At 37.7% G+C, this 70,415-nt stretch overlaps 1 protein-coding gene across 4 annotated transcripts; it reads right to left on the bottom strand.

Annotated features, from left to right (window-relative positions):
- Positions 1 to 20,667: 20,667 nt before the first annotated feature.
- On the bottom strand, positions 20,668 to 69,744 carry LOC149085739 (uncharacterized). Of its 4 annotated transcripts, none has more exons than XM_089232134.1 (13): positions 69,470 to 69,744; positions 62,402 to 62,742; positions 59,103 to 59,315; positions 58,731 to 58,994; positions 52,607 to 52,811; positions 47,636 to 48,264; positions 46,469 to 46,549; positions 44,584 to 45,255; positions 42,641 to 42,737; positions 36,677 to 36,886; positions 32,993 to 33,087; positions 27,815 to 28,054; positions 20,668 to 23,746 (listed from the first exon to the last, which is right to left on the bottom strand). In XM_089232134.1, exons 2-13 carry the CDS (start codon positions 62,669 to 62,671, stop codon positions 23,546 to 23,548), a joined length of 3,177 nt encoding a protein of 1,058 aa, XP_089088260.1. In that variant the 5' UTR covers positions 62,672 to 62,742; positions 69,470 to 69,744; the 3' UTR covers positions 20,668 to 23,545. The 4 variants fall into 4 exon arrangements, with proteins under 4 accessions (XP_089088260.1, XP_089088261.1, XP_089088258.1 ...); XM_089232135.1 differs by having other exon boundaries at positions 62,402 to 62,705; XM_089232132.1 differs by having other exon boundaries at positions 62,402 to 62,677.
- Positions 69,745 to 70,415: the final 671 nt, after the last annotated feature.

Here is a 70,415-nt window from a genome sequence, read left to right as displayed (position 1 = left end):
GCTCCCAACTTCGAGGCGCAAATACGAGCCAATCTCTCTGTTAAAAGGTTTCGCCACAGAGAGCAACAGGCTTACAACCGTACAATTATTCAATCATTACACTTCGCTCATGGTTTAAAAAACTAATGGCAGCGCTATACATGCCAAGCATTAATTACACAGAAAAAACTTCACGTTAGATTCACAGCCCTTGTACGCGCATTCCGGAATGCATCAATTCGTTAGAAATTCCGTAGAGGAATGGGTACGAGATGCATGTGCGGTTAAAAGTAGTTGTATTGCTTCCCAAAGTGCATGTTACAGCTCTTAGGGGGCGTCGCAACCTTTGCGGTGAGCTCGAGATATTGATTTGTGAGCCTATTTATGCGTTAAGGGGTTCTTTTATAAGGGGAAAATAACCCAAACCATTCTTGAACCACTAAACTATTCTGGTAAACCGCAGATGAAAGATGAGTAATAACGCAAGGGAGCCGCGAGTGACAAAAGATTGAAAGAACCACTGTCCCTCCATGCTATATTTACAATGCAATTACAATTTACAATGTATTACAATGCTCAACAAAGTGATAGAAATGAAAGTGCTTCATTTGTCAAAAACGATTACACTGGCATTGAACAGTAAAATGTAAATTCCTTGAAAAAAAAAAAGGGATGGACAACGTAGTAAAACCATCCAGTTCACCTTGACTTATTTACATTGGACTTTGTAATTTACGCATTTTGCTTCTGAAAGTGGTCTCGAGAGAGCGTCATTCTCAAAAAATTCACGTGTCTTCATAATTTGCTGCGCGTTGTCGAACAGAGTTGACAGACTATAGTCCGTTTCAGGTTAACTTTGCAGTGAAGGGGAAACTACGAGGGAACCGCATCACTCGTTGCTATGGAAACGAAAGCCTCTTAACCAATGTATCGATGCGCAGCCTCGGTAAGGTATGGCCGATTCTCGCCAATCTCACTGAGAAAAATATTTTTTACGTGTAACGTAATTGCACAGTTAAATTAGTAATAATTATAGAATTAAAAGCAAACCACTGCCGATACTTTCAGAAATTAAAGTGAGGTTTTTGAAATCATTTGTTTTGTTTTTTGATTAGAAAATGTTTTAAAATTTAGAAAAAATAATTATCTTCTATCAGCGTGTCTCTTCATTGATGTGCCGTAAGTAACACTAAAAATTTCAAAAAACATAGTAATATTTTTCTGCAATACTTCCCTTAGCTGAAATTTATTTACAAAAAAAAAAATCCAAACAATATTATGAAAGCAACGACTGTAGTTAAAATACTGTATATTAACCATGGCTCTCAAAAACTTGGGGATTTTTAATTTTTCTTCAATTTATATGGAAAAAATTAATGTTAAATAAATTAAGAAGAAGCAGGTTAACTCTGTTTTCACGTGTAAATGAAGGAACAGCACCAAATAATAATAATGATACGGAAAAGTTTAGAATTTTTTTACTCACTTTTCTTGCCGAAATTTCCGTCACTCGACCTCCCCTCTTCCCCGAACGGTATACGTCGATGCCACTTGTTTTCCGAACAGCTTTAGTCTTTTGTTACGGCTGATGTGCTGCTCATGGTTATTACGGATTATTCTTATGGAGTTTTGTTTACAACGAATATTCAAAAACCAAAAATATAGTATTCAGGAATGGAAGAGCAGAGAACTTTAGCGTGGCTATCTCTGGTGAAAATTAAGACACAACTGTCACATAACAGATGAAAGCCCAAAACACTGTGGACCCCCCCCCCCCTCATTTATTGTATCTGAAGAGACGCTATAGGCAAGGGGCATGAGGAGAAACAGGTGGGTGGAAGATGGCGTCCGTTCGTGTGAGTGGAAGTCGCGACTCTGTCAACACTCTCCGTGATCGGAAACTAAAACTATCCCATAAACATGGCAAAAAAAAAATAATTAAAAAAAGGAGGATCTATAACCAAAACTTCTGCACCCATAGAGGGCCTCTCACAAGTCACAATAGTATCGGCACTCTCCTGGAAGAGAAACACTTCTTGTAATCTGAGTGAATATCTGAACTCACTGAAGCCTATTTTTAGTAGAAAATAAAACTGATTGAATATTCGTTTTTATGTAAGCCTACAACTGCATGTAAAACTGAATGAAAAATTGTATCGTTATGGAAAATTCAACCAAATAACGAAAAAAAAGTGTATATATACAGTATATAATTGTGTAACGAAAAAAAACACGACAGTGATTTTGGCGGGGAAAATTTCTAGGATATCGCGCCAGAGTGTCGTTGCCGTTGCTATGGATTTTTAATAATGGTAACCAATGTTTTTTATAATTTAAAAATTTTAAACAAGTAAACATCGGTTCAAAACGACTTTTTTTCAGTAGTTTTTTCAAAATCATAGAAAAAATTGAAATATTATGTATAAAGGTTCATCTTAAACCTCCGATATATGAGAACTATATTTTGCGGCGAAGGAATACACTCTCTACCTTTCTCTTCACTGCAAAGTTAACCTGAAACAGACTATAGACTGTGTTATCTGTGGTTGCTAGTACACACTGTTTTGGCCAAAATCAGTTTCTGTTACCATTTCTGTATTTTCAGTCATTTCTGTCATTTTGTTTTGGGATTTTCTTTCTTTTTATGCTATGATTATGTTGAGCCTACTTTTTTAGCCCTACTTTTTCTAATTTTTTGAGTGGGAGCCCTGAAATATGTTTCTGTCAATTATTATATATTAACTGATGGGAATTTTTTTTAAATAGGTACTAGAGCTGATACCCGGCGACGTTGCCCGCCCCGTAAAAAATTAATATATGTATAGCTTATTAATTATTTCTTAATCAAAAAAATTTCTGATCAAGAAAAAATTACTTTTATTTTTAAATATTTTAATTAAAAACTTGAGGCAATCGCTTGTGGATACACAATATTTTTGTTTTTTCATCTGGTGTGTGTAGATGTAAACATTTTTGGGATTACCAACACGCGAACAGGACGAAAAGCTGTCCGTGTAAAAAACAGGGCTCGAGTAGATTGAGGGCGCTTTGTTGATTGTCATGGCAAAAGTTAAACGAATCGGGAACTATGATCGCTTTAAAGTGAATGCCATTTCTTCAGTGATAATTGGGATATCGAGAATGTAAAGACGTCTTTGGCACATCCAGTTAGAATCGTTGCTTCCTTGATGTAATTGTGCAATTTCTTCACGCAGTCTGGTGCCATTGCAGTGTCTCCAAATTTCTTAAAAGTATTATAGGTGCTCCGACTTTGAGGGTCAAATTGTGTGGTGGCACACCCGGAATATCCAGAGTTCAGAAATTCTGCAGAATACAGAACTGTCTGCTCTGTGTCAACCGATTTGTAAGACGTGGAGTCTTCTGGAATAACTTTTAGGATCTCTTCGTTGATCTTGTTCACACTGTGATTTTTCCATGCCAGAATCGCTCTCTCTCAAAGCCACTCATGGTTTCGGTGATTTCGTTGAATGTTCGGGAAGACTGTCTGCAAGTTCTTGAATTTGAGTTTAACTGGCAAAATCCATTTGGGAACGTAATCAGTCCAGTGCTTGGGTCTACGGGAATTCTGTGACGGTGGTGGTTTTTATTCACAAAATTAAAGAAATTACTTTTGGCCTGGTGATCATATTAGTTGGGAGTACAATTTTGCGTTGTTACCGCGCCCGCAATAACCCTTTGTGTGTCGGTGAGTAATTCTCCTGAATAATTATGAAATGGAGCACTACAACCCTAACAATTAAGTCACAAAGAACAAAAAGAATATGTCAACACACAGAGGTCTAATTTACTTTAAGTTATTTAATTCTTAATTCATATAACCAAAAACAAAATACCAAAACAAAACAATGATGCTGAAATACTTCCTTTACTTATTGAAAATTAAAAATTATTTGGTTGCAAAAACAAAAAAAAAACTAAATATCGCTGCAATTTGGTTTTGCCCAACCACTCAACAAAATTTTAAAGAGAAAATTTACTCACTATCTCCCATATTAAGGTCACTTCATTCTTGACAACCGGATTTTGATGAACAGTTCCCTTTAACTTGAACACTCAGTACGGACAGTTCATTTTCTCATAAGTCATCCTTTGACGGGCGAATCTGCTTGGCCACTTGAACGATTAATGTCCTCTGTATCTGCTGAAGCGACGGTCCGTGCACATGCTTAATGATGTCGGAGCATCAAAGTTCTCCATCTTTACTACCACTCGGGGTAGTGTGGACATGGACGAAGTACCATCCTTGGACTGAACTGCAAGAGACTGCTGCTCGGCTTCATCTTTTCTGACTGCTAGTTGCTCCTGGGTTCCTTGCATTTAGTATGTGGTGAGATTCGATTTGTATTTTATCTCACAGATGGCGGCACTTGTAAAGCCGACGCCATTGGATTGTCGCGGGGGAAATCGCAGGAAAAGCGACCGAACCATCAAGAGCTTAACATGTCGCTCCGTAGATTTTTTATTTCGTCTTATGTTTCGTGTTGTAAATAAATAATTATTTTAAGAAATTAATCAATTATCCTGATCCATCATTTTATCCAAATCACGCAACCTCATAACCCAAAGTATGGTGACCGCGGACTTCAAACAAGTTCCAGTTTCTTCACTGCAGCACGAGGCAATCTACTGGCGTTTCCCGTGAGTGAACTTTCGCTTTCCGGAACTTGACATCACTTTCCCTGGATTTTCATCATGGAAGTAAGTGCCGTTCAGGTACCACTTTTTAACCACCATGATCCAGCGCTGTGGTTTATCATGTGTGAAAGCACTTTCGCTCTCGCTGTTCCGAAACCGATAACCGAATCTGTCACAAAGTACAACTATGTTGTCGCGAATCTGCCTCCGGAAAGTGCGGCTCTTGTCCGGGACATTCTCGTTAATCCGCCGGCCACGGATCCGTATGAAAGGCTGAAATCGGAACTTATTAAACGGTCGAGCGAGTCGTCGTCCACTCAACTTCGAAAGCTCTTAACATACGGGTCATTGGGAGATCGGAAACCATCCGACATTCTCCGCGAATTGCGACGACGAGCGGAATCGCATTCTGTCTCCGAAGAATTGCTGATGGAGCTTTTTCTCCAACACTTACCGGCATCAACTCAGTCCATTCTCGCTGCTGTCACTCCACTCGTTCTCGAGAAAGCTGCTCAACTCGCCGACAAAATTCATGAAGTGAACCCTCATCATGTTGACGCAGTTGAGAAACCGCAACAGCCGGATTCCGTCGCGCAACTTCGGGACGAAGTGGCTCAGTTACGCCGCGAGTTGAAAAACGTCCTGCGTTCGCGTAGCAACTCTCGCCAACGTACCTCACGTGCGCGCAGTCCGCATCCACGATCGGAAAACTGCTGGTATCACAACAAATTCGGCAACAACGCCAAAAAGTGCGTGTCGCCGTGCAAGTTTCAAAAAAACGGGGCGGGCGAGGAGTAATCGCGACATGCTCCTTGCCACAGGCATCTCGTCGCCTTTTTACCATGGACAGAAATTCCAAAATTCGATTCCTGATTGACACTGGATCCGATGTTTCTATCCTTCCAGCATCACCATCACAACGACGCTGCGACGCCACTATGAAGCTCTCTGCTGCTAATGCTTCATCCATTAGTGTTTATGGTCAAAAGAGGGTGACATTAGATTTCAATCTCCGTCGTAATTTCACTTGGACTTTCCTACTGGCTAATGTTTCCACACCCATCATTGGGGCAGACTTTCTGTTCAACTTTGATCTTGTTCCGGATCTCCGACGACGATGTTTGCTGGATAGGACAACAAAACTCAATACTGACTGTGATCTTCACATTGCAGAAGTTCACTCAATCAAACTCATCGAAGGTGACACCATCTACCACAGCCTTCTCAGCAAGTTTCCCGGCATCATCAAACCACCACAACCAGGACAACCTGTGAAACACTCTGTCGTGCATCATATCGAGACTGTTGGTCCACCTGTGCATGCCAAACCAAGACGTCTAGCTCCTGATCGATTGAAAATCGTGAAGCAAGAATTTCAGCAGATGCTTGACCTTGGCCATTTACGACCATCGAACAGCTGCTACGCATCACCTCTGCACTTGGTCCCAAAAAAGGACAGTGATGAATGGCGTCCAGTTGGTGATTACCGAGCTTTAAATGCACAGACTGTGAAAGATCGGTACAGTGTTCCAAATGTTCTGGACTTTACATCTGAATTGCATGGTAGTAAAATCTTTTCCCACATAGATCTCATCAGGGCCTATCATCAGATTCCTATACTTCCTGAAGATGTCCATAAAAGTGCTATTATCACACCATTTGGGTTGTTCGAGAGCACTCGAATGCAATTTGGCCTTTGCAACGCTGCAGCCACATTCCAAAGGTTTATTGACGAGGTCACTCGTGGACTTCCATTTGTATATGCCTTTGTTGATGACATACTGGTAGCCTCGAAATCACCAAAAGAGCACATCGAACATCTAAGGTTGTTATTCGAACGTCTGCAAATATATGGCCTCAGCATCAAGCCCTCTAAATGTGTATTTGGTGTTTCATCAATTGAATTTTTGGGTTACCAAGTTTCTGGATCTGGCATCGAGCCTTTAACAGATCGTGTTGATTGCATCCTGAACTTTCCTAAGCCAAACACCATCACTCAATTACGACGTTTTCTTGGTCTCTTCAACTTTTATCGTCGTTTTGTGCCCAGAGCTGCACACATCTTAACACCTCTACACAAGTTTTTGGAGGGAATAAAAAACAAAAAGAAATCCAAAAGAGCCACTCAAACCAAGCCAGCTGATATCCTTCAGTGGACTGATCCAGCCGAGCAAGCATTCATCGATGCGAAGCAAGCTTTAGCGGGTGCAACATTACTTCACCATCCAATTCCTGGTGCCAAGCTAAGTCTATGGGTTGACGCCAGTGATTTAGCAGTCGGTGGTTCGCTAATGCAATCAAATGGAAAAGGATGGGAACCCATTGCATTCCTGTCCATGAAACTGACAAAGAGTCAACAGAAGTTCTCCACTTACGACCGAGAACTGTTAGCAATGTACACTGCTGTCAAAAGATTCCGGCACATGCTAGACGGCCGTGAGTTCATAATTTTCACCGATCAGAAACCTCTCGTCTTCGCCTTCAAGCAAAATCCTGATAAATGCAGCCCACGTCAATGGCGACACCTCGACTTCATCTCGCAATTCAGCACTGATGTTCGTCATACTAAAGGTGCAGATAATGTGGTAGCTGACGCTCTTTCAAGAATAGAAATCAACTCGATTTCCAAATCACCATTCCTGGATTTTGACCTTTTTGCAACTGCTCAACGAGAGGATCCTGAATTAAAACAGTTACAGCAAGACAACTCTAATTCACTGACTTTCAAATCAATGCCAAGTCCATTTACCGCAACAGAACTCGTGTGTGATGTGTCTACAGGCTCACCAAGACCATTTGTTCCAGCAAGCTTCCGCAAGACTATTTTTCATCATTTCCACAATCTTGCTCATGCAGGTGTAACATCATCTACTCAGCTAATATCTGCAAGATACGTTTGGCCTAACATGAGAAAGAACATCAAAGATTGGGTAAAGTGTTGCAATGAGTGCCAACGCTCAAAGGTTCATAAGCATACCAAAACACCTTTAGGCACCTTTGCAACACCCGATGCAAGATTTTCTCATATTCATATCGATCTGGTTGGACCTCTGCCTCCTTCAGAAGGAAAGACATACTGCTTAACAGTAATTGATCGCTACACCAGATGGCCGGAAGTCATACCTGTAGCAGACATCACAGCAGACACAGTTTGTCGTGCCTTGTTCGATGGTTGGATTTGCCGTTATGGATGTCCATCAACCATAACAACCGATCAAGGACGGCAGTTCGAATCATCGCTCTTCAGAGAACTGATCAACCTGCTTGGCACTAGCAGGATTCGTACCACTGCTTACCATCCACAGGCCAATGGCATGGTCGAACGGTTCCACCGTGTCTTAAAAAGCTCATTGAAGGCACATGAGAATCCAAAGTGGACCGTCACATTGCCAGCCATCTTACTTGGTCTCAGGGCAGCCGTCAAGCCGGATATCAAAGCCTCTAGTGCAGAGTTAGTTTTTGGTACATCTTTGAGATTACCTGCAGATCTCTGCATGGATACACCCGGTCAGCTCTCATCAACATACACATATGTACAACAGCTCAGAGAGCGTATGAATAGCATCAAACCATGCAAAACATCAGCTCATGGTCAATCCAAAATTTATGTGCATCCTCAACTGCAAACTTGCTCACATGTGTTTCTTCGAATTGACAAGATCACACCACCTTTGACACAACCATATACTGGACCCCATGAAGTGATTTCTCGTAATGAAAAAAATATCACTTTAAATGTAAATGGGAGAAAGACCTGTGTTTCACTTGACAGAGTGAAACCCGCATTTATCTTTAACGATGTCTGTGTGGAACTTGACAAAAACAAGCTCGAAGAAAAGAAAAATGACACTGTGCCAGTACAACCATATGTCACTAGGTCTGGCAGAAAAGTCAAATTCAGTCCTAGGCTGATAACCGAAATTAATTTTGTTTCGAATTGTGCATCATAATATTTTTTTGCATCTTGTATTTCATGCATCTCATTTATATTATGCATCCGATATATATTTTGTACAGCTTATTGAATTTTCTGCATTTAATTGTACATTTTGCATCATATTTTTTTTAAGTGTATACTTATTGCACATGATTTCCTGCATCATTGTATTATGTCTTGCACATCTATTATTCTGCATCTTATGAATAATTTTTTGTATCACATTTTCATTTTGTATCTCATTTATCGTTCTCTCACCATGTTCCTTCACTGGGGGGAAACTCATGTGGTGAGATTCGATTTGTATTTTATCTCACAGATGGCGGCACTTGTAAAGCCGACGCCATTGGATTGTCGCGGGGGAAATCGCAGGAAAAGCGACCGAACCATCAAGAGCTTAACATGTCGCTCCGTAGATTTTTTATTTCGTCTTATGTTTCGTGTTGTAAATAAATAATTATTTTAAGAAATTAATCAATTATCCTGATCCATCATTTTATCCAAATCACGCAACCTCATAACCCAAAAGTACGAAGGTGTAACAAGTTAACCTTCTTCCTAGTTCACTACTGCTCGGGGTAGCATGGACATCACTGACGACTTAATAGGCCTCAACCATAGCCCACTAAACAATTAGTCTAGTCGGCCGTGCCTCAACCAATTCATGGTTCTTCTGCGGCTCCAAAGAACAGTTTAGTACAGGGTTCTTCAACCTTTTAGACATAGCGGGCTATATTGAAACTTCCCGCGATGCCTGCGGGCCCCCAACTCACGTAATTTAATGACATCTTAAATAGAAGGGGCCGATGGGACAAAAATAATTGAAATTAACTTTTATTTATTCTGAAATTAATTTTTTTTTATTAATTATCAGTTTTGATTTTTGTGAAATAATTTTTTTTCACTGATTCTGGAAAGGTCTTTGATTAATTAATTCTTCGATTAGCTTTAATCTGAAATCACTTTAAATGATTCTTTCATTATTCATTGCTGAAATTATTTTCCATCATATCTTGAAATAATTTCTTTCAATAATTATGCTTCTTTCATTTATGCTTCATTCTTTTATTGATTATGAAATAATTTTTGTCAAGAAATAAGAAATTATTTCTGTCATTGATTTTTATTAGTTATTTTTTCTCTTTAATACTCTGAAATTATAGGTTTCAAAAATTCTAAAATAATTTATTTCATTAATTATGAGTTTCATCAATTTGTTTGGAATTATTTCTTTCATTTATTCTATAATTGTTTCTTTCATTTGTTTTATATAAAAAATTATTTCTCTCATTTATTCTATAATTGTTTCTTTCATCGATTCCGAAATTATTTCTTTCATTTATTTCAGAATTGTTTCTTTCATCGATTCCGAAATTATTTCTTTCATTCGAAATTTTCATTCATTTTCGAATTTTCATTCGAAATTATTTCTTTCATCGATTCCGAAATTATTTCTTTCATTCGAAATTTTCATTCATTTTCGAATTTTCATTCGAAATTATTTCTTTCATCGATTCCGAAATTATTTCTTTCATCGATTCCGAAATTATTTCTATCATTCGAAATTTTTTTGTTTCATCGATTCCGAAATTATTTCTTTCATTCGAAATTTTCATTCATTTTCGAATTTTCATTCGAAATTATTTCTTTCATCGATTCCGAAATTATTTCTATCATTCGAAATTTTTTTGTTTCATCGATTCCGAAATTATTTCTTTCATTCGAAATTTTCATTCATTCGAAATTTTCATTCATTTTCGAATTTTCATTCATTTTCGAATTTTCATTCGAAATTATTTCTCTCATCGATTCCGAAATTATTTCTTTCATCAATTCTAGAATTAATAGTTTTTCAATGTTTTCAACTATTTCCTGAAAGTGATCGGCGTTCCACAACAAAAAGCTTCGAAGGCCAGGCCTTGAAGACCCCCTGAAATGGAGCATTTTTTTAAAATAAAAACAGGCAAATCGATAACTTGCAATATCAGCACCCAACACCGAAGAAAAAAAAAATCGATTTAATTTCTACATTTCTTTAATGCAGATTTTTTTCATTCGTGGCCCCGACATCCTGGAGCAGGGCTCTTAGGAGGGTGCGGTGGTACCGGGCCCCGCACTTATAGGTAATAAGTAAAAAAATATATACATACACTTATGTCGCAAACAAATTTTTGATCCATTTTAGGATTTTTTTCTCATTACTTCTGAATTTTGGTCATTTTTGGGATTTTTCCTCATTAATTCTGAATTTTCGTCCATACTAGGACTTTATCTCATTAGTTCTGAAATTTCATCCATTCTAGGATTTTTTCTCTCTTTAATTCTGAATTTCAGTGCCGGCTTAACGCATGGGCCCACCCGGGCACGGAAAGAGAGCCTCATGAGAAGAGGGGCCTCACAAAAGTGAGAACTGGTTGAAATTTTCGAGAGTTTTGCAGGTAGGGCCTCAGAAAAATCACTTAGCCCTGGGGGCCATGATGGTCTTAAGACGGCCCTGTTGAATTTTCATCCATTATAAGATAATGGTTGCGGATGACAGGGCTGGAACCCTGTCAACCGCACTCTTGTGGGGGGTTGCCATGATTAGCATATCAAAAATTCAAAATTTTATAGATAATCTGAGCATCAAAAACGCTTTTAAAATCTATTAAATCTACAAATACCGTTTTAAACGAATGGCCATTTAATGTAAGGATTTGATTGGCTGAGTCCTGAGTTACGTCACGTGAAAGATTTCCATATTTGGTAGTAAGAGTTTATGAATGAGCTGGCGGCACAAGTTACGTAACCAATAGCAACTCTTTATGAATGAACTACCTTTGTTTGACATTTTTTGTTTACATTCGTATAGTACTACGTTTACTATTAGCATATTACTACAAGAGAGGCCATTGAACATTCATTTATGGTGTTCGTCTTTCATTAAAATCATAATGAGTTCATTCATGAATGTACTAATGGATGAGTTTTCCCCACGCTTTTTGTTGCCTAGGCGACGGCATAGGAAATTGATCAAAACACTACACAATTCGGAAATACATTACAATGGGTTTATCAGGTTTCCTGACATTAGTTTATTTAATTAACTATTGAATATTGTCTTTGGCACTTTTTATTCTAACAATGGCATCGCAACAATGGTTTATTTTAACAATATTGGAGTTGCCTCAGAATCTGAAAATATTCAAAAAAAATCGTGTAAATTCACCAAATTGGAATTTTGAAGCGCGGTTTTCACCAAAAAGACTGTCAAAAAGAGAAGATTCAAAATTATTCGGGGGGGGGGGGGGAAATATGTTGGACTCTAATTTTTTGAAATTATTTTTTGTCTTTTATTGTTGGGTATTAGGAAAAGCTGAATTAAGAAGAGAAGCTGAATATTGTTAGAGTTTGTCCAGTCACATCAGTGTCTCTCTCTCGGGATCCCGCACCCAAACTGTGACTGAGATTTTCCCGGAAATCTTAACTCATTTCCCTGGACTTCCTGAAGAATGTTGAACCAGATCACATTTCTGTACTGAATAAGATATATGTCTAAGAAATTTTTATCACTAGAAGCATTGCATTTTAGAAACTACTAAACCACACATGCACCTTGTCCATATTCCTCTGCGGAACTTCTAACGAATTGGTACATGTTGGAATGTGTGGGGGTTGTGAACCTGACGAAGTTTGTTTCTATGTAACGCTTGTTATGTATAGTGCTGCCATCTGCCACCAATGTTTCTCACTATGACTGAATAATTTATCGTTGTAGGCCTGTTGCTCTGTGGTGACACTTTTAAACGGGGAGATAGGCTCGCATTCGCGCCCTGAAGTTGGAACGCATTTTAGAAGCTACAATCAATAAGTTTTTGATAAAATTAATCTATTAATAGATCCATTCTGGAATAAATTAATGAATTACCCAAGGTATATTTAACTGACATTGATGAGATATCTCGTCACTACTCTGTCATACTGCGAAAAGCCAAAATTTCAGCTACTGCCACCGGATCGGCATAAAGGCAATGAAGGGGGCATTTTAAGTGAGCACGCAAAAAGCAGACTTACCCCTGGTGAGCTAAATCTCTGGTCTGGACTGGGTTTTGCCCCACAGCACAGACCTTCGCCCAGAAGAAATTCGCCACTATAGCCGGAGACAGCAGGAAAACACTATTCGATCCGCGTCACGGGTTCGCTGTCCTTTTGTTTACTGAATACCGAAATTCGAACAAAGCCTGTGATTGAAATCCATGCAAATTGACTTACTTTCTTTCAAACCGAGCACAACTTAGGTCTATCACTATCTATGGGCGATTTACTACCTAGTGAGTTGTGTCGGAAGTGTAACTGTTTGTACCCAACAATCTGAGCGCGTATGTAGTGCTGCCATCTTTATTTCAGAAGTGATGTGTCACGATTTTTTTACATTTTAAAAACAAATATATATATACACACACAGAGCTCATTTTAATTAACAATTTTATCAAGTACAAAAAACATTTCTCTTGCTTATTTTTTTTGTCACCATGGGCGGAGATACGGGGAGGGGGGGGGGCATGCCCCCCCAGCATCAAAGGTGGAGTCGACTGATCTAATGTATATGTGAATTGATATCATCATCGTGCCCCCCTCAGAAATAATGACCTTGCCCCCCCCCCGACTTCCAAGTCTGTCTCCGCCTATGTTTGTCACCTCAAAATATTTCTCGTATTTATTTTCTGCGGGTCCTCAAAATATTTCTCTTTTCTTGTGCTTCAAATTATTTCTCCCATTCATTCTTTGCGGGTCGGCGAATTATTTCTCTAATTTCTGCTGGTCGGCAGTTATGAAAGGGTTGAACACTAAGCTATCCCATATAAAATAAAAGAAAAAAAAAACCTTGGACAAAAACATTGAATGACAGAAAGTTTCTGAAACACATCGAATATGAAATTTATTCTTTCCTCACCAACATACATTACAAGAATCGTTTTTTTTCCTGCATTTACCATCTCCAAACACACCCTTGGAATATTGTGTTATTATGTGTGAATTAGAGAGAGAGAGAGAATACTGTTTATTACATTGAAGTTTTTTTTTCGAATCTTTGTTACAGCGATTCACTGTCGCAGATTCGCAAATACTGTTGCAGTCACGTGACGATCAAAAAACAAACTTCTTTCACGGATACATTATACACAAACAAACAATATATTCATATCTTTATTTGGCCTTCCACCTCAACACAGTGTTAGATCCATTTTTCAAGTGAATGACGAGTGGATAATGCAGTATTATGATAACTCCCGTTTTGACCATTCGTGTATTGGGTGTCTGAGATTCAACAGAAAACAGTGATCAATGAAATATACGTAAGAAATGTTTATCCAACAAAAACAGTTATCTAATCTCACTGAATCTGCTCAGAGTAGCGAAGGAACACATTAAACTGAAGAAATTTGTATATAACTGAATTCTGGAAAGCCACTTTTCAATTAACAGCTATTTTCATTTCGTGTTAACAAGCTGACTAAACATCACCTCACAAATGTGCTGAATAAATTAATGTGCTATAAATTATGGAAAGAATGAGTGTACAAATAACATAAGATGCTAGAAAAATTTTACGACTCAAAATAACAGTGAAACCAAGCTGAATAGTTTCCCTTGTATTGGATGATCATCATGCCCTCCTTCTCCCCCAGACCTTCATGTCTATCTCCATCTACATAGGTCAGTAGCAATCTTCAGAGTTCAACTGTCAAAGAAACGGCTTCTCACAGCTATTACTGGTATATCGCACATGCACCTTGTAAACATTTCTCTGAGGAATTTCTAATTAATCAGTGCCTGCAGGAATGTGTTGTGTGAGTGTATGTATATGCATGGCCCTACAGTATTAACAACGTCAGAGTTATGCATGTCTCATGTTTCAGAAGTGACTGCCACCTGTCTTTTATATTGGAAGTGAAAGTGCCGATTCCTGAATTATCATGTTGAAGATCTGTCTGTTCTCTGTAGAGAAACTTTAGCAAATGGGAGATAGGCTCAACTTTTAAAAGACGCTCACGGGTACAAACACCTGATATTCATTACAAAAAGTCAAAATAGAAACTATCATACTCGATTCAGCTATTTTCTTGAATCACAAAATTTTACCTAGTGCTCTGTGCATAAATACATATTGAAATTAAATATGAAGAGGAAGAAGCCGATTTTATACTTTATGGTATCAATAATATCTATCGATTAAACATCTTCTCTTTGAAAAATACCAGCATACGCGCACGTACGTACCGTAGCCACAATCAAAAGACCAATCACATTCGCCACACATACACATACAAATGCTTAACGTTTCATAATACTTTTCCAAAGCCAATCCTACAGATTAGTTACATCACACCACAGGTACATATACAACGTTCAATTCATGTCAAAGTGCACGTTCAATGGATGTACGGCCTACTTTACATTCTTGTTTCCCGATTCAGCGCATCCCTTATACATTTTTCCTACACGATGAACTTTCAATCGTTAATCTTCACAAAACCAGCTACCGAAATACAAAAAGCCATATTCTAGATACATATATATATATATATCGCAACGAGAAAAGCGTTACATGCGAATATTTACAATCCATCCAATCGCTAATACTATTGCGCTACTTTGGAAATGTAGAAACGTTCAACCTAACCCGGGTAATCGTACAAAAACAATTCATCGCTAATGTATATCGAACAGAAAAAAATATATCGATAACAAACGTAAATTCTCGTTATTCATCAACTAAATAGGAAAGAATACTGTTAAAATTCATTACTTGGAATATATAAATACACAAAAAAAAAACACACACACAATACATATTATATATAAAATTTCCTCTTTTTATATAAAAAAAATCTTGGCAGTGATTTGCTTCGTGGAAACTAGTGACTAATTGAAAAAAAACAGCGATTGCACAATCTATTCTCGCTCCTTTCTTGTTTGCTTCATCATAACAAATATGCTTCTATAACATTTGTATTGCACATATTTACTGCGATATGGCTAAGATTCTGTAAGCTAGGTTGCTACAGAATTAATTTGCAGTTGCGCCAAAGTTCTGACCCAGAATTATTTTGTTCATCAAACATTTCAAATGTCATAAAAATTAAAGATGGCACAACATCCAAACAGGGGCCACAACTAGGGGGAGCAGGCGGGTCTCGTGCTCTGGGCCAATGGGGGAGCAAATTTTATTTTCAAACCTCTCCCACACCATTACAAGGGGGGCGCCAAAATGAGTACTTGCCCAGGGGGACCAAACATCTAGTTGTGGCCCTGCATCCAAACACCCCCGAAAAATGTAAAAAAAAGTGAACACAAAAAATCAATCAACAGCAATTTATTGTGTCAATCACCATTAGAAGTCATTTTGGCGGCAAATTTTTGGCAAGGAAACAAGGCTTTCTTTCGCTGTTATAAGCAGAGTTGTCTAAACACATGGGCCTACCTGGGCATGGCTTTAATAGTGGGGGGACACATGATGTCTGGTTACAAATTTTTTAGTGTGTAAACCGATAGACTGGTATTTCTAGCCAGGTGAGAAGCCATCCGAAAAATCACTTTGTCCTGGGCCAGAGTCGCTGGCATGTAGAAAACATTGGGAGGGGGACTGAAAGTTGCCAGTTGTCCTGTATATATGGGACTTGAGCCCGTATGTAGGAAGGGGGATTCATCGTGTTGTATATTCATTAATTACTGTATAATTTATATACCTCACAAATTTATTGGGGGGGCAGGTTCTGGCAGCTATATCCTGGAGTATATGATGCTCTCCAGGCAGAGGCAGCCCTGAGGAATCATGACACGGGCATAGCCAGAAATTTTTTCTGACAGGGAACACTGATATTTTAGGAGAGACCAAAGGCATGGCTCCCACATCCTGCACCATGTCCCACCGCATACTGAGACCTTTGGCCAGCCTTCCAGTCAGATTTTCAATGAGCCTGTCCATAGTGAATTTATAATCTGAAAAACAGAAAATGTTAAGATTTTTCCACAGGTGGAGACCTGCAAGCTGCAACTTTGAGGGGGGGGGGGCTGTGACCAAAGGGAAGAGCAATAGAATTAATCTTGTTCTATATATATACCAGCCATTTCATCACACTTTGAGTCATACTCATAGCCAGAAATCCAGAAATTTTGTTCGGGGTGGGGGGGGGGGAACCAAAGTGATAGACCAATATATTTGGCCATCTTTTTCCTTTTTTTGATCATTTTCTCACATTTCGAGGGGGATCAAGAACCCCAAGTCCCCCGCTACCGCCTTGCTTGGAGTTACACTTTAGTTAAAGCCTTGCCTCATGATGATGAGATCAGGTCATGGCCCCACAAGGGTGGAGCTGACAGTTGGGATCCCAGACAATTCATATCTTTGTTTTATTTTTACACTGTAAATTCACTATAGAGGGGGCTCCAAAGATACCAGTCTAGAGAATAAACGGATACAGGCTCCTCGAAAGGGGGCGAGAGGGCAGGGTGGATGCAATGAGTGTGTATTAAACAAGGAGGAGGCAATGATCCACCTGCACTCTACCGCCTTTGCCAATAATACTATTTTTTTATCAAAAGAGAGCAGAGGTGGCTAGAGAAAAAAATCTGTACATGTGTGAGGCACTAACCCCCCCCCCCAAAGGCGCTCTAGAAGGGGAACCAAAAATAGAGAAGATCTAGAAAATAAATCTAGAGTGCCTTTGGAGGAGGGGGGGGGGGTTAGTGCCTGCATTGCCCAGATCTATTTACCTAAAGGTCCTGCTGCAAGATGTGGAGAGGCCACAAATTTTGTATTATGATTTTCTAAAGTATGTGAGTTAATGGGCAGTGACTTTCGGTTAAGTAGGGTCCTCAGTACATCACTTGGGCCCACAGGTGCCAAAATGAAGAAAACATTGAGGGGGCTGAAAGCTACAGTTGTCCCATATATCCGGGACTCAAGTCCTATGCAAGGAGAGTGATGCATTGCATTGTATATTAATTATTGAGGAGCTCCAGACAGCCTCAGCCTATAATCCCTATACTTGGGTAAACACCCCCCCCCCCACCCCCTGCTTTTAAGACAGCTCACATCATGAGACACACTGGGCACGGTAACCTGGTCGATAAGATACTTGCCTAAAGTACCAAAGGATGTTTAGAGGTGTCGCGAGTTCGATACCCGGTTTGTCCTTGTCAGAAAACTTTCCTGACACAGGGGTACAACAAAAAAAAAACGGTGACTTGACCGCAGCAAAAAATTGCTACCGCAGGAAGTCCCCCATCGAGGGGTTAGCGCACCAACCTCTCGACGAATATAAAAAACAAGCCTGCCGTTCAGAATCAGCAATAAATTGTAGGTCCCGGTCTAATTAGCCCTCGTGTGCAGAAAATGACCGTGGTGCGACAAAAATGATCAAATGAGACACACTTCTGTTAAAAATTTGCGTTTTTCCTCATCAGATTGGAGAATATTCATCCATGAAGGGGAAGAAAAATGGAAAAGTTAATGAAGCCAAGGATACACATTTAAGTAATAAGCACGATAACACAATAAAAATAAGACACTCTTGACAAAAAATAATTGAAAAATGGCATTAAAAAGATAGAGGGATAGCACGTTGGCTTGAAAAACATCCTGGTTACCAACGATAAAACTTCGAAAGAGCCAAAGCAACAATGTAAATATTTAGAGATGGAAAAAAAACCTTGTGTAGTTTGGCTGCAACCTCACTTACGGAATCATAGCCACTGCAATGTTCTCAATTATTAATTCTTCTTGAAAGAAACGGTTGAAATGAAGCATTAGCGACATGCATACACACACAAATAATTCAGAAAATAGTGTCGTAAGCACAGGAGACAAAACCATGATAAATTTGATTCTACAAATCAATGGTTCAAGAAGGGGCAGCTCATTATTACTGAGAATTCTAATTAACTTAAAAAAATAAAATTCAATCAACATTAGTTTCATTTAGAGGGGGGAAAAAAATATATTGTTCTGTAAAATTTGCAGGCGGACGACATTTTCATGAGACCTGCGGTTATAAATGGAACTTACAGTATATACTCATATATAAGTCAAGTGTTTTTGCTCGAAAATTCATTCAACTTATCATATTCACACTTGAATCAAAACTATTAAAAATTTTGGTTTTTGATTGATTTGTGTTTCTTGTATGTCAAAATGCTCTTTAAAAAGAGAAAAATAATAATTGACTGATTAATCAATTAATTAGGGCCAATATCTTTACTAGGACCATTTGAGTGAGGTATGTCAGGTCTTAACTGCAAAAAAAAAAAAAAATCATTAAAAACCACTAAAAAATGTAAGGTACACATACAGGCCTGTAACTAGGCTGGGGAAACCAGGGCCCACGATCTGAATTGTGGGCCTCACACAAAAATGTACACTTATATTTTGCACGATAATAATCTTTTCAGGGTGGGACCCCTAAGAAGGCAAGCTTATGACCATGTACACATGTGTACCTCTGGAGCCAAGAGGTTGTATTTGGGTCGGTTTTTGCACACAAAAACCTTGATCCCACTCCTGAAGTGGTTTCGGTGGTCCTTCCTTAAGTTGGGGGGGGGGAGGGAGTATGTTAACTTTACAATAATAATATATGACAATTCATATTTGAAGAAATACAGTTTTCTACTCATGCACACAAGTTTTTTCAATTCAAAATTTTTTCTTATATTACCGAGAGGGGGGGGGGGTGAAGCTGGCTTACACAGGCAAGTTTTTTAGAAGAAATTCAACCAGAGTTTTACCAGAATCCCCCTTCACAGCTGGGAAGGAGACGCAAAGTAGATGCCACCCTGCCCATGAAAACAGATTCAGCAGCATAATAAATCCCCTGGGCCAAGCAATGGGTCTCCCCCCACTCCAACAAATTGGAGACAATTGATGGTAACTGCTACGGGAAATAGGGCAGTCAGTCTGAGTTTTTGGGAGTATCGAGAGATAAACAAGTTTTCTTCTGAAATATGTCTAATTTTTGGGGATTGGCGGCTCTCCATACACAGGTTTTTAAATTTTTGTCATCTTGATGACCCTCAAATAGGGAGGTCGGCTTATACACGAACAAACTTACACACTAGTATATATGGTAATTGTTTTTCAAGTTTCTGTTATCCTGTCGAGCGAATGGAGGAGCACGTAGAAAGTTACCATGTAGAGCAGGGGCCTTCAACCTTTCACGCAGATATTGCGGGGACAAATTAAACTTTCCACAAAGCCTGCGGGCCACCAAGTCATAATGCAGTGTATTCTTGGTTATTAAACACTTTGATTTACCCTGAATTTAGTTCTTTCATTAAATATTAATTTTTATTTACTTTCAAAGAACTTCATTTCATTAATAACAACTTAATTTCAATTATCTTTTTACCAAATCCGAAATTTTCCCAATAATTCTGAAATCCTTTTCTTGTTAATTTAAAGTTTTCATTAATTATGAAATTATTTCTTTCAAAAATTCTCAATTTTTTGATTTTGAAATTATTTCTATCATTGATTCTGTAACTATATTTTTCATTAATTACAGATTTTCATTAATTGTGAAATTTTTTTTCAATAATTCTGGAATTATTTCTTTCATTTCAGATGCTTTCCAACATTTCTGTAAATTCTGAAATTATGTCTATCTTTTTGGATGCTGAATTTGGCCTCTTGGAATATGTAGCCTGTATGAAATCATAGGCCTCAAAGACTGTTTCAGTTCCTGGTCTCCTGAATCTGTTATGATGCCCCTTTTAATATACAGTCGAATCCTGTTTTAATGAATACTGTTACAGCAAAAATCTTGTTTTAACAAACACTTTTCTACTCCTCCCAGATAAGTTTACATAGGAACAATGCAAAAACCTGGAATTCCTTCATAATGAAATTCTGTTATAACGAAGTGATTTATCCAGTCTCTTGGAGTTCATTATAACAGGATTCGACTGTATCAAATGTACAGCATTACTATTGAATCTGGAAAGAAAGCTAAATCGATTATCTGTACAAGAGTACAGATTTCAGTGTCCAAAGCTATTTAACAATTTTTTTTTTTTGGAACTGAATCATTTTTCTATGTGAAGTAGCATTTCTTTAAAAAAAATGGTCAGCAGGCCACAGCAAAATGCTTGGAGGGCCACATTTGGCCCCACTAGCAGGCCATGGGTCGAAGACCCCTTGATGTAGAAGGTGCCGAAAAATAAGATAAAAACATAAAGGCATCAAATTATTTAAATAGTAACTAGGATATCACAAATACAATATATTAGTTTCATTCACCTTGATTAGTGCTGTTCAAAAAAAAAATCAAAAACATAAGTAGACTCTGCATTGCATAAATAAAAGCTTCACAAGATAAAAATTGAACGATTTAGCGTATTTTTTATCCAAATACATATTTTTTTTATGAAATACATTGAACATCATTGGTGGATGGTATAAAATTATTCTCTCATATTTACTTGCTGATGGAACCATTTGTAGTGATTCCTGAGAAAAACTACGCGACAGACCTTGGCTATTTTGAATCATCATGACAACGTTAAAGATAAAAATACCAAATACAGTTAAAACTGCACATACCAAGAGCATCGATAGCATGAAATTTTGCAAGTACCTCAATATTTGTGAGAACTTGTTTTAGATAACTTGTAATCAGGACCATATTGTGTCATCTCATGGCCCCGGGGCAGACTTTTCCTTCGGGCTCCTCTTGAAAGGGTGGTTATTATGTGAAACAAGGGTAAACTTTTATGGGGCCCCATATTCAGCTCGAGCCCTGGTTTCCCCAGCCTAGTTACAGCCCTGCTCGTAACACAGAACTTGAAAAATTAGAAAAAAAACATTTAGGTGCCAGCCCAATTTCCTATGAGCCAAAAGCATGGTTTTTCTTTAAGAAAAATAATCCTTCATAATGTTTTTTATATCTTGTTGCAAAAAGGTTTGGTGTTTTTAACAGCTGCAGGTTTATTACCCGTAAGCTTTCTTCATCACCTGATTCTCTAGCAAAAACTTGTCTATTTTGCTCCTGGAACATTTCATTTAGTAAAACCTTAGTAAAGTTTTGTTTTTTTCAGAGGTGAATTTCTTTAGCCTCTGGAATGTACTTCCCAGAGATGTATTTACAGACAATATCTCAGGACAGCAAGTTTAGCTAAACGGCAAATTTAAAGGATGGTTGGTCACGAAAACTAGACAGGATGAAGGAGGCAGAATTCATACAGCGCCCATGGTCTGAAAAACCATAAATCTATCTCTGACAGAGGCTATAACCTGAAGGAGAGATTTTTTTGGACATTATGTCGAAGCGAACTCAGAAAGAAAAAATTAGTCTCCATCTGGAATCAAACCCTGGTCCTCTTACAATCTGGACAAGTTCGCTATAAATAAAGAAAGCACAATCATGTCTCTCATGGTGTATACGGTGGCACACTTACCAAAATTGCAAGAGAACAGCATTCGATTCCCGATCTATGCATAATATCTAGAAGAGCCTTTTTCCTTGATGTGTCATGGGCTGAGAAAAATCTCTCTGTAGAGGCTGTAACCGTTTCAATCAATTCACTCCTGCCTGCAATCTTCCTCACATTGGACAATGACTGAACTTTGTATATTCCCTCCTCCTCCAAGGATATTTTTTACTTTTAAACCAAACACAAAAACTTTTCAGGGCAAGGGTTCTTAACCCTTCATATTCCAGACCTTTTGTGTCACCTTGGACCCCTTTACAGAATAACATTCAGCACATATTAATGCAAAAATAATAAAAGTTAATTATTTTCTCATTTCAGCTCTCATGGACTCTCCTCTCCCCGAAATGGCTCCATACATAAGACTGAAAAAAATTCCTGGAAGCAGAAGAGCCCTTAGTATTGCACCCTTATCCAGGTTTTCAGTTAATGATTTTCATTTTAAGTGTCTTCACTTTTCGGCACAAAACTAAGTCGAACTTCTGTAACTTGAATTTTTGAGATATCAAAGTATTAAATGATACATGCATGTCAAATATTTATTATATAATGCTGCAAGGTATGAGCGAGTTTTTTGCTTTGGTATGAGCAAGTCCAACTGTAAATTGGTGTTTACAGGATGCTCCAAAAAAATTAACACATTCGTTTTCTTTGTAAGAACACAACAACAACCAACTAACTATGCTCGTGTAAAAAGAAAAACAATTTCTGAGTGAAACAAAAACTTGTGATAGAAAAATGAGTGAAAATGACTACAACATCGATTGCCAACAATTATTCTCTTCCACTGTATTTCGGGCTCAACTCCAGTCCTGACACCGGTTTTTTTTTTTACGCAGCTATCACACGGGAATCACAAATAATCATCAAAAATAGTGGATAATTACAGTTTTCACTTGTGGATTGTTTTGTAGATGAAGAAACAGCTATTTTGGCAGAGATAGGTGTGATCACTCGGATTATACCAGTTAAAATATCGTCTAAATATCTACGTCTATTACAGTAAGAAAATTCTTCGCTTTTAGTCTTACTAATGCTCGAAAATAAATCTGAATGATGCGATACGAACAGGGTAGAAGATTAAAATCTAATGCTCTCAGCAGACATGATAAGGCCGTGAACACCATGCACCCGCATTGCACATACCCTTGATAATTAAAGAAAATAGGTTACAAGTTTGTAAAAGGCCATAAAATTAATTGCAAAATATCTATAAAATAAGGAACTTGATAGCATTTTGGGGATGTGAGAGTTCGTTCTTAGAATTTCATGCAAGTATTAAAAGCTAACTTGACTGACTTCTGCAACGATATCTAACTAGCGTGTTCAAGACTGAAAAACAAACAAGAATTTTAAAAACCTGTCCTTTCCATTAATTAATGCTGAAATTTGCCAAAAGTGATTCATGCTTCCATGCATGTGTTAGAATGACCGAAACATGATTTAAAGTTCGCAAAATATGAAGAGATCCAGACAAATGTATTTGTGTGTATAAACAATAATGATTCAGTGGTGGGCTTCTTCTTTTAGAGTATTTATTCTCGCACATACTTTCAGCGCCGGGCCCAATTTCATGCTCATGGTACTCATGAGATGGTCTTCTTTCAGAAGCAGCAGGGCTTGTCCATCTATTTCTTGAGACCGAAACTCATCTGCATAATCCGAACAGCCTGGCAAGTTCCTCACAAAATCATAGACATCAGTTACCTGAAAATTTATGGAATCATCATGAATTTAATCATTTAAATTATTCGTAAACAAGAAAAGGGCAGTTACCGATCTATGACACCAACGAACAAAGATAAAAACCAAAAAACACAGAAATATTTATATGAACATATACATTTTTTAACATACAATGGCACACATTATATTTGTTTGGAAGACTTATTGGTCAACGGTAGAACATTTTAGTTGACGGTCGATTATTTCTACATACATGTGCTAAAGTATGAATATTTAAATGTAGATTAGCTAACTAATGGTATTTCAGTAAAGATTTACAGTTACCTTGAAGAAAACTGAATTTAAGCGACAATTAAAAACCAAAGAACAATCAACACAAATCAGGGCTGGCAAGGTTCTGGATATTATAATAGTAAAAACACCAGAGTGAGTATTCACCATGTTTTTACCATATTGTCCAACAGGGCTTGACAAATCACAATTTCCAGATCGCCATGGCGACTAGAAAATCAGTATTGGCACCTAAAATATTCGACATGTCATTGCTAAATTAGAGTCCAAGGTTGACGCAAAATTTGCTGAATTCATTGCATAACTTCTTCTCGTGTTGAAAAACGTAACCAAGTCCTGGAAAAGGCAGAAAATGTTTATTTAGGACTGTTTTTTCTGTTTGCAACCATTTGAAGATGTCTATAGAGTAAACCACCAGAGAAATGGTCAAAACTGATATCGACCAGGGTGGTTGAAACCGGTTACTTGTTTGTTTTCAAAAATCAGTTTCTACTTGTTAAAAGTAAAAACTGATTTTAATTTAAAATTAAATATGAAAGAAACAGTTAAAACTATCACAACATCAGTTTTAAGATCATTTCAATGTATTTTGATAGTTTTGACCACTTTCAGCCAGTTGAAACCATTTTTAGCCAGTGACCTGATAAAATTGGTTTTAGCTGGCTAAAATTACACAACCCTGCACCAAGGCATTAACTAGCACATGGCCATTACAGACAGATGATGGGGCTGTTGCGCGGGTGCATGCACACACACTACAATATATATTATCATATTCATTCTCCTGTACAGTAGATGCCACTTATTAGAATCACAGATAATGTTATCATGGGTAAATGAACCAATACCATTACATTAGAAAAAATTTGTTTATATAAGACAGATAAACAAGCGTTTTTGGTCTTGGAATGTGTGGTTGAATCGCAATAGCAAAGGTGCACTGTAGGGTTTTTTTTAATGAATGCACAACGGTACTTCACCAAAATTAAATACCATATTTTTCTGATGTATTTGTCACGATATGTGCTATCAACCACTCAAGGGTGCAAGGATCTGTAATGTGTTAGGTTTCTTCATGATGCAACTTGGGTAATGTAAAATCTACCACAAATCATTACAACATCATTATCACAAGTCAAGCCAATAGCCAGAAATTTCGTTTGGAGGAATAACCACTTTAATTTTTTTTGGGGAGGGGAACCAAAAAGATAAAACAATAGATTTTGCCATCTTTTGCCCTTTTTGTCATTTTCACACAGTTGGGGGGGGGGGCAGACCCCCAAGTTCTCCCCCTGCTACAACCTTATCACAAGTCAAAAATATTTTTTATTTTTTCATATTTTGAAAGTTATCATTATCAAACCTGCAAGACTATGCAAGGGGTCAGAAAGTTCCCTTATTAAAAAAAATTTCCGTACTCAGTTCGAAATGTCTTAATCAGGCCGCAATAGCTGCCATAATTCATGTAAGTGTAACACTTTCTTTTGCAATTTCTTTCCTACAGTGAAGGCATATGCAAAGCAAAAGAAAGTCTTTTTCTTAATTTCATGGTCGGTTTCTCTTTCAACTGACCACATTCACAGTCCTTGACTGGGAAACTTTCGCAAGGAAATATATAGAATGTATGAAATATAATATAAGCATCATAATTGATAATACACATTAGACATTTTTCTATTCTAATTCCTCACAATTTCTGAATTTGAAAACAAAAGAATTTTAGCTTAACTGGGGGAAAAATCATGTTTTACACAATATGAAAAAAAAAAAATTCACAATTTACCATTTTGAAACCTGTTATGTAAGAAAGAAAAACAGTTGTCCCATTTCCACGTGTCCCTTTCAACCAAACAGGACATATGACCACCGCATTTACAACCAGGATTTTTTCCTGATATTCAACCAATCAGTTATTGTTACCAGAAACCCTGTAATCACATTAAAAGTGGTGTGCACTGTATTTATCTTTACTGCCCACCATTCTATTTAATGTTCGTATTCTTGTAAGTTGGATGTTCTCTCTTTCCATACCAGTTAAGAGTCCAAGCAAATGTCAGAGTCATCATGCGGGTGCTCTCCTTTTGATGATGGGTATGGACACTTGACTCTAAAAAGGCACTGAAGTGTCCTTGGCCAACGCAAAAAAAGAACTATTTTAACCGAGGCATAGAGTGGCAGCATGACCCACAAAAAACAAATTACTTTTCCTTTATACAGTGATATATCACTCTATAAAGATATTTTTTTCAAATCGTATTTCCATATAGTCCCATGTTAAACTCCTCTCGATACAACACCCTTTCCTGAGATAAATCCCTATACAACGATGTTTCGAGAAGATTTCGAAACTGCTACAATAATATTTTTAATATTTCACTCAAAATCACCTTCAATATATTTTTAAATTCCTTACCAGTTTTTATCCTTTCAAGGATGTCTAATATCATTGGTATTTTGAACTACCCACATACTCTTTGAAAGTATTAATTAAGTTGCCATGAGAGAAAAGCTATTTCCTGTATATTACAAAAAAGTGTTGTACAGTAAACTAATTTACAGGTGGAACTAACCAAAATTTCATTGATCAACTAACCAATTAAATTTTTTTCTGTGAATAGACATCCATGAATGTGTTTTATGGTGGCACTAATGGAAAAGATCTCTCGCCAACAACAGCATAATTGTGATAACCTCCCTGCAATGATTTTTTTTTTGGTCTGCAGAGTATCTTTATCCAAAGATGATGTCACTCTCCGCTATTCATACATAGATTTTTAACAGCTGCCTGATGCGAAGATATATTTTGGAAAGAGAAATTCAATTGCTCCTGCGGGGAATCGAACCCTTGTCCTTTCACTTACTACTTCACCGCACACCAACTCCGGTCATATATCGCCATACAGCAATTTCCAACCAGTGGAGTTGGGTGGGAAATGAAGGCTCCATCCATCGGTGGTCGCCCTAGGTTCAGTAGGTAAAGAACTTGCTTCTGATGTTCTATGCCCGGATTCGAACCCATGGACCTTGATGGTAACCTTCATAGTGGAAGACGAGCATCTTTACCACTGCGCCACTCTGGCGCTTCCTTTCACTTACACCCTAGACCACTAGGCTACAGAGGCACAACGAATATCTCAATCTTTCCTTGGAGCTCGTGTGCACTGAGGAGTGTGACATCTTCGGATAAGTCGCCATCTGGTGGCATTGTCAGCAATTGTGAGCTTTGGCCTGAGTTAAGTCTGATCATCCATGTAGGGTCCCGTTCAGTGCACACGAGCTCCAAGGAAAGATTGAGATATTCGTTGCCTCTGTAGTCTAGTACAGTGTTTCTCAACCGCCGGGCCATAACATCAGTCACACTGGGCTGTGAGTGATTCGCGGTTTTATTTTCCCATTAATTTCTTGTTAGTTTTGTGTATGGCCAGGCCTTTCACTTACGTAACTGGGCTGCAAGCTTTCAAAGGTTGAGAAACACTGGTCTAGTGTTCATCCAGAAAGTGAAAGGACGTGGGTTCAATTCCCCACAAGGGCAGTTGAATTTTCTCTTTTCGAAATATATCATCGCACCAGCTAGTTGTTAAAAACCTTTGTAGAGTATCTTTAAATCACAAGGCTTACTGTATTTCAGCTTATATAAGCACATTTTTTTTGCAACAAAGAACAAATAATGTACTCAATTGAAATCAACAAAATACTTAAAAAAGGACTAAAGAATGAAGTTTTATTATCGATAGCTTCAGTTTACTTTTCAAATCGAATGATGGAAAAATAAATCAAAAGTGAAAAATAATAGCTTACCGTCCATTTAAGTGGCGATTTTGTAGCGTATTCGGTTGTATATGTATCACAATCTTTTTCCATCTCTTCTACTTGCGATGTAGGCACCACGGAAGATTCCATACTCTCCACAACTGCGATTGGCGGTTCGTGACTCTCGAATTGAACTTCCTCTTCTTCCTCTTCATTACATGCTTTGTCCTCTGTATTTGACAACTGCTCTTCCTCAATAGCAGCAGGCTCGATTGGCGTTGGCGGCACCTGGATTGGTGGTAGAGTAATTGATTTCGTGTGTATCAGAAAAAAAAATCATTATTTGAAGGGTTTCAGACAAATAACGGTCTAACTTACATTTTTGCAAAATCTGTGTTTTGACTGAATAAGGTTCCATATAGCTTCCGTTACAGGTTCTTTAAGTTAGTTTCTGCAGAAACCCACATATTTCATTGTTATGCCATATTAAATCGTTGCAATCGTGCATTCTATAATTGGAACAATCGTTTACATTGCCATTGCATCTCATTTACCTTCCCAGATGAAAAAACAGTCTATGTTACTCAGGTAAAAAAATATTTTGTTCAGTGATAACTTCAATCATGTCTCCTGTAAAGTTTAAAGAAAACTACATAGACCGTTATCTGTCTGAACGTTTCATTTGAAAACATTATTTTATAACTGGTCTATAAGTAATTGGAAGCCAGGTGTTTTTGAAAACCGATTTTCAGATTCTCATCAACAGGGTTGTTTTGAAAATAAAGCAGCAGCAGCAGCAGCAGCAACTCCCCCCCCCCCAAGCATATATGTACATTACATTTTTACTGAATTAAAGTTTTATTCATCCCAGTAGTGTCACCTGCACCCTCAAATCTATCCGATTATGTCACATATTTGATTTTAATCATAAAAATGAGCTTGCAAGTTGAATTCCAGACAAAATTTTGCAGTTTGTGATTTCTTAAATATAACTTTTCAGTCTTGTTTTAGCAAAATTTAGTAAAGCGGAGCTGCCCTTAAAGGTCTGCAGTAGGAACGTCAAACCTGTTGTGGGTTTGGGGAGGGGCAACCTCACTTACGGTAATAGAAGTGAAAAAATATATACATAATATCAAATATACAGGGAGGGCAAAATGTCCGTAGAAATTTTAAAAACAAATAAAAACCAGAAAAATAACCGAAATAAAAAATGGTTTGCAGGATTAACATTGCTAGGTCACTGAAATATTTTTGAGACAGGGAAAAAAAAAAACTAAAAAAAACAGCCGATAGGTGACACTGTGATGAGAGACTTCGGTGGAAATATGCAAATGAGACGGTTATAAGAACTTGCACTCCCAATCCACTACCAGTTCACCATCATAAACCTGCTGCACTCGGACATTGCTGGATTTGTGACTCGCCTGCAATGTGGTATCTTCTGTGGTGGTGGCACACATACTGCTGTAATGAATGATTTGAAGGCATTCTGTTCGTTACTTGCGTATTTTTTTCTTTGACTTGTGTACGTCAGTTCCACCTATCAGCTGTTTTTTTCCTTGTCTTAAAAAAATTCCTGTGACCTAGCAATGCTAACCCTGCAAACCATATTTTATTTTGGTCATTTTTCCGGTTTTTATGAATTTTTAAAGTTTTTAGACTTTTAGCCCACCCTGTATTTTGTGAATTCTGGGATTTTTTCTGTCATTAATTCTGAATTTTTATCAATTCTGAAATTTCTCTTATTAATTTGGAATTTCCATTGATTCTGGAATTTTTTTTTTCTGATCAATTCTGGAATTTCCCTGTAATTAATTCATAATTTCCATCAATTCTGTGATTTTCTTTCTCTCTCATTAGGGGTCATTCACGTATTACGTCAGCATCGAGGGTCGGGGGAGGGAGTTTCGGATTTGCTGACTTTTGATGACGAGGGGGGAAGGGGGGTTTGAAGGTTACTTACGTCATCAACCACCCTTTTTGAAGATATCAAATATTCTAAGCTGCTGACGAAATTTTGCTGACAAGGGGGGAGTCAGTGTTTTGCTGACTTTCACTGACAAGGGGGGAGTGGGGGTCAAAAATGGCTAAAAATCTGCTTACGTAATACTTGAATGGCCCCTTAACTCTTTCAGCGGTTTTTCAATTTTCCTGATCTACATTATAACTGCCACAGAGGAAATCACTAAACCTTCTAGAAATTGCCACCTGTTTTCAAGATTTTTTTTTCTTCTGATCTTGAAATATATTGCTTTCCTCCCTAACCAAAGAATAAAAATAAAAACAAGGAAGAGAAATACTCCATCTGTTTCTCTGTTTGAGATGTTTTTAGTCTGTACTGCCATACATGTATGAATTTAGCAGTGAATGAGCAATATATGTATATGTGGGGGTGAGTGTGATAAACAGTTATAATGCATAATTACCAATCGTCTCTGTAAGTTTGATGAATTTATCACTTTTACTATTGATTATGCATAATATCCAAGCATCATTAGTAAATTTTATAAATGCTAAAAAAAATTATTACTTTTACCAGCATTACGCATAATACCCAAGCAGAGACGCATTTATGGTTTTGCTGCCTCTGAGGGCTACATAAATTTTGCCACCCTTCTCCCATTCTAGTCCTATTTTTCTTGACTACTCTTACCTCGAATTCGCCATCCTGCATTATAACCCGCTTGCTCCCTTTCCCCAACCCCTGCAAGTACACTGTCTCTCACTCTTTTGGTCATTCCCATGCTCACACACTCTCTAAGTCACTCTTTTAGTCATTCACATGCTTACGCACAGTTTTTGTCACTCCTATGCTTCCACACCCTCTGTTTTGGTCACTTACATACTTATACATGCTCTAGGTCACTCTTTTGGTGACTTACTGGTATGGTTACTAGATAGGTCACACTTTCGATCATTTAGATGTTTACACATGCTCTATATCATTTCTTTAGCCATTCACATATTTGCAGAAGCTCTAGATCAGTGATTCCCAACGTGGGCATTGGAATGTTCTGGGGAGGGGTAGAAGCTACGGGTATAACATAGGCTCCTATGGGTTGGATTGTGTTGGGGGGCGGTGGGAGAAAAAAATTTCTGAAGAAGGGGGCGATGGGATAAAAAAGGTTGGGAAACTATGCTCTAGATCAATCTTTTGGTTATTCACATGCTTGCACATGCTCTAGGTCACTCACTGACCTCTCGCTCTGTAAGCCACTCTTTTGTTCATTCACATGCTTGCTCATGCACTTGCAAACTCTCTAGGTCACTTTTTTATTCACTCACTGACATGGATGGCTCATGCTTAGCTACCAACCCTAAAGACTCTTGCAGGAGGCTGACAGGGCTTTACCATAGGTCAGAGGTTCTCAATCGGTGCTCCGTGTGCACATCCCAAGGACTCCGCGGTGACTCAAGGACAATAATATAAATCAATAAATTTGATAGATAAATAAATAAAAGAGGCCTATAAGGTTCTGCCGTTAAAATTATGTACAAAAAAGGGCTCCTTGAGTCAAAACAGGGCTCCACCATAAAAATTATAAACTGGATAGAGCTAAGTGAGTCAAAAAAGGTTGAGGAACCGATGCCATAGGTGATCCTGAAGAAAACCTGATTTTTTGCAATACAAAGCTGCATGCAACTGTTTACCAATCATACTTTAGGTGACCATACGTCCCACTTTTAAAAAAGATTGTCCCGTTTTTTGGTCTAGAATCATTTTATTGTTCTTAAAAATGCCAAATTGATCAATTCATATTATAGCCGTTGTTATTCATCACTGAATCATCATTATTGACACTTATCCTGTAAAAAAGAAGTACAACAAGGCGACTTTTATTTAAAAAAGTTATTGTTAAAGGGCACGTTTTTGGTGCAACAGGGACCAGACAAGTAAAAAGCTGAATTCTTAATTTGCCTTCATTTGACTATTCCACAAAAATTACTAGAATTGGGGCATAAAAATGCACACTTGTCTCACACAAATTCTTGTTTCTGGTATTATTGTCCCAAGCTCTGTCTTTTCCCTCAAGTTTTCTCAAATTCTGTGTCTGCAAGGTATGGCTCAAAAGCATGATGTCATGTGTAGACGCATATTTACAGGGGGACTTGGAGGGCTATAGCCCATGGAAGCAAATTTCAGAAATGAGTGGTCAAGAAAATTAATATAAGGGAAGAAGGACGCCAAAATTTGCAAAACTATAAATCCCCCTCTTCCCAGAGAGCAAAATACTAGGTTGATAAGCTAGAGTTTGCCAACATGTGCGTCACTAAACAAGTGAGAGTTTGCAGTGACCAAACGAGTGATCTAGAGAACTTGAAGCATGTGAGCAATAAAAAGAGTGATCTAGAAAGCAAATGGAACAGGTTAAAAAAGAGGGAGTGATGAAAAAATTAACTAAGAAACAGAGGCACACTTGCAGACTGTAGCTTGGCAAATTTAAGAAATAAATTTAAGAGAATTAAACTAGGAAGAGAGAAGGGCAGAAAATGTTTTTACAGCACATAGACAGCTTAATCATAAATACGCCTCTGGTCATGTTAATTTTTAGTAGTGGAAGTTTTAAAAGATTTTGATGTCTAACTAAAGCTTAAGCTGCCGCACCTTACCACCTGCTGTTCGGGTGCACTGCACCCTTGCACCTTCGCTTGCTGGCCCTGCTCACTGACCTAGTCCCTTACTATCTTAGCAAAGGCAGATTTATTAAGGCTGAAACAAAAAAAAAAATTTGCTGCTCTTCTCTCATTCTAATTTTCTTGGCTGGTAAAAATTTGTTAAACCAAAGAATTTATTAAATGGGAGTTTGTTATACTGGGGTATGATTGTAAAATATGAGTAATGTCGAGTCATTATTATGAAGTTCATTATGTGGAGGTCCAATTTCACAATTGGTCAAACAGGAGTTATTATTTTGGGGATGTTCATGAAAAATTTGTTTAATAAGAGTTCATTATATGTGACTCTTTCTCACAAGAATGACCATCTAAATAATAAATCTTATCATGGCAATGGGGCTGATTTATCATATTTCCCACCACAAAATGGCAACTATTCATGCTAACTGGCAAATTTGATGAATTTACCATGTTTACCAAGGACGCTTGGACATTATGTATAATTGCCAGTAAAAATGATAAATTTAATGGGCAATTATGCATAATCACCAGATTTATCAAATTTTCTGCAACATATACATGCAGTAAAAAAAATTACATAGAACTCACCCATTCACTTATTTCATAAGACCGGTTTTGAAGTTTTTTCCAACTCTTTTTCGACTTGAATCCCAGTTTCTTCTTCTTTCCAGATTTCCCAGAACCTGGTGAACAATATATCAGGAAAAAAAACTTACAGAAACATTTGGACGCTTCGTAATAAACCTTTTCTGAAAAAAAAAACTAACATTTTTTTGGTGAAAACATTCACTATATACAATATCTAAGAGTCCCAACAAACAAATTTCTCAACAGTGTAAATAAAAGAAAAAGCAAGATAAAAAATATGATATGCCATATATATATTTGTGTATAAGCCAGTTTCCCCCCCCCCCCACCCCAGAACCACCAAATTGTCAAAAAATTTGAAACCTATACATGAATTGAGCCCTAAAAATCTGACATATTTTCAAGAAAAATTGTGTATTTCTAAGACAATGAAAAATATTCAAAATCTTTTCCTCCTCCAATTTGTTTGGCCGATGCTTTATGAGACTGCTATAAAGTTTTTCCATCGTATCAATTACTAAAGTGTAGGCAAGGTAACAGTGTAGCAATATGTTCAGTCTACTGGCCAGCAGTGGCGGCTCGTGGTCGGGAGACAGATGAAGATTTTCAAAAATATACTGCCATCTACTGGTGATAATATGTAGGCAGAAATCATTGCTGCACAGTGCAAAAATGAATTTGCCATGCCCACCAATTTAAAATTCAATAATTTTATATAATGGTGTTCTTTGTTTTCCTCCTAAAACTTGCTGCCCCTGAATTTTTCCAGCCGGGGCAATCACCCTCTCTGCCCCTCCCCCCACTAGTTCCAGCCCAGAGTACATGTACTATTTACAATTAGTAAAGTATCGCGCTGCATTCGATAATTTTTGTCCCTCAAATTATTTTCATATTATCTGTATATCTATGCAGTATAAATATATATATATATATCTAATGATTTATCAACTCAACATTAACGTAAATAATTTGCGCAAATGCCTTACCGATATCTTAACATCAATGTTCGAAATCATTATTTAGGTCTAGCAGGCAATGGTTTTTTGCAAATTGTGAAAATTCATACTCTTATTACTCTATTTGAAAAGACTGCCATAATTTGAAACCATAATTTGAAATAATTGGACCATTGCCGATGGCAATGGTCCAATTATTTCACCTTTGAAGATTTTTAAAAAAATCTTCAAAGGTGAAATGAAAAATAAAACTTTGCTAACCTAACATCCGCTTAAGGGGGGGTCTCGTACCTTTTAATGTGGTGAAAAATTATGCTCTAGTAAGAATATCATTAAAAATACTATTTAACCATTGATTTACTTGAAATTTTTACATTTACACACATATTTTGATAAATTTAACATTTACACACATACATATTTTTGATCATATATGCTATCCTATGTCATAGTGCTAGGACATAGTGTTTATATCATTTTACATATCTCTAATAGCTTGCATGTATGATGAAGTAGAATGACAATTCAATTGAACATAAATTGATTCCAAATATAAGGAAAATTGTTCAGTTCATGAAATGAAGCAAAAGATTAAAATTAAATTGAGCCAATGAAATCTCAAATTCAAAAATTTTTGATTGCGTACACAGATACTAAAATTTAATTTAGTAAAATTTCTACAGTGAAAACTGACTTTTGGGGGGGGGGAATTTAAAAAGTAATGTTCCAAGGTGTAACAGTCTCTCCCGCCCCACACTTCTCTAAATATGAGGCATTGCTTCTTTATTAAGTAAAAACTTGATGAAAAAAATTGCTCATCTTGTGAACTTGTAAACGTAGTTATTTGTAATTTCAATTTACTGTAAAGGCCCATTTACACAAGGCAAGTGCTTTAGTTGGTAACTTAATTTTTAGTTGCCAAGTATGATACAATGTATGCAGACGATAAGGGCCATTTACAATGCTTTAGTTGGCAAGTGCGCAAGTGATTTAATTGGGATTTAGTTGGTAAGTGAATACGAACGGTTCTATTTTTTCCGGTTAAGTAGACCTATGCGCATGCGCCAGTGGGCGTGACCTGCCGCACTGGAGGGGTCTTTTTGCTCTCTCACGGAGGGGGTTTATTTTGATCTCAAGCGTGGATCTGTTCATACTCCGTCGTCTCCTGAAGTTTCGCTAGAATTCCGCGGAAATATTGGATGGTGAGGTGGCAAGAGGACACAAGCTTCAAGTTTGTTGAAAAATATCTTCGCCATGAATGTTTGTTGAACTATTGAAATGAAAATTACCTTAACAAACAAGATAAAAATTACTCGATGTTGGAAAAAGCTATGGAATATTCTGTCGACGTGATGTCAGGAGTTGAAAAAAATTGAAGATTCAAAAATATATATCAGGTGGGGAGGATTTATATATTAAAAACTGGAGGAGGGTTTCGAATATTTCTCTCGTCCAGAACGAATTTGCTGCCATCTGTTGTAAAAATACATGATCAAATACTGTATTTAACATAAAGATATCATCTCTATAGATTAAATTAAAAAATAATAATGATTTCGAAAATTTGGAAATAATTTTTGTTTAATGAATTTTTATTATTTAATTTTTAACCCTTAGAATTTCCTACAAATGCCAAGAATCTTCTCCCGTATTTTCGGCTTACATAATTCATAATTTATCTCCTCTTTAACTTTGATTAAAATATCGTATAATCGATATTTACAACTTAGAGGAGAAATAGAGAAATCTTATATTTCTTCTCGATGACTTACATAAGTTTATAATATGTTGTGTATTCTTTTTTTTCCCCTGTGGCGTCATCTCTCGCACCCCCCCCCCTTACGTGCACCTCCTGATGCCTGGGTGGCAGAGGCGAAAAAAGGGGACAAGCGAACTGTTTCCCTTGCGTGACCTACTTTTTGCTCAGTGTGTTGCTCTTGCGCAAGTGAGAAAAAAGTTTCTCCTTTTTTATTATGTGGAATTAATATTGTTAACCTATGTAAATAGTTTTTTAAAATTAAATGAACTTAAATATTATTAACCGTTTCTTCAATTGGAGTCAGAATATACATCGTCCTCAATGTGTACCACATAACTATACCCCTCTTGGGTAAAAGTGAAAGTGAATAAATTTATATTCTTCTTTAAAAAAAATATATAATGTGGCTCTGATCACAGTATTCGTAAGTTCTACGTGATCATCTTCATCCATCGTTACGAAAGCTATGAGCTTTAAAACAAGCACCTCTCTGAATGCCAGATAAATAAAAAATTATTACTATTACACTCCCGCACGTTGCGTCTCTCTCTCTCCGTGGATTTGAGTAGACCGAAGCGCGCATGCGCTAACTGCGCTCGCCTCCGTAAAAATTATCCAATGAGCAACTACTTGCCACTTATACGTGTGGACACTTTCAAGAAGAAGCGGTAAGTTAAAATTAAGTTGCCAACTAAAGCACTTGTCTTGTGTAAACGGGCCTTAATGATACAAAAATAAATTTTTTGTCCAAAAAAAATATATATCAACCACAAAAAGGCATAAAAGGTAATAAAAAAATATAATAAATCTAAACTAAATCGTACAATGTAAACATACTGTATGAAACAAATGCGAGACATCTGATTCAACAATTCTAGTTTATTAGACATAAAACACATGAACATTAGCAGTAACTATTCAATGAACAACTTCAACGTGAAAAGTTTCAAAGAAAGAAAAAAAAATTACCGGAATGCTTCTGATCAGAATCAGAAGTAGCTGCTGCATGGCGCTTGGAAGAACCGTGTCTTTTAGCACAGGATGTTGAACAGAAACGCTTCGAACGTTTAAACTTTGCCTTGGGACCAAGCTTCCCACAAAATTCACATTTGGCAAGCTCCACTGGTCCACTTCGTATTTTTGGAACCTTATCTTTCTTTCTTTGTCCAACGGGACTTTCTAAGGAGGCAAAAGAGACACTGTTAACAGAAGTTGACTTCTAGAAATTTTCAGTTGTAAATGATTCCATATTACCCTGGCTCTTTCTTTGCGTGTCAGCAAAAGCGAAGTTTATCTGGATCATTGAATAAATCCGGAACAGCAATATGCCTCTGTACTGTAGAGCAGGGTTTAAGCTAGATAAAAAATTTCTTTCGCAAAAAAGCAAAAATGGGGAGAAAAGCTTCATCAAAATGCTACAATGCTAATATAATGATTGATGTTTGGATGTCTATTCGTTCTGTACCTCCTGTACGCATTTTTGTGAAAGCAACTACCACTTCTTTCGCATTCTAAAGATTTTCTTTCGCATTTTACGAAAAATTTGACCGTAGCTTAAACACTGCTGTAGAGGCATATATTGTTCCTTTACTATGGAAGTATAATAGCTTAACTTCCTGGTACATACACTCTTGTAGCTAAAAAAAACCAAACAGAAGTGCAAAATATTGATGCTCTTGGAGGAATTTTCTCAAACAAGATTTGAGAAAAAAAATTGTGCTCAACTTTTCTAAAAGTTTTCAACTTTAAAGTGCAGGCCACTTTAATAATTTAAAAACATGCCACAGGCAACTTGAGTGATCTGTTAATGAGCTGTGGGTCACTTAGCACTAGAACTACCGGAATTTCCGGACCCCCTAGAACTACTGGAGCAGTCTTTTTGATCGCTATTGCAAAAATATGTCATACAGCTGTAAATATGGATTTATTTTGGATTAAAACAAGTGTCATAAGGACTAGGGTTGCATGTCTTGAAATATTGTCGTATTGAGGCTTTGGGGGCCCCAACCCCCCACCTTGAAAAAAAATCTTATGTTTATATTTTTAGAATTTATATTACGTATTATTCATGGACATCAATATTTCAAGTCGTAAGTTTTCACACATAGGAACTGTTTCACATTTCATCGGGTGAATTTCTTAACCCCTCCCCCCCCCCCAGCTGAATAAATTAAAAAACTCTAATTGAAGCAAACACTTAATATGTTGTTGTTTTTTTCAATTCTAATTAGGAAACAACAGAACAGTCTTGGTTAAAAATTCATAAAATCTCAAAATAAAAAATAAAATTGAAAAAGACGATATAATACGGTGTTTTCCTGATCTGTAGTCTGCGGACCCCCGGTGGTCTAGTAGTAGCCTACTTTGTAAAGGGTCTGCGGGTTAATTTTTATTTACTACCATTGCATGAATGACATATTTTGTTCAGTGAAATAGCAATACATTCATTTTTTTATACGAAAATTAAAAAGAAATTTATATGCAAACTAAAAAACATAATAGGTATTAGACTGTATGAGGGTGGTGTCTAAATTGACCTTCAGACGCTACAGGGGGTTCGCTGTGCATTGGCCTTCGCTACAGGGGATCCACGCAATCAAAAAGGTTGGGAAACACTGATATAATATATACTGAATGAATGAACGCCAAAACTTTGCCACTAGACTTATACTGTTGCCGAGATCTCTTCCAGCCCAGTTTCGGGGAAGAGTCTGGAACACTTTATTTTGTGTCAAAAATAACATACAAAATTTTTAACTTTTACAACATATTTTCCCCGGACAATTGGGTACTGTTTTGATATAATATATTCTGAATATATGATTTTATTATGAATATATAATATTCAATACATATATATATATAATTTATATAATAATATGAATAATCGCACCACTGAAAAGGAAACACAAACAGGTATTCAAACTTCGCAGAGAAATAAAAAGCATATAGCGATCATGTATCACTTAGCAGTCTTAACATTGAATCTTCACAATGCTTTACACAAACTAGATTTTATACTTTCTGCACAACATCAGTTTGTTTTTTAATTTGTTTACATAGCACTGTTAGCATTTCCCAATTTCTCTGTTTGATTATCGTCAGACAAATCTGGGGGTGGGGGAAGCACATCTACTTGCGACAAAAGGTGATCAGAGTTCATCTGCTAAATATATAAAATGAAGTTAACTCCACAGATTCTGGATTTTTTTTTTTTTTCATTGTCAAAATTTTAATTGAGGGATGAAGGGAGCTCAAAACCAAGATTAGGTTTTCCTTGACACACAGTCATTGCAATAAAATGTCTTTTTAGGAGTTTGGTATCTTACAACTGAGCATTTGAGTTTATGACCTACATTAGGGATTTCTCGTCAGGATTTATTCATGGTTCCCACGAGACTAGTATCAACAATTTTCAATTTTTCCGCAAGCTTCACACAAGTGTAAAAACTATCGGTTGTAATATTCCTTCCTTTTTTTAGGTATGGTTGTGCAGTCTTCATTACAACGTATTCTGGAAGAGGTACATCATTCGGATGTAATTCATCCTTTTCACGATATGGAAAACCGTTGCACACATATTTACAATCAACATCAACCACCATCTAGAACTTGATTCCAAATTTGTTGAAGGAATATATATCTTAGGGGTCATTCAAGTATTACGTCAGCATCATGGGGTGGGAGGGGGTTTCGGATTTGCTGACTTTTAATGACAAGGGGGGAGGGGGTTTGAAGGTTGCTTAAGTCATTGATCACCCTTTTTGAAGATATCAAATATTCTAAGCTGCTGACGAAATTTTGCTGACAGGGGGGGGGGGGGGGATACCCATGGAATTGTGCAAAATAGAAAAAGAAAGTAAGAATTAAAAAAATAATAGTTATCTTTTAAAATAATCTTTAAAAATAATAATAAGCATTTTTATGCTTAGATGAAGAGCATAATCAAAAAGGAGGGAAAATTCTGTCAACCAAAACGATTTGGGGTGAATCCAGTGCAATACATGTCCAAACATATTATCTTGGTCCAGTGCCGTCTTAACACATGGGCTCACCCGGGCACGGCCCAAGGGCCTCAAGGGAGGAGGGGTCTCATAGAAATTCGAACCGGTTCAAATTTTTTAAAATTTGTCAGATAGGGCCTCAGAAAAATCACTTGACCCGGGGGCCCATGATGCTCTTAAGACGGCCCTGTCTTGGTCATCACAGCTAGCTTGATTGGAAATTTCATCCGAAAAAAAGTCACTTTGATTTTGTATAATGAATTCATCCTTGTTGTTTTCTGCACTTTGCTCTTCAGTATCTTCCTCTACATCAGAGATGCCTTCAGATATATTACTGAGTGTTTCAAGGATTTGTTGGCATTCGATTTCCAGACAATTGGCCATGATTTCCACTCGCTTCTACACCGATATTGACGCTCACAAAAATGTTTGCACTGTAAATGAGTTGAACGAAGAGGCATAGGGTCCCATGTCAAAACACAGCGATTAGCGTGGAAAAACTGTTGCAGCACCGGCAACCACGTTTATACAATTTTACTGTGTACAGAAAGACACCCCCCCCCACATGGTCTTCCCAGCTGAACATTCTTGTGCGCATACTGAAAATGCGTATAAAATACACAAAATACTGTCTCGCGCTGACGTGTAAATGCACACCTTTTGATGTATAAATAAATATATATAATCATAAGCTGTGACAGTGGCATAAACATTTCTCGACCAGTGGATGATAATATTGATCAATGAAATGACTTACATTTTTTTTTTTTTTTTTTTTTTGCACCAAAAGATTCCTTTCATCAAATTAGGAAAAATAATGGAGCGAAATCGCCAAATTTTGAAAAAAAAAAAAAAAAGATGTAGTGGGTGATCAAAGTTCAGAAAGCGGTCAGAATGACCGCACGGTAGTTCTAGTGTTAAGTGCTCTGGAACTGTGCCACACACCACTTAGGTGATCTGAAAGTGAGCTGTACGTTACTTTAATGGTGAGTTGGCTGAGGGGGTCATGAGCCCCTTGAGAGATGTGGAACTGTACCATGGATCATTAAATTATCTTTAAAAGGTCTCTTCACATTCTCCTAAAGTCATTCTTCCGCTTTTTCGAGGCTTAGTTCGTCCTGGACTGGAGTATGCTGTAAGGTTTTAGAGACCATACCTACAGAGGGACACGGATTTGATTAAAGGGGTGCAGAGAAGAGCTATGCATGTCCTTATTGGCACATGGGGATTGAGTTATGAAGAGACACTTCATTTTTTAAATGTTTACATTGGATGAGCACAGGTGTTGGGGAGATATGATCGAAGTGTTCAAAATTTTCAACGAGATGGATAGGATGGACCATCAACTTTTAGTACACCGCCAATTGGCTGGTGTTACAAGGGGACACCAGTATCGATTAGTAAGGGACAATACTAGGTAAGGGTATAGCAGGGAATTTTTCTCTAATAGGATTGTCAATAAATGGAATAGCTTACCCTGGAGGTAGTAAATTGTAACACAATTGACACGTTTAAAAAGAAATACGATAAACATGTTGGGGTAAATCGAGAAGCTATCCATACTTTGAATAAGACAACCATAATATTCTTTATGGGCATCTTATCATGCGTATATATTGTTTATCATTTTTGGGATTGTGTTTTTAATTGGGTTGCTGTATTTTTGAAACATATGACATCCATATTTTTATGGGCATCTTTTTCTCAGCCACCTCATTGGGCATTTTGCCTGATGTGGCCTTGTATTTGTATATCTGTGAATGTGCAGCAGTTCATTTAAATGATCTGTAAATGTGCGACAAATCATTTAAATATTCTAGAAATGCATCACAGTCTGCTTGAGTGCTCTATAATTGTGCCCCGTGGGTCACTCACGTAATCTGTAAATATGCAGCACAAATCACTTAAGTGATCTCTCCGTAAATGTACCACAGGCCATTTAAGTGCTCTGGAACAGAGTGCTGCGGGGAATTGAGTATTCTGCAATTGTGTTGCTTAGTTCATTTTTTACAAAATTTCAGTTTGAGGTTGCGGACCATGGGTTGAGCATATAGCCTATATTGTAAACCCACTGTCGTTGCAGTGGTGGTCGGCAGAAGTTGATTTTCTGCAGTTCCCAACTACGAGGCACGAATGCGAGCCGATCTCCCCTTTAAAAAGTCTTGCCGCAAAGAGCAACAGGCCTACAACTGTATAATTATTCATTCATTACCCTTCAATCACTATGAGTTGAGAAAAAACTCATAGTTTAAAAAATTTATTGCAGAAGGCAGCACTACACATAACAAGCTATTACACAGAAAGAAATTTCACGGAAGGTTCACTATAGGTACACACACTTTCCAACATGTACCAATTCGTTAGAAGTTCCGCAGAGGAATATGGATGAGGTGCATATGTGGTTTAGTAGTAGCCTATGTTGTAGAGGGATTTACTGTTATATCAAATACCATCATTGCCAGGAGGTTCACTGTATTTTGTTTCAAGCCTATTTTCATAATCAAATCGCTGTTTTGCCAAATGATACAAAACATTTTTCTACTTTGTCTTAACAAGGTTCTTTTTTGTAGAGAAGGGAGCACTCATAATTTTTTTCTTCTAAAAAGAGCACAATTCCTGCCTGTCGCCATTGAACAATTCACTACTGCTTTACTCCATGAGTTAAGTTCACTTTCATGAGTGAGTTGTACTTGCCAGTCTGCATACATATCTTGTTTAGTGTGTGAAGCTAGTGCTGCCATCAATGTTTTACACTTAAATGTTGAAATTGAATTTTATAGGATCTGTGGTTAGACTTTTTAATGGTAAGATTAGCATCTGTTCAAGCCTCCGTTCACAATGTCTGAGTCACTTTGAAAAAACTTCACAGCACATAAATTATTATCTATATGAATAACTGTTGATAGAACAAAACAAAAAAAATACAAACCATTGACAGATGAATTGACGGGACTAGCAGTGATCTGTCGATCAGGGGAATGATACTTTGTCGATGCAATGTTGTTCTGAACAAGAGGACGACTCACCTTAAGAAGAAAAAAATTCACACATTATCAATCTGTAATAAATATAAATATCATTTATTGCTTGTTCCTCGTGAAATATCACCACAGCCAACCTTAAATAATGAGAATAAGGGAGATTTTTGTGGGTTCGGCATTACACATAGAAACAAATATAAAAGGAATCTTTGAAAAATAAAGTAGGGATTCTCTATAAGTAAAATTGTAGGGATTTCTCCCTCCCCCACCTTAAAATAGCATTGGGCAAAGTTTTGTGACACAGTGTTAACCATCCCCAATTACCGCAAATTCAATCATTGCCAAAATAATAAGTTAAAATCACAGCAATAATAATAATAATAAAATCACCAACAGGTCTGCAAAAGGGCACACAAGACTTAACAGAACATAGGACCTACAGCCATTCCCCTGATTTAAATGTCAAGAGGCAGAACTGATGCTCGATATCTGATGAATTTTTAAGCCTTTTCCCTGCGAAAGTAAAGCATTTCTCTGTAATTCCGCATATCGGCAACAATCTAGGTTAAACATGTGGTCATTTTTCGAAAAAAGAAAACACAAGCAAATTGTGACGAACCTGGTCACACTTCTAATTAAATAGTGAGCATCATGTGTAGGCTAACATACAGGGTTGGTCTGATTTTGGCCAACCCACAAAAATTATACCTTAAAACTGAACTTGCTCGCAAACAGTAACTAATGATATTATTGCATTGCCATACTTTATCTAAAAAGAAATACATTAATAAATCTATGTAGTCAATGCTATTTAGATTATAGGGGTTAGAGGAAAAACTCATTATATAAACTCATCATAATAAGATGCGAAATGATTTTGCTCCCCCCCCCCCAAAAATTTTCTGTGATAAGCCACCACTGATATAATAATTACATAAATAACATAACTGCCATGGATCTTATTACTATACTTATATTTATGTAGGCTACAGCACATATAACTTGCTTTTCTCATGCCCCAGTATCATAAACCCGAAAAACCCCTAAAAAACCCAGGTTTTCGCCACAACCCTGCTAACATATGAATAGACCTAGAGTAAAAACTTTAATTTCAAAAATATGTTGCTTAAAAAGTGTAAGTTAATTTTTGTTATGAAGTTGCCTTTTCTTCGCCCGATCCTCAGCAGTCAGCCACGGTGATCTCATGTTTGACGATCTGTTCTGTTGACATTTTAGGATTCGTAAAACTTTGATATAGAACTTGAATTAATATGCAAATTGCAGTGAGTGACAAGGTGATTGAATGTATAACAGTGAGCAACCTGGTGAGTGATATTGTGACAAGGTACAAAAAATAGAACAGAGAACATTATTATTGTTAATCTCCGGCTATAAGACTATCGTTTAACACAAGGCATATTTTTTTCTTATTTTTCTTCATTTATTTCTTTCTGGAATGTTCCTCTATGTTTTCATGTTCTCGTTGCATTCCGAGTGTGTGGTTGTAATTGCTTTGTAACGCATATTGAATAAAACTATGTGGCAATATAATGAGTAACCAGTGAGTGAGTGACAGAATGAGCTACCTAGTGATTGACTGAGTGCACTTGTGAGTCAGCTAGAGCAAGCTAACTCCAGTGACAAGTCGCTTTTACTCATTCACTTGCTCACACGATTTATTCACTCACTCATTTACTTGCTCATTCGATCATTCAACCACTCATGTCAAACCATGTCTTTGAATTTTCCAAGCAATGAATTTTTCATTCAGTGAATTTTCCTGGAAGAATTGCCTGGTAGTGAATTGATGTCAGTAAACTTTCCGGACATGACAATAATGTGGGGAAGGGGAAGAGAAAACTGCATTAAAATTTGGAGAGGTAAAACTTACCGGAAATGGTTCAGAACCTTCCTGAATGACAAATCCTTCGATAACATGAGTCAAAACATGAGGCTTTACTATGGCTTTTTGGGGCTGTTTAGCAGTTTCTTTAATCATTGTTTCATTGGCCATGGGCGCAACCACTCCAATGGTTTCGGTTTCAACATTTTTACTTTCTTCATGTTTGTGATTGATATCTTCAACCGACCCTTCGTTTTCTTCATCCTTATCGATCGAGACCAGCTCAGGAGGTGGAGTTGAATCCTCAACCTCCATGCTTGTTTCCTCTTCTGGCGAGAAGGACTCTACGATCATGGTTGGAAGAGGAGGAGGAGGCGTTTCTGTTGTCGAAGTTGCTGCGACATTCATGATAGGAGCAGAAGATGCGATCGTGGGATGGACTTCTTGCATGACTGCAACTGACTTTTCGGGTTTTGATTCCGACATTGCACATGCAACTTCAGAAGATGACGATCTGTTGTTGTATGTTACAGATGACACTGATGATAATGATGATGACCTGATGTCGTTCGACATCCTTGTTTGATTTGCTGCATCGGCTTTATGGCTAGGTGGAGACACTGAATGAGTCTGGGTAGCTGCACTCTGATGCTGGGTAATTGGCGAGGAACCAGATAGAGCTGGGGATGACCGAAGCTGTGGCCGTAATCGTTGCTTTGCCTGATGAGTAGAAGAAAAGTGTGTAAATTATCATGAGATCACAACTCACAATCCTTTCAAATAAAACTGAAACAGAGTAAATAATTAGTGAGCAGAAAATTAAAAATATACATCAAAATTTTTCCTGTATGAGCAAACACAATCAGGATGAGTGTTTGCTCAGACAGTTGTTTACTTCGGTTTGGGGTTTTATTTATGAATCAGAGTTATCTTTTGTTATGTGACTGCTGCTATAGCTACATCAAGCATGTGAGTGACAAAAGAGTAGAGGTGTCAGAAGTGTTTTAGACCTCTGGGTGCTCGACATGGTCTTTCTGAAGTAAATTTTGATTCCTCAATCATTTCTAGTGGGTTTAATAAAACACTACAAAATACTGTGGATGCCAGAGCATGAACTGCAAGCCCAGCTCCAACACCACGGCAAAAGAGTGACCTAGAGTGCAAAGGACCAGGTCAGTGCATGACCAAAAGAGTAACCTAGAGCACGTCCATCACCAAAAGAGTGTGCAAGCATGTGGATGGCCTGAAGAGAGCAGGCGACCAGATCAGTGAGCAATGGAAAGGATGACCCCTAAAGCATGTGCATTTGAGTGACCAAAACAGTGAACAAACATGTAAGTGACTGCCAGAACTTTGCCACTGGACTTATCCCGTTGCCGAGATCTCTTCCAGTCCAGCACATGTAAGTGACCGAAACAGTGTGCAAGTATTTGAGTAACCAAAATAGTGTGCAAGCATTTGTGTGTTCAAAACAATGTACAAGCATGTGAGTGGCCAAACAGCATACAAGCATGTGACTGACTAAAACAGTGCATGATCATGTGAGTGATTAAAGCAGTGTGCAAGGATGTGAGTGACCAAGTCAATGAGTTACCAAAAGGTGTGATCTAGAAAGTGTGTGCGCATGGTCATGATCCAGGGAGCATTGGTCAATGAGCAATAAAAAGAGTGACCAAGAAAATGTACCAGCATAATGAGTGACGAACATAATTAAATGAAAGAACTGAGACAGAGGTGTATTTACGGTGGTGGGAATAAGTGGGCTAAGCCCTAGACAGCAAATTTGAAGAAAGAGTTCAAGAAATTTAGACCAGAATGGGAGAAGAGCAGACAAATTTGTGTATCTGACACACAGAAAGGCCGTAAATTTGCTTCTGAGGTAACCTCAAATATCAACTGAATATTTTTCTGCAATATAAACCAAACAATATACCTGAGCTTTGTTTGCAGAAGAATGTGGAGATGATGACGTTGAAACGGCAGTTTGAGTTGCGACTGAACTTGCGGGGCGAACCTGAAATGATAGTTTTATCTTTTGTAGTTATTTCTTAAATAAATAAATACAGCCAAACATAAGTTACACATATAATATCCATTTGGAAACAAACTTCCTACTGAACTTTACACTGCCTACAGTATACCGAACAGCAGGCAGATTATTTTGAGCAGGGCTGAACAACTGCAGTGAACATGCCAAATCTGGTCTGCCAGGAGGTTCCATCCCACTCACGGAAGATGTTCAGGAAGAGGTGTATCAATGATTTATGATCACGGCGCATATTCGTGGCTCTGTTGAAAGAAGAGAATGTCTAATCCATAGTTACCCAACCTTTTTTGTCTCATTGCCCCCCAATGAAATCTAACTCATAGGATCCTATGTTATAACCGTAGCTTCTACCGCTCCCCCTGGAACTTTCCATCGCCCCCAAGGGGGCATTAATGCCCACGTTGGGAATCACTGGTCTAATCCGACCATAAGTAGATAGACTCCTCAAACGAGGGGTTCCTCCACCTATGCCAATACTACAAATTCTTCACTGAAGGGGGGGGGGATTGTCCCTCTGCCATCCTCTGTATCTGCCTATGAATCTGATAGGGCTCGAATTCCTAAAAAATGGCACAACAGGTTGATCTTCTGGCAACTGGCTTCGAATCAGATGTACAAAGTTGTCTCACGTAATGGTATGCACAAGCTTTCCAGTCCACAGGTCGTCGCATCTGAAGGATTGTCATTGCCCCCACATCCTGCAGCAAGGTGCCTAGGTTGGGATCTTTGGCGGGCCTCAGGATGGAATTTTTACGGGAGGGGCTTTATAGTGTAAAAAAAAAAAAAACTTGCGCCCTGATTGGAGCCTTGTCAGCCCCACCCTTGTGGGGCCCATGGGGATGGTTATCGCTCGCAGGCCAAATACTGATGTACTTATGGGTGAGCCTTGATACTTTTTGAGAAACACCTTTTGCAAATCCAACTCTTTTAAGAAAAAACTCTCGAAAAAAAACTCTTTTAAGGTCTGTATCTGGCCTGCGGGCTGGAGATTGTGTGCACCCCCCTTCAATTCTTATACACCAATTACCAATAGCATAACTTATTAATAAATACCTGTTTAGGTTTTTGCACTGGAGGAGGGGCTGAGCTTGCTGGTTGAGGTTGCGCTGCAGCCACAGCTGCTACTGGCGGTGTTTGTTGTTGTTGGTGCTGTTGTTGGTGCTGCTGCTGTTGTTGATGCTGTTGCTGCTGTTGTTGTTGATGCTGCTGCTGTTGTTGATGCTGCTGCTGTTGTTGTTGATGCTGCTGCTGTTGTTGTTGATGCTGCTGCTGTTGTTGATGCTGCTGCTGTTGTTGATGCTGCTGCTGCTGTTGTTGTACTGAATGAGGAGGTGGGGCTTGTGCAGCGATTGCAGGTGTAGCCGGCTGAACTGTTGCCACAGTTGCTGGTGCTGCTGCAACTGCGGGTGATGGGGCAGCTGGTTGAGGAGCAGCAGTGATCGCTGCCGTTGCTTGCTGCACAGCCTGGGCAGGTGTCGCAGCTGGTGCCGGGGGAGCTGTTGCTGCTGCAACTGGAACAGCGTGAATAGTGGCTTGGGGTGGCGGTGTCTGAATGAACATGTCGGATTGTTGGCTTCTTATGAAAATAGGATTTTGACCAAACAATGCAGGAGAGTGCAGAGAGCCTGGCGTCGCCCAAGTGATCCCTTGTGGCAATGAAGCACCAAGAGCTTGAAGCGATCCTAAAGACATTGTACATTAACATTTATTATTAATGTTTATTAATATGCGTATACAGAATGGATATATAGCAGTGGTGGGATTCGAATAATTTAGCAAGCAGCGAACCAGCTGTTAAATTGTTTGTACCAGCAAACTCAATTAGGCAGCTGCCTAGGCTGTTATCTTAGAGAGAACCCCGATCAAATGCACCATTTAATAACTGGTTCACAATCATTCCAAGTTTTGGAAACTCCATCACAATTGTCTGAATAAAAAAAGCTGTTTCCGATTACATAGTGAAACTATGCTACAACAGTACTTGATATAACAATATTTTTTCAAATCTTGTTTGATATTGCCTGTAGTCTAATTTCAAACTCTTCTCAATACACAGATATTATTCACAAGATAAGTCTCTCTATAACAGGGCTGGACAAATCACGGGTACCAGGTCACCATAATGAACTAGAAAATCGGTATTGCACCTAAAATTTTGTACATGTGATTGCTAAAACCAATCAAAGTCCAGGGATGGCTCAAAATTTTCTGATTTCATAATAAACTGCCCTTCTAACATGGGAGGGGGTCATCATGTCCCAGGAAAGTCGAAAAAAGTTATTTAAAGCACTTTTTCTAGCAAAAAGACCATGCTTGGCTCAGACAAAATTTAGCTTTCTGATTTGTGAAGTCCTGCTCTATAACAATGTATTTTTCTTGTTCCGCAGAGTATCTTTATATGGTGAACCCTATATAAAATGGAGCACCAAGAGACAAATTAATTTCCGTTAACAGTCCATTTTATAAAGGTGCACACAAAAAGATACAAGGTGCATAGTAAACGGGGGGTATAGCATTTTACTGACGAACTGTTGATCCTAGAGGTATACTTCCAATTATAAAAGTTTTCAAACAATACGTAATACTCGGATATGTCATTCATGTTTCAAAAAGTTTAGTTATTAGAATAAAAAATTAACATTTTATACAGTCCCTGTGTGTACCCCAAAACTGAATTAGAAAGTTGTTGCCCTGTCTTTCTTGATGCCAACTAAAAAATTCCATGTTTCTAAGTACAATATTCATCAAGATATTTGAATTCGAAAAATGGAGGAAAGTTTCGAAAAAAACAGCTCTAAATGCGAAAAACCATTTTATCTGCATTTAACGCTGTTTTCTCCAAATTTCCTCAGTTTTTCGAATATGAATATCTTAGTGCAAATTGCACTTAAAAACATGGAATTTTTTGGCATCAGGAGAGACAGGGCAACAACTTTCTAATTGGGTTTCAGGGCACACAGGGACGATATTTCATTTTAATAACTATACAACCAACCCCTTGCAACGCGAATGACATCTGAGTATTACACATTATTTGGAAACTTTTTCCAATATTGAAGTATACCTCTAGGATCAACAGTTTGCTATTAAAATGACATACCCATTGTTTGCTATGCACCCTGTATATATATACAGTGATTTAATTCTGCCATTTTGCGGAACTTAAATTCTGAGAATATCACACTAACTGCTACAAACCAACGAGTATTAAACAGAGACATCATGTTATTTTTCATTTTTTAATATTTGGTGTTTCAAATTACTATACATTTGAAATTTCATATTGAATGCACTAATAGTTAAACTTCGATACGAAACGTTCTCCTGAATAGCAATAGAATGAGCACTTACTTTTGTCGAAAGTAACAAATTTTTAATATTTAAAATAAAAAATTGAGAAATTGTGTACCTGCTTAAACATAGTAACAACGAGATGAAAAACTAATAACATTTGCGGAAGAAATATTCTAAATCTGTTTCACTTAATTTGTGTTTTTTTTCTTGTCCCTCTATGACCTCTATTTCTGAGTTCAACCAGTCAACTGTCCAATTAATTTCTCCGAACATTACCCGCTGTGCCCACACTTTTTTTTTTTTTTTTGAAGATGCGCGCTTTTTCCCTTTTTTTTCCTTTTCTTGGAAATTCGAAATATTAAAATATTTTTATAGCGTGTTTTTTTATAATAAGCTCGAATGTGTCAAGACGTAATATGACACCCCAAAAGTTGAGGGGGGTGATAATGTCCTGTGACTAAAAGAAATGCTGTTGATGGATTTATGTGGAACCATAGTAGTTGAACCTTTGCTAAAAGATATATGAGTAATAAAACAGATGCATCTTAGCAAGGGAATCAGAAATCGAAAAACAAAAAAACCAAAAACGATGGGGATGCAGAGCTTTGCAAAGCACAAGAAAGATAATAGTAATAAGAATCTCAGACCTTGAAATATAATTGTTCAACTCCATGTAGTGATGAGATAATAAAGTAGAAGGACGGCTATACAGATGGCAGCACATGTATGACAAATTATTTCGTCATATCTATGTGAAAAAAACCGAAAAGTCTGTGCATCAGCAAATGCCGTCGTAGGCACCACCATTATGTATGGCAGCGACGGCAAATGCCGACATAACCACTTCACTGGTTAAAGCCAAGACATGCTTCTTGCAGCTGGTTGTCATCTCTACACTGAATGAAATGCTGAAACACTGTATCGCTAAATTGTGAACAATAATTCATTCTCCCTCTCCAATATTCCTTTCCCAAACAAGTTTAGATGGAAATTATCAACATTTTCCCAAGCAACAAGGGAATGTTTTCTAACAAAAGCCACCATTTTCCATTGTAGATGATATGTTGATCGGGCTTTTGCTAAATTTTGAATAGTAAATCCACTTCCACCCAAGCCTAACCTCCTTACTTCTAGAACCAATTCAGACAGATAATAAGCATTCATCGTTTTTCGAAGAAGTGAAATAGCTTCCTAACATAAAGGGGGGGGGGGGAAGATCAGTTCGATTTAACTTTCATCCAAAAAACAAAAACTTACACTGGGCCAAAAATTCAATTTCAACAGGATTTTTAGATAAAAAATTGACTAAATATGCCTTCTGTTTCCACGTTACACATTTTACGTCTTAAAGAAGTCTCCCATAATTGAAAAATATATTAATTACTAGCTATAACCAGTGCCATCTCGGAGTAAGGGCCTCAAGAGAAGAGGGGCCTCAGAAAAATGAGAAGCAGTTGAATTTTTCAAGAATTTGCCAGGTAAGAGGCCTCAGTGAAATCACTTGACCCGGAGGCCCATGATTCTCTTAAGACAGCCCTGGCTATAATACCCGGCGCTTTCAGGGTTTTCTTCAATTACTGGGTGGATTGAAAAAGTGACAAGCCATTATGAAGGCACAAAGTATTATGCATATACTGGCAGCATTAGAGAAGTGGCAAACTATTGAAGGCATATACATGTCTCAAAGGGACATGTTGTCGCATTGCTAGGGAACCATGATAACTAAAGTAAACATTCTGAAAGTGATTGTTGAGACCCAAAAACCATTGTTGTCTGACAATTTTTTGCCCATTTTGGGCATTTGCCCTGCTCTGAGAAACTTTTAAAGTAGCCATCGTTCAATCTGGGCCCCGTTTGGTATATATGCAAAATTTAGCGACTATCAATCCAAAATTGTAGATTTGTATAAAGAACATACACACAGACAGAAAATCAATTTTATATATAGATTCCCTAGACCGTTTAAGACAGGTTTCCATCTCATACAGTGTGTGTCTGTCTTAGATAGGGTTCCCTGTATATTGAGATTCCACTTTCTTTAGTTTCTCCTGAAGATAGTGCCGCACCTTAAGCAAGCAAAATATTGCATGAATATGCTTAATCTTGCTGACCAAATGCTCCAAAAAAATTTTCCGTTAATGAAAGCAGTTGATCTACCAAAGACTCATAAATATCAGCATATATTTTAAATTCACGTTTTTGTTCTGTAGAACTTGGCTTACTCTGTGTTGTCTTAACGTATGGGCACAGCCTGGATCTGTTTACGATTTTTGAAAGTAAGTTTGCAAATTGGTAAGCAGGTATTTTTAGCTGGGGTTAGGGGTGCTTCAGAAAAATTATTTCTCACAGAAGGGAGTGCTATGATGCTGTTCAGGCGGCCCTCTGCTTGCTTTAAAAAAAAAATTTCAAAAAACTATGAAAAAAGTGCTCTTAAAATTTTGGGATTTTTCTACTAGATGGTTGATGCTGGGGAAAAAATTGCACATTAGAAAAAACAATACACTTTGATAACTTTTTTGTGGCACCCCCTTTCGCCTGATGCCCTATGCACATGCTTATTTTTCTTTTATGGTTAATCCAGCCCTGTTCTGCTGGTTTCGATATGAAATTGCTTGTTCCAATAGTGCAAATACATTCAAACAAGGAAGACGGATATTGCAGCGTTATTAATATATGTTAAATATTGATTGGTGGGTCTTTATACAGTAAATGCAATAGCATTGTACGCACCAAGTATTTGTGCTTGGCTAGCTATCATGGTTGGTGCTTGTGAACTAATGATATGAGGAGCAGTCGGAATCTGCTTTAGCTGATTATTAGCCACCATCTGTCCAGCAGCTGCTGCTGCGGCGCACTGACTACTTGGCGATGGCAAAATTGGTGACTTCGGATGAAGTGTTGCTTGCTGTGATAGCACCTGGGAAATATCAAACATCTATGGAAATAAAACTGCGTAGATTAAGGTTTGCACATTCAAATATATTATTGGAAAAATAATTAATACAAAAAAAACGGCATAAGTTGTAATTAACTTTCAATGCATATGTCCACTACACATACACTGACCAGTGAATCACAAGCATTGATTTCATAATATATTATTAGAGGCTCTTTAGCCCAAATTAAATCATGCAAACAGTTACACATCAACTCTACAAAGTACTATTACTACTGTTTATATGTACCTCATAAACATTTCTCTGGGGAATTTCTAATGATTCAGCACATGCCAGAATGTGTTTTCATGTATGGTCCCAGCACATCCATGTTGTCAGAGCTATGCAAGTTTTGTAGAGCTTACAGACTAGGAAACTCCAAGAATGAGAAAAGGCATGCTTGTACTTTCGTAGTAATGACTCACTTATCCATAGAGTGAGATAGATGGCTTTTTCTCACGGTCATCACGTCTTCGCCGGGACTTTTTTTCAGAGTTCACCTCAGCAAAATATCCGGAAAATAACTGTTTCCTTGATATCTCGGGCTGAGAAAAAGCCATCTATCTCACTCTAAACCGTCACACCCAGGGCTATTTCCTGAAGTTAAGAGGCGCTACTAATGCCTCTACTTCAGCGCCTCATGCCACAGTGCGTGAAATAAGGAAGGCAGGGTCATGTCTCCAGTGGTGTTGATGGTACCATGCTAGCCCAGTATGCAAGAGGGCCTGGGTTCGTGTCCCAGCAGAGATGTGATGACTTCTTTCGAGTTCACCTCAGCAAAATATCCAGAAAATAACTGTTTCCTCACTTATCTATGTTCACAACAGATGGTTCCTCTGCACCAATAAAGAGCAATGTGTTTTCAACCAAAACATATCGAGACGCTTATAATATGTGTATACAGTATTTTTATCTTTGAGAGAGGGGAATTACTTCTTTAATGATAGTATAAATATGTGTAGGGGGGGGGGAACCCCCAAATAAGCAAAGACTGATTTTTGTTTCATCACAGCGTATTTTTTTTTCTTTATAGAAATAAAAGGGGAAAAATATTCCAGAACCTTGAACATGAGGACAAAAAGAAAAAATTCAAAAATGTATGAGGATGCTTAAAAAATGTCATAAAAAATAAGGGCATATCCTCATGAATGAGGACGTCCAGTAACCTAGTTCTTTTTGTGGTGCTGTCATCCATCATTCATATTTTGAAGTGAAAATGGCAGATTCCAGAGTTCTTGTGTTATGTAAGTACAGTGCTGAAGGTCTGCTGGCTATCTGCAGTTCACAAGATGCCACAGAATTTATGAAGTCTAATGAAAATTCATTTATACCACTTTCGATACCGCTCTAGGCAACTTTATTTTTCGCTGAAATAAGAGGCTTCTGCACAGAAGCTCGACTCCCATAGTTTGGTTTTTCTTAACACTGTTTTGGTACAAATGATGACATTGTAATAGCCATTCATGGCCCACAATTATGCTGTTATAACAAGGGTTACTACTGACAAACTGCACATGCAGCTCATAAACATTCTGCTGAGGAACTTCTAACGAAATTGTGCAAGTCAGTATGTGTGGTTTATGGGTTCTGTACCCAATATGAAATTTGTTTCTGGGGTATGCTTGTTATGTGTTTAAGAAGTGCTGCCATTTGTCTTCAGAATCTGGGGGCAAACAAATTGGTCGATCATTCTGTCTGTTGAATGATTAGTGAATTTTTAAATGTTATAGAAATTAAAGAGCTCGCATTCGATCGGCTCGCATTCGTGCCTTGAAGTTGGAAAACAACAGGAAAACTCCCTTTAACAAGGTTGGAACCTGGACCCTCACGATGCCCACATAAATGCCTACCAGATATAGGAACAGTTTTGGGTTTCATTTTCATTAATTTGAAAATTATACATATAACCACCTTTATTTATAACCTTATTATGCTTATAACCTTTTGAGATTCCAGAGAGTTGTTATATTTTCGTAATTGTGGCTCCCACAAGATCAGATCTCCTTTTTTCAGAATACCTTTTTTTGTTTTAAACTAGGATAGATCTTGTTTTTCCAAGTGTTTTTTCACCATTTAACACATTATTTTCCCCGAAAATAAGACCCAGTCTTGTATTAATTTTTGCTTCAAAAAATGCATTATGGGCTTATTTTCGGGATAGGGCTTATATTAGGAGCATTGTGAAAAATCCCAGTAAGGCATATTTTTTGGTAGAATATCTCTTTCTTCTTGAATGATGGGTCACAAAAATCGGCAAAAAATTACAAATGCTGAATTTCTTAAAACCTCATTTGGGTGTCATCATATAAAGTAAACAAGAAGTTCAGTTTAGATTTCCAGGAACAAAACGAGATGATGTTGCGATAGTACAGACCTGAAGCAAGTGGCGAGGGAACCACCCCCCCCCCATTCAAAAATAAGTGCTTTTATATTTATACAAATACAAATACAAATACAACGCCACAACAGGCAAAATGCCCAACGAGGTGGCTGATAAAAAGATGCCCATAAAAATATGGTTGTCATATGTTTCAAAAATACAGCAACCCAATTAAAAATGCAATTAACACAAATTACAAACAATATATACACATGATAAAATATTATACAATGCCCATAAAGAATACTTATGGTTGTCTTATTCTAAGAATGGATAGCTTCTCGATTTACCCCAACATGTTTATCGTATTTCTTTTTAAATTTTTCTTTATAAATTTGATGTTTTTCATTAATTTATTAAATTAATCTATTTATCAATGAATGAATAAAATCATTAAAAATAAATCCCACGTCGCATCATCTGAGGTGATCAGAAGTAATGGAATGGAAGCTGTATCATCGTCAGGAGATGCCTGTCTCATTGTTGTTGACATTAAATAACATGGCATCATGGTGACTGAAGAGCTCCGGACTATTTGGTAATGAAATGTGATTCGTCGTTACGTGAGCAGCTGGTCACATATAAGGTGATACCTAGTTTGCCTGAGGACATTCCAAATTCATCTGCAGTCTTGATCAGCCTCAGTTTCATACTTCTCTGTTCATCTGCAGACTCTGCCTGGGAAGTCGGGAACCTCCAAACATGGGTCAACCCTGCTGTCATCAGCCTTTCCTGACATATACTCAGGCCATTTCACAACTGTAAGGGCTAGAGGACACAAACGATTGGTTGACCATCCAATGGATGATCTACTGGCTTGAGGGTATTCCGATTTCCAGGACTGGACATGACTACACAATTTGGCGAATTGGGATGATGTTAAATTTCAATCAAAATTTGTCAAAAATTTAAATGTCAAAATTAATCCTGTCAATTAAAATTAATATTCTTGAGTTCAATCTCAACTTTTATTGCATTGGATTGCTTTGTGGTATTCATTGTAATCCCAGCTGTGACAAGTGGTTCATATTTACATCCTGAAAAATAATTCTAGGGCTTATTTTCAGGGCAGGTCTTATATGCCGGACCAGAAGGGGGGGGGGTGTAAATTTCACCCTTTGACCCAGTAATTTCAAGGTGTAAGTTGCTGCTGCTCCTGGGGACATCACAAAGAGTTGGTGCATTAGGTTTTTCTTGTTCAGTGCTTTGATTGATTGATGACCGCTCACGCCCAGAGCTGTTGTGCAAGACAACTTCCTCTCTTCACCTCCTAGGAGGCTTCAGTGCTTTGAGAGGATTCTGTTCTACACTATTCTGGGGAGCTGCGAATAAATTATGACAAGAGCAACATTATGGATAGAAAAGTTTGGGATCCACTGCTTTAACCTCATCTTCATTATTATAAAAGGTGCCAAAATGTGTGCTTGCCCCCAAGGTACACTGATTTAAATTAGTTTGATTTAAATCATGATTAAAATCACTTAATTTTTTCTAAAAATCAGATTTAAATTTTGTTTTTTCTTTCCATGAAGTTAGTTTGGGCTCAATGACTTTCTACGTTACATAAACACAGATTTTTTGTGTTCGTATTTTTTGCTTATAGTTAGTTTGTTGTTTATTCATTAATCTATACATATAAAATGGATTTTCTGTGCCAATTTTGCATATATACCAAATCGGGCCAGACTTGAACAATAGGCTACTTTATATAAAAGTTTGTCAGAACTGGCCAAATGCCCGAAATAAGCAAAAAAAATGTCGGGCAACAATGGTTTTGGGCCTCAAAAATTACTTTTGGAAAGTTTACTTTAGTTACCGTGGTTCCCTAACGTTACGTTTAAGACAGTATATGCCTTTACAATGGTTTGTCACTTCTTCAATGCTGTACGTATATGTATAATAGTTTATGCCTTTATAATGTTTTTGCCACTTTTTCAATTCTCCCAGTAATGAGGCTTTTTGAATAGACATCATCATCAGCATCACTTTGGGGGAAGGCAAAGGATGATCCCCCATAGTTTAACCCCCCCCCCCGTTTACTGTAGAAATGTGGAAATTTGGTAAGGTTTTCCACCACGCCAATAATTTTACAAATTGAATTCTTGTTTTTTGAAATATTGAGTTCGCTTAGAGATATACGAAGCCGAGAGAAAATTAAATATGAAGTAATTAGCCGGACCTACTTTTGAGTTGGATATCCATGGAATAACATTTATTTCAACTGTTTATTTATATCTTCTCAAGCATGAAAATTAATGTCTCCGTATTGTGTTTTTTAATATTCAACTGCATAAATCCACATATAGTACAGGTTGTTTTAAAATTAATTATGGGCCCGTTAAATTGCCGCCTGGCAGTCGAGTGGTTAGGAAACTAGCTTCTCACTGTGCAGGTCTGGGTTCGAATCCCGGTTCGGGCATGGATGTTTACTAACACTAACAAATTCCCTGGACGGATCATGCTGACCCCTTGGGAATATGTGTGGATCACGTTATTTATTTATTTAAAGTACATTGAAGAAATTCCACAGCTTTAACTAAACATTTTTTGAAGCAGAAATAGGCAGCTGAATAACTTGAATTTCCAGGTGGGGGGAATTGAAATACCTGGTGCCCCTTAAAAAAAGAAAAAAATATATATTCATTTCTACGTTTCTTTAAATCTAGATTTGTTTCTTTCATGAGTCGTGCAGGAAGTCTTCATACTGGCTAACTTGGACCCGGTTTGTATGTCTCTCAAAGGAAGTATGTCCTCATCCAAAAAGCCTCACTGAAGAAACCCTGGGCAGCGCTGGGTATTATAGCTAGTGCTTAATAAAATTTGAGCGATTAGAAGAAAAAAACAGGTGATATGAAAATATGAATTCTTAATGATTAACAAGATTTGTTTTACAAGATATACAGAAGACTGGATGTTGTGAAGATATTTAGTATTTGAGATGTTCACTTTTTAAGGAAGGAAAAAACTCATCTCTGCCTCTACCGGGAGTCGAACCCGGGTCCCTCGATTGCCGGACGAGTGCTCTGACCACTAAGCTACAGAGGAGATAGAGATTTTCCTTCGCTAGAGCGTATATATGCCGAACGGAACCGTGCAATGGACGGTGAAACCGATCAGCTAATAGCTCATGGACGACAAGCCACCAGAGGGTTATATATATGACATGAATGTCGCTCTCCACTTGTTAATACAAAATATACAGAAGACTGTATGTTGTGAAGATATTTAGTATTTGAGATGTTCACTTTTTAAGGAAGGAAAAAACTCATCTCTGCCTCTACCGGGAGTCGAAGATTTGTTTTAATTAATAAGCAGTCAGTTAATTTTAATCAAAAAATCAGATTTTTTTAATTTTTAAAAAAAAAAATCATGATTTTTTCATACCCTGCTTGTCCCAGCTAATTGAGCATCTAGTTGCAACCCTGCATGACCTAGTTAATTTGCTGGAATAACTTTCATAAACATTATTAGAATTCAATGCAGGTTTCTAACTCACTGGCCAATGTGTGTATAACCATAAAGAACATTACGAACTTACGAATGGTTTGTTCTTTTGACCGTCTGAAAGAGCTTTTGCTTGATGAGGGATGATCGAGGGTTGGTTACCCAGCATTCCCAGTTGGCCTATGACAACGGTCTGGTTGGCAGTAGTTGATGGGATAAACGTAGATTGGCCCTGAAGGACAGCAGTGGATTTGGAAGTAGCTGCTGCTAACATCTGTCCCTGGACGCAAGTTTTGGTGCCAGCAGTAATCATCTGACTTCCAGCTGGCATCAGATTTGAAGCGCTGAAGTTTCCAGCCTGAAAAGAAAATTATAAACAATAATGCTTATAAAACAATAGATTTGCACGATCAAACATTCCACTAATTTCAAAAACTCCAGATCAAGAATGTGATTTCGAACTCACTGTTTGAACTGGAGTAGCCGATATTATGGCAGGTCCACCAGCTTTGCCATCCAGCGTCTTTCCTTGCAACTGCAGGCTCAAACCTGGTGCGCCAGCTATGCCTTGTATAGCGGGTTGAAGAGTCAGATTTCCCGGAAGAAACATGTGCTGTTGCTGGGGAGCGTACAAATGCTGCAGGTACTGACTCTGTAGAGGTTGTTGAATAACCTGAACCTGAATGGGAGTGTAGGAAGGGGAAAAAGGCTCACATTGAATTGAAGATCAAAATACTTTTTTTGCACGAGAAAAGATCAATTTTCTTACATTTCGATGATACAACTCAAATGCTATCTTGAGAGTAAAAGTCAATCCATAAAGCTAAGTTCACCTAATGGTAAATGATACTAATTTCACAAGACTAATAATATGTGACTAATTTGAAATTTTACTTCATGATCTTCACCCATACCAAATGCACCATACAGGGTGATTTTCAATTTGTGAGACAAACTTTGCTATAAGACTCCCAAAAAAGCATTTTCGGTCATAAAGTTTGCGGTCGAATCGCAATAGCAATGATAGAGGGTGTTTTTAGAGAGTGCACAACAGAACCTCACCAAAAGCAAATATCATATTTCCCCGATGGATTTTCTGCAAAAAAATAAAATGCAATCAATCATTCGAGGATGCAGGTTACTGTAATGTAGTAGGCCTTTTCATGGTGCAACTTGAGTAACACAAATTCTACCACAAGCAATGTACCACTTGACCACTGTTTGGAACAGCATAACCTTGATGATCCTTGGACCAATAAAAAATAAATTCCAATCCAATCTGAAGGGGCATATGCACCCTCGAATGGTTGATGCATAGGCGGAGATAGAGTTGAAAGTCTGGGGGCGATGATGATTACTGGGGACATGATGATGATGTCAGTTCATATATACATTAGATCAGTTGTCTTTACCTTTGACGCTGGGGGCATCCCCCCCCCCCTGTATCTCCGCCCATGGGTTAAGGGCACATATCGCAGCAAATCAGTTGCAAAAATGTTTTTGGTGAAGTGGCTGTTGAGCACTCTAAAAACATCCTTTCCTGCCTTTGCTATTGCAATTCAACTGCACATTCTATGATCAAAAATGCTTGTTTAGGTGTCTCATATCTAAGCTGGCCATATTTGCTCAAGAGAAATATGGAAAATTGGGCTTCGAAAAACTGGAAAATACGAGACATGACTAATTGTCACCAAAAAAGATGCCAAAAGCAAGCAAAGTTGCCAACTTGTGATAAAATCACAGGAAATGAAGTGGCACTTCGAATTGCAGTGAATTAAAAAAAAAAACAAATATGTGATGAATATTCTTATTTGTAGTCATAACTGTAGTAATGTAATTCCTGAGTGGAGAAGATAATTTTAATCATTGATTCAAAGAATAAAATGAAGATTAAAAATTGGCTTCGTTGAAAATATGTGAAAACCTGGGACATTTTTGCAATAAAGTCGGGACAGCCAGGAAAAAAAAACAGAAAAAAACTGGGACTGTCCCAGGAAATACGGGAGGTATAGTCACCTTAGTCATATCGCTTCTTAAAGTTTGTCTTATGAATTTAGTGAATCACCATGAAGCTATAAGTAAGTGGATATATCATTCATTTTATTCTTCGTAATTAAAAGCCATTTACTTGAAATGCTCATATATCTCATCAAATATTAAATTTCTTGACAGAGTCAAATTTTCCATAAGTTTCATAAAAATTGGTTGCGGAAACTCTTGCATCTTATAAGCTAAAAACATGCGACGAAAAGTAACATTTTTTTACGAGGCATTTATATCTTCGTGAATACAGTCAAACCTTGTTAGTGCATCACCCGGTTAACACGTCACACTGCTTACCAAGTCACTGTTTGGAAGTCCCAATTGTCCTCAGGCAGGAATCGGCACAGCTATGGCTTACTCCGTTTAACGAGTCACTCCACTTACTAAATCATATTTTTGCTCTCCCAAGAGTGACTCATTAACGAGGTTTGACTGTATACATGCTATTTTCACAAAAATGCATACAATTATTGCACCAAAGCAAGTAAAATATCCTGTGAAAGTTAGAAATTATTTGCAGCTTTTTTTTATGATACAGGGCTGATCAAAAACATTTTGCTTTTCTCTTTTGATGGTCCCTTAAAAACATTCATGACTAAATAATCTGCATTAGAAAGTGTGACTTCAAGTATTATGTTAACATGTTCGAAATTACGGAACAATTTTCAACCAGTATTTTTCAAATTTCTATAAAAATACTGTTTGAATTGTTCCGTAATTTTGGGCATATACTTGGGAATTGTTTTTTTTTTCAAATTTCTAGGAATTTTTAAATTTCTAAAAAATTTTTCACAAGAACATTCTATAACCACCCCTTAAATTGTTTAAAATCAGTGAACGAAATCCACATATGTGCATTATACTATGGCATTTTTTTCCTCGAAGTAGTGAAATCCACATCTGCAGATCAAATGTCACCAGGCATTATACACGTGAAAATACAGCACTTGGAGACAAGGGCGGAGATACGGGGGGTGTGGGGGCACCCCCCCCCCCCGCGTCAAAGGCGAAGTTGACTGATCTAATGTATATAAGCATATATGAATTGACATCATCACCACCGTGCCCTCCAGATGTCCAAGTCCATCTCCGCCTATGCTTGGAGGCTTTACTACTTTACCGCACACCAACTCAGGTCATATATAGCCGTACAGCAATTTCCAGCCAGTGGAGTTGGGTGGGAAATGAAGGTACCATCTACCGGTGGTCACCCCAGGCTTGGTACATAAAGAACTTGCTTCTGATGTTCTATGCTTAGATTCAAGCCTGTGGACCTTGACGGTAACCTTTATAGTGAACGACGAGCATCTTATCACTGTACCACTCTGGCGCTGGAGGTTTTACCAGCTTTGTACATAGCAAAGGGATGCGAGTAATTAAAACCAAGTTACAAGAAAATAAACTTCAAAGTTATTGTAACATTAGAAATTCTAATTCCTAGTTAAATCAGTGACCACTAGAAAGCAGCAATAGTATATAGAAAAGGTCTGTCCATCTACCAGCAGTCACATATTGGGTAAAGCAACCTCTTTAAGCATTCAACTCAATTTTTAAAATTTTTTCGATTGCAGCCCTTTGCTTCTGCCCCCCCCCTCCTCCCGCAAATGTCTAAGAAGAAACCACAACTGTATTGAATAAATTTCAATTTTCAGAATTCCATATTTCATTTGAGCATCAACATAGAATTTGCAGGAATACATAGGAGAATAAAAAAACACTTACATGAGGCAAGGGTGAAGCAGGAACAGATGGCTGCACAGCCATGTTTTGCGGTGGTGTCTGAGACGCAGCAGACTGTCCGAGTATTGCAGCGGCAGCACCCCCTGTCATGGAAGTCGGAGTACTGGCTTGACTATGCGCCACTGACATCGATGGATTCTCAGCCAGCTGGTACGGGATATTCGCTATGCCAACAGCAGTAGATGAATCGCATGAGTCACTTACCGCCGTAGGTTGTTGATTGCACTGTACTTCAAGCTCTTCAGAACCCATGGCCAACTACAAAGACATTTACAGCCATCTGGAGCTGAGAGGATGCAGAACAAAGGCACGCAATCAACGAACTTGCACAAAGCGGCAAACCAAACCAAAAAAAGAAAAAAAACCAAATAAAAAACAAAGGACGAAACGAAAATAAAAGAAACAAAATCGTTGATTGCCTCCTTATACAAAATAATTCAAACTTCGGTCATGCATTCTTAAGGTGAATCCACACAGTGAGTAGTCATTTTCCTTCAGGAATAATATCACATAGCATAGAAAACCCTGATTCTTGGAAAAACCCGGCTTTAGTAATGAAAATGGCGCTAAAATAGATAAGAGTAGCACAACGGCCAAATGAGAAATTTTTGAAAGAGCCAAAGTGCCAAGGTAATCAATTGGAGATGAAAAAATAAAGTCCATGCAGCTTAATGTGATCACATCGGGACCCCCTGAGTTTCTGATAACAATAACTAAATGATAACTACATCCAAAATAGTCCCATTTGCAAATACGATGACCATATACCTATATATTCACAGATTTTGTATTCACGATCTTCCCATTTATGAGAAAACATTGTTCCTGCATTTTTTTCTGGTATCGGAACAAAATATAAATTGTATACGTTAACGATGGCTTTTCTAGTGATTCTAGAAATTTTTCTTAAAGACAAAAAAAGAATGAAAACTTTGCAAAGAAAATTCAACATATTGACTATGCATAACAAAGCAATGTCAATTGCGTATCATTAAGGTGTCAATGAATCTACCATGTAGGATGTCCTCTACATGTCTTATAACTATAACACAACATTTCATTGAGCCGCTTTATCAGGATATGATGCAAGCATTTAAGACTCACTATATACGTTATGATGATTGTGCAGCCAATCAAAGAATATCAAAAGCCTCAAGTTATAAATGGATTACACCATCGCCAATGTCAGTCATGTCACTGCTGCAGCCGTCTGAGCTATAAATATGGAAACTATCAGTTCATGTTGGAAAAAAAAAAAATTCAATTTGTGCCCAAGGACACTTCCATTTATACCGTACAAATTGAAACGATTATAAAAGACATTTTCACATAAGGTTGATGGATAAATCGATGATATGGACATAGAACAGCGATTCCCAACCTTTTTTAACCCATGGCCCATCTCTAAAATCTTCATGCCCCCATACCCTCCCCCTTTGTGAAACTTCATATAGTTCCATATAACAAAGTTTTTCCCCCAAATGTTATTTTTTGCTTTGCCTCCTTGAATTTTAAATCCAGGGGTCTTCACAGAACCCCCATTTCCATCTACTTTTAATTAGATAAAAAATCAGAGGTTCTTAATCAGGGATCCTCTGAGAAACTCCAGGGGGTCTGTGAGCTTGGATGAGAAGGCAATTAACTCATACTTTTTTATGCCATATGCAGAATATTAATTTTTAAAGGAGTTCATGGCCTTCACTTTATTGACACAAGGAGGGGGGGGGGGGTCCGTGGATTTACAAGCACAAATTTCTCGTGGAACACAAAACACCAAGAACCCTTAGTCAAATCCCTTCCACTGAAAGATAAAAAATAAAAGAAGTCATCAATAAATCGTTTAAAATTAAAAATTTAAACTGACATAAAAAAATGAAGCAAGTTTGGAATATTCCAAGCCTTCATAGAAAAACTCAAATTGCCGTCCCGTCACCACTTAAAAATCAAATTGCTCCACTTCAAGGCAGTAGCGAGGAGGGGTGGGGTGTCTGGTCCTCCTCCCAAAATGTGAGAAAATGACCGGAAAAATATTACCTAAATCTATTGTTGTATCACTTTGGTCCCCCTCCAAAATTTCTAGCCACAGGCCTGACGTTGGACATCGCCAACATCCAACAAGAAATCCAGTAATTAATTAAATAGCAATATAGACACATTGGCAACGGCAAAATTAATAAAGATGACTGCTTCTGAAGTCGAAGTCATGTCCCCATGAACAGGGCCATCATTTCAACTTTTTACAGGGGGGGGGGGGACAAACGACATGTACTCAATATATGTATATATATATTTGTATATATATACCATTTATAGTGTATTTTCAAAAGCCGGGTGGGGAGCGGGGGCAATGCTCCCCCCCCCCCCTGACCTCCCCAAATGATGGGCCTGCACATGAAAATCAAAATGAAGAAGTGCGCGACACAAGTTCATTATGAGAAATAGTGGATGGGATTCCCAAGTTTAAATCATCAATGGATTACTACAGTAGAAATAACAAATGGTAATGCCCTGATTCTCCACACATAGAAACCTTGGTAGATGAAGCATTGTCAACATATGTAATTAAATGAAGAAATAACACCTCTCGATGAGTATTTTAAAAAAATTTGCCGTTCGGAAAATAAACAATAAATTGTAGGTCCCAGTCTAATTAGTCCCCCCCCCGTATGCAAAAAATTACCATGATGCAACAAAAAAAGATCAACGATCAGATAAATGAGACCAATGAAAATTATTGAAATCACATCACACAGAATCCCCCCCAATGTTTCTTTGTACCACAGGTGCATCCTGCGCTTTTTATTGTATATGCCTATAAAACAAAATCTTATGGTATGGTTTCAGTCATTCGCAGATTTTTCGTATTTGAAAGACCTCTCCGAATGTCACCCCTGCCCCGGAATATTGAGAGCCCACTGTATATACATATATTCAGCATATGTTCTTTGCTTCCCCCTCCTAGTACGGAAAAAGTTGAAATGACTGGCCTGTCCAATATATAGCAGGCTGATAACGATAACTTACAGAGAAAAGGATATGTTTAGTTTCTTCAAAATCCATAAAAAAATTTCGACAGGAGAAAAAAAGATAACATAACCAAAGTCCCGATAACTGTTAACAAATTTTTTCCCATGTTAAGGTATTGGTTCGTTTCATTCTTTATGAAAGTGGTAATAGGGTTCAGATTTTTATCGCATCATATTTTGGTCATTTTCGAGCTATTGGGCATATTTTAAGTATTTTTGAGGGATTGTTCATATTTGCAAAAAATCTTCGGGTAATAGATAATATTTTTAGTCATTTATTACCAAAAATTCGGCCCTCCCTATATCTGAGTGCTCAGAGTAAAATGTTATGGAATTTTGACCACAAATTTGGAGAAATTTTCAGTACCAATGGTGCTACTGTTTTGCAGGCATGTGGGTATTTTGAGGGATTGGCATTATAAGGACTTGCGTTTGAATCCCATCGGTGGTTGGCTGAAGTTGGTTTTCCGTCATTCTCTAGCTTCAGGTGTGAGAGTAAGTCCATTAAAAACTCTCGCAACAGATCCTACAACCAGAGCCTCCTCCTTCTAAGCTGATCACGGCCCACCACTCTGTCTCAACGAAGAGATTTTGTCAGGTGCTCGAAGACAGGCCATGCTGGGAAATGCACGTGTATGTGTTGTAATCCTAACGTGAAGTTCGTTTGGGTGTAATATTTATCATATGCAGTGCTGCCATCAATTTTTCAAACTACGAGTGAAGTGCAACAATTAAATGATTGTGTCGTTGCAGGCCTGTTGGTCTCTGTGACAAGACTTTTTAATTAGATCAGCTCGCATTCTTGATTCAAAGTTGGGAACCACAGAAAATCAATATAACTAGGGCCGCAACCAAAAACAGAAACTAACACTATGGCCCAGAGCAAGTCCACATTTTGGCATCCCACCCCTCCTCCTCGTAATTTTAAACGAACAAAAAATAAATTTGACACCCTTTGCTGGGTCACCAGACTTCTCCCCCGCCCAATTGTGACCCTACCTACAGCTGTACAAATATACAAAAATTACACTTCACTCACAATTTTGAATATTGATGGCAACACAAACTTCATGCATATGCATAGATATGCAAGCAGATGGTTAGGTGTATGTTTTTAGTATTAGAGAAAATTGTAATACAAAGGTAAATTGAAGAATTTTTTGTCCATAAAGAAGCAATAACTGAAAAAGAAGAGCGGAAATAATGGGCGAAATTATAAGATCATATTTTTATGTTTTTTAGGTCATAAAAATCTGAGCCCTTGTGATAAAAATACCCGTAATCCTAATAAGCAGTGTACACTGCAGCTGTCAAATTTGGCGCAACTAGATGGCTAAGATTTCATAAGCAGGGTTGCACCAAATTTAACGATTTCCAATTCCATGAAAGTTTTTCCCTTCTTGACGACCTGGATTTTTTTGCTTGTCAAACATCTACAGCATCATGAAAATGGCAGACAAAAAAGGAAATTTGACATTCCTTTTTTTTTGGCAAGCTAGAACATCGCGAAGAGGAAATCTGGAACCAATGAAGAAAGTATTGGCTACAGCAGTGTTTCTTAACCTTTTTTTGCCCATGGCCCCCTTTGAGCCATATTTTTTTCTCGTGGCTCCCCTGTCTTACCCACAGTTTTCAACTCTCATCTAGAAGCAAGACACTTTATACGTATTGAAATGATTTTTTTCAGTGAATTTATACTGAACGAAAATTTTGCAAAGAAAATTGGCCTCCAGACCACTGGCCTAGAATTTATTGATCTCCCCGCTAGTCCGAGTTCTATCAGGACCATCTCAATATCATGGGGCCCCCCTCCTTAGGCAAAGTGATGCTATGGTAGTCCCATACTTTAGCTGGAAATAAACAGCCTACATATTTCCTATTTATTTTCAAAATTAGTTGTACTATACAAAATATCATAAGGTAGGGCCACTTATGGGCATGAGGCCCCTCACAAGAGTGGGACTAACAGAGCTACAGCCCGGGGCCTAATATGGTTTTCATCATTTTTTGTTTTGTTTTTCATACAATAAATTTCATATAGGGAAGTGGGGTCTGAAAAGTTTAGCCGGGGACTTGAGAAAAACCCCATCCTAGGGAACTTGTTGCAAAATGTAGGCGGTGAGGCCTGGGTGAGTCCATTCCCTAAAGGAGGCCCTGGTTTTATGGGTGGTTTTGTTGGATTCTCTCTCTCACTGTAAGTGTTAGTCACTAATATAAAAACTTTATTTCTTCACACCTTAATTTTTCTTCTCAGCTCTCCAAACCACCTGTCATGGCCCCCTTCTCCATTTTCTTCCGTGGTCCCCTTGAAGTATCCCAGTACCACCATAAGAGGGCCATATGGCCCCAGGTTGAGAACCACTGGGCTACAGGATTCACACCCAACCCATCACATTTGGGCTTCGAGTTCCCATTCTAGAAAATCTAACACCAACCAAGTTTCTTGGTGCGATTGCTGTCTGAAACCATGGTATTGGCACATTTCGAGTGAGAAACTATAATTTTTTTGCAGTTATCGTGCTGAATTCTGTCAAAAACTGAGGAATACTCATCTATAAAAAAATTGAAATACAGTAAAATCTCGATAAGTCGCCACCTCGTGTTATCAAAAAATTATGATAGCTTAAGCGAAGTGCCGTCAGTTTCAATAAAACATTCGGAGAAAATCATAAATTTGAAGTAATATAACATTTATTAAAATATGAATTCAAATTACAATATTAATAAAATTTATGGATTTCAAAAGAAAAAATTGAAATTTTTAATTTTTTAGAGCTCTTATTATTCTTATTATCTTGTTAGAATCGTTGGCTTTTCTTTACAATAGAACTACTGCACAATAATTTTACATATGCGTGTAATTTAATTTTAGTGTTTTAATTCTTTATCAGTAGTTCATGAAACAACTACAAGGTAATCTTGAAAAAATTTATCAAGGTAATCTTTCACATACTAACTACAAGGCGATCTCGAACACAGGGTCCACTTTGAGGAACTTGTGGGAGCTCTGGATAAGGGGAAAAACACTCATTACTTTGGAAAAAATGTCTGTTTTTTCAACAAAGATAATTTGTTTAAATTTGAAGCCATAAATTAATGGGGCCGATGCAGAAATCAAGTCTAGCTGGAACAGTCCCTAACGTTTCAAAAACTTTAGTTGGTAAATAATCTTCCCCAGTGTAACTTTCATTACTTGAACTATTCCGTTTTGATACATAAGGTTTTTATGGTGACTTCTAAACATATGGCAATGCTGTTAACAACCTATTTTTTCTAAGAAAGCCATACAAATCATCTGTTCCTCTCTTAAACATTTTCATTGTGACGAGTTAACCGAAATTAGCAACGAGTAAACGAGGGTTTAATAACATTGCTTTCTATGAAAGTTGGACAGGCCTGAACTAAAACAACGACTTAACCGGAGTGACGACTTAACAAGGTTTTACTGTATTCCCAAGCAAGGGATGCATGATGACGAATCGGGCTTTGGCTCAATAAAATTTCAATGATGACAAACACGATATAATGAAACTTGGGACACTGGCGACAATAAGAAATAAAAATAGTGCAAAAATAGATAAGGGTAGCATGTTAGCTTGAAAAAAAAATTACCGTCACGAATGAGAAATTTCGAAAGAGCCACAGTGCCAAGGTAATCAGTTGGCGACACAAAATGATCGCCACATTTGGCGCAACCGCCGCTTATGGAATCAGCCAACTGGCTAAAAATACTTTAAAACAAGTTTAAAGTCAACAAATGATTTTATTTGTGGCATTATTTATAGAAGCTGGTTCCCAATAACCACAACTTCTTTTATCACAACCCACTTGATATGCTGAAAAAAAAAAACCAGAAAATAAATTGATATTGACAACTGGCAACACAAAAAGTAATAATAATCCATGCATAAACACAAAAATATGCAAAATGCCAGGCAATATGCAAATGAAACAGACATGCATGCAACACAAGAACAGACGGTAAAGCTTTTCTGTTTTAAGCAGTATTATACAGGATACTCACTACTGTAGCACCTTGTTGGTAAGACATTAAAAATATCGATTGATGATATATACACACAAAAAGAAAAAGAAGAGAGATCTTTAAAATTTGTTGACGCGCATTATATTATTATACGCCGCTGTCATAACAATGGTGTGGATCGCGGCGTCGAGTCGAAAAGCAACTGATTCCTCCACGAAAATTTGACTCTTCTTCCCACAGCTAACATAAATAATGGGATTTAAATGCCTCGACCATCATTTTCTTCCCCCCGGATCTTTAACAAGCCAACACAAGCGGAGTTATCGACGACGGGTTCAAGTTGATTCCTACGGAGCGGTTAATATCGTGCTCGAGCGTTATCGATTGCAATACTGACCATATTCGCTCGAGAAACATACGGGACAATTGACTTACCGAATATCGACAATTAGGGCTAAAAAATTAATGCCAAAAGTAAGAGAGGTTGACAACTAATGCCAAGGGCCGCAACTAGATGCTTGGTCACCCGGGGCAAGCGCGCATTTTGACGACCCCTTGTGATGTTGAAGGAGAGGTTTCAGAATGAAATTTGCGCCCCCTCGGGTCACGAGACCCGTTTGCACCCCCCTAGTTGCGACTTTGATTATTGCCACTACCTCCTATATAGGAGGTAGTGCTATTGCTAGAATAAAATGGTTTCGTGTGAAATATTAGCCAAAATTTGTTCACGTGGAGAATTTCTTAGCATTTGTGAGATATTTAAATATTTCATCCAACAAAAAATATTTTTTTTGAAAAAAATATAAATGCAGTGCAATATTTTTCTAATGAGAAATACAGTCAAACCTCGTTAATGAGTCACTCTTGGGAGAGCAAAAATATGACTTAGTAAGCGGGGTGACTCGTTAAACGGAGTAAGACATAGCTGTACCAATTCCTTCCTGAGGACAATTGGGACTTCCAAAAAGTGACCCGGTAAGCGGAG

This window comes from Pholcus phalangioides, unplaced genomic scaffold (genome assembly GCF_987345545.1).
Source record: "Pholcus phalangioides strain wild (caught in Gottingen) unplaced genomic scaffold, Ppha-v1.0 ptg000005l_1, whole genome shotgun sequence".
NCBI classification, from domain to species: domain Eukaryota; kingdom Metazoa; phylum Arthropoda; class Arachnida; order Araneae; family Pholcidae; genus Pholcus; species Pholcus phalangioides.
Note: the sequence above shows the minus strand (reverse complement) of the source record. Positions and strands in the feature narration are given on the sequence as shown.

What these genes read in the sequence shown, in the direction of transcription:
- LOC149085739 (XM_089232132.1), bottom strand. Translation starts at nt 69,496, where the DNA reads ATGTCTTACCAACAAGGTGCTACAGTA. An exon ending in ACCAACAAGGTGCTACAGTA is followed by an intron (nt 62,678 to 69,469) that starts GTGAGTATCCTG and finishes ATGTCTTTGTAG; the next exon opens with TTGGCCATGGGTTCTGAAGA. An exon ending in TTCTGATCAGAAGCATTCCG is followed by an intron (nt 33,088 to 36,676) that starts GTAATTTTTTTT and finishes ATTGTTCACCAG; the next exon opens with GTTCTGGGAAATCTGGAAAG.